Source organism: Gigantopelta aegis, chromosome 4, assembly GCF_016097555.1.
Source record: "Gigantopelta aegis isolate Gae_Host chromosome 4, Gae_host_genome, whole genome shotgun sequence".
NCBI classification, from domain to species: Eukaryota; Metazoa; Mollusca; class Gastropoda; order Neomphalida; family Peltospiridae; genus Gigantopelta; species Gigantopelta aegis.
The window spans coordinates 80635977-80708065 of record NC_054702.1 but is presented as its reverse complement, the minus strand read 5'-3'; the positions used below and the strand labels follow the sequence as shown (position 1 = coordinate 80708065).

Genomic DNA, 72089 nt, shown 5'->3' with positions numbered 1-72089 from the left:
GACATTTGAATTTTTGCATCTGGCAAATGCAACTTTTAAAGATCATACTAGTATCAACAACAACAACAACAATAATAATTAATGGACTGTTCATTTTACTTGTCCAGAATACATTTTTTTATGTTAACTTGTTCATTACATGATTACTTTCTAATGATGTAATAGATACACATGTTTGGTTGTTTCTTTTTTTCTAGGTGGTGAAGTAAAATATAATGTGTCAACTAATTATTTGCTCACATTAATATCATAGATGATTTACGGTTGTTCACTTACGGATTCGTGTAATGCTTGTCTTGCAGACTAGATCACCTGAAGATCCACACTCGTCAGCATACAGGTGAGAGACCCTACAAGTGTGATCAGTGTGATAAAAGCTTCACGGAGCCGTCGGGTCTCAAGTCACACAAGAAGAATTTTCACCTCGGCGAGAAGGCTCTGTCCTGTCAATACTGTGACGAAAAGTTCCGAGTCATGTCTGCACTGCAGGTTAGAAGTCTTATAATGTCGGAATTTAGCACATTCTTATGTTTAAAAAGGTTAGGCAATATCAAATAGATTTCTAAAGGAAAAAACTCTACATTTGTGTAGTAAATGTTATTGATGGGTAATGTACTACAGATTCTTATGTTTAGAAAGGTTATCACAATATCGAAAAGAAAACTAAAAACAGTGTAAATTTGTGTAAACGTTATTGATGATGTAACATGCATATGATTCTTATGTTTAGAAAGGTTATCACAATATCGAAAAGAAAACTAAAAACAGTGTAAATTTGTGTAAACGTTATTGATGATGTAACATGCATATGATTTTATGTTTAGAATTGTTATTGCAATATAAAAAAAAACCCACTCTAAATTTCTGTAAACGTTATAACGAAACATGCACATGGGTTCTGTTTCATGATATTTGTAAAATAATATTTTTAAACATTGGACACTATTATCTAGTGAAAGTTGATGGTGTTTTAAAGGATATAGTTTCTGATAACAACTGATAGATATTGATTTTGAGTAAAAGTAAAAAAACCAAAACAATCCTGATGTAGGTTTCTTTAAAATATTAATTAACATTTTGTGTACATTCTTGTTACGGTCATTAGACTCACTAGGATGTCCTCTAAAATGTTACACACAACAAAATAGTGTTCCTTTAGTTGCTTTCACTTCGGAAACTTTGTACAGTGATGACATTTTTTAAATTGTAAAGCTGGATGCATGAGAGTTAATGCATGATAATTACAAATGGCATTGAGGATTTTTAAATGTGGCTTATTTTTTCTTTCTTTTAAATTTATTTTTATGAAATGCATCAATCTTAAAATGTATAATATTAAATAGTAATTAATAGATATCATATTAATAATGTGGTTGATGGATTTTTTTTAATTTTTTTTTTCACTTAGGCACACACAATGACTCACACAGGACAAGACCCGTATCCGTGCAATTCTTGTGACAAGAAGTTCTGCAGCTTGTCGAGCCTGTATTCGCACAAAATAATCCACACAGGAGCCAAGTTCTACACCTGTGAGCTGTGTGGCAAACAGTTCCGTCAGAAGTTCAGTCTGGACGAGCACGTTCGGCTGCACACCGGGGTGAAACCGTTCAAGTGTGAAATCTGTGGCGAATCCTTCGTACGACTGAAGAGTCTGCAGTTCCACATCCGTAACCATACGGGAGAAAAACCATTTCAGTGCGACACGTGTGGAAAATGTTACGCTCGGTCAGCAAACCTCCGTGAACATCAGGTAATATTTATTTCTCGCTCCAACCAGTGCACCACGACTGGTACATCAAAGGCTGTGGTATATGCTATCCTGTCTATGGGATGGTGCATATAAAAGATCCCTTGTTGCTAACCGAAAAGAGTAGCCCATGAAGTGGCGACAGCAGGTTTTCTCCCTCAGTATCTGTGTGGTCCATTACCATATGTCCGATGCCATATAACCGTAAATAAAATGTTGAGTGTTTCATTAAATAAAACATTTCCTTCCAGGTAATATTTAGTTAGGCCAATCTTTAAAAAATGTGGTAACTAACTAACATTTCACCTACTAAAGTGAAGAGTCACACAAATCGTGACTTGTAATATACATCAGTTTGGAAACCTTTTAAACAGCTAGTGTTTTTTTCTTTTTTTTCTTGCCTTTTCAAAGTAAAAACATGTGATGTTGACTTACATTCTACTCCAGAAATATCATATATGCATTCCCTAACAACAGTATTTAACCAGTTGTTTTCATCATTTTCACAATTCAAAGTAGTTTTCTTGGCGACAAATTGACGCAAACTAATTCTGACACCTCTAAAATGGTTGACAAATTATTATCACCCACACTATTTCTATATACCATGTTACATCAGGGATATCCTTGTTCCAACCAATGCACCATTACTGTTATATCAAGGGCCATGGTATATGCAATCCTGTCTCTGGGATAGTGCATATAAAAGATACCTTGCTACTAATGAAAAAATTTAGCAGGTTTCCTGATAATAAATAAATGTGCTCTAGTGGTGTCGTTAAAGAAAACAAACTTACAAACTTTTTATAATATTCTTGAATTACACATTTAATTTTGTAAATAAGAATTTTATGCTTCAGAAATGGCATGAAATTTCCAGAAACCTAACTCAAATCTATGAATTTATTTTTGTCAGATGCATCACACCGGAGAAAAACCATTCAAGTGTGACACGTGTTACAAAACGTTCACGGCGTCGTCCAAGCTGAGCCGACACATGTTGATCCATTCGGGCGTGAAGGCCTGCACCTGCACCATCTGCGGCAAGCAGTTCTCACGCAGAGACAACCTGAACGCGCACATGAGGAGTCATGCCGGGGAGAAACCGTACTCCCGCAAGCCGAAAGAGTCGCCCAAAGCGCTGTCGACATCCACTTCTCTCGCTGACACCATCCAACAACACATGAGGATTCACTTTGGTGACATGCACACTGACAACACCGTACATTCGGTGTACACACAAGGCATCAGCGAGGCAGTGCTGGCGTCAAGTATTGTGGAAAACGTCATGGAAACACCAGCCCAACTACAAGCTCGATTGCAACAATTCTCCCACTTGAATAATATTCCATACTAGTTGATGTTTGGAACTATAGAGTTATGCACAGCTTGTTAGCTGTCATTATTATGTATTTTTCAGTTATTATGATCATGTATTTTTCAAATGTAACCAACCATGTGTATTATTGCTACATGTATGAGACTCCCCATATTATGGATGGATTATGTATAGATGTAATTAAATATGCATTATTTGTTAATGAAATATAATTATCTTTTATCCGTTTTCTGCAACTGTTCATTATTGTCTGGCAATTTCAGAAATCCTTTTCCTACTTTAATCATAGCCTGATTTTATTTTTTAACTACCAATTAACTAAGCTATTGAAGCTTCTGAATGGGACCACATTGCTATAAATAGCTTTTAAACTTGTATTTGTCAAAATTCTGTAAATGTGTTTTTTGTAGTAGAAAGAATAGATATTTGATACACTTTATTCAGTCTGTATACTAATATTTAGTCCACAGAAATAGTTGACATATTCCGTCCATCCGTGAATATGGTTAGAATAAGTAAACAACATTACATTTGATTAACTGTGAGATAAAGTTTTAAATAACTTGAAGATCACATTCATAATGTATTGTGGCTTTTGTTTTTAAATATAAACAGTCTATTTTCATTTGGAATTGAGTTGAAGTTGTTTCACATTTCTAACCCCTGCAGTTGCCCTTGGCAATCGGCAATGTCACAGAGATTGCCGTGCAGTTCTGCAGTTCTTAATTCTTTACGGCACTTTTTTCCTTGGACTATATTCAGATTTTTTTTCAATGGCATGTGTTTTTGCTGTGGACGTTTTCTTACAGGGTTGCCTGTATGTGAATACAACTTTAAATTCATTTATGGATACTATCTATAGCTTTCATATTGTTTGAGTTCAGGAATAACAGTCTTTCAAATACCCCACTTAACAGATTGCAGCAATTTAGAATCACCTTGGTTAACATTTTGATAAAAGTGTCTCAAAATGCATACACTGTTTGAACTCATTGATTGCTTGTGTTCTGTGAATAACACAAACTGCATTGTTAATGCTTTTTCTCAGATGCACATAAACCTGTTGTATGCTTCCCATACAGCACATTGCATGTTAGAAGTTTGTTGATTGTTACACGGTTAAGAGCAAATTCATGTTTACGTTCACCTTTGTAAAATGAGGATTTGCATATTTCAATTGTTTTTGCCTCTTGGTTTTGTTGTTAGCCAAATAGATAGTGAAATACTGTAGATGAAACAACATCCCAAAAACCAAAAACCCCATACTTTTTGTTTTGTAAGTATTGTCTATTAAAATTCTGTTTTAATAAATAGGAAAGGAAAGGAACCACACCTCAGTACTTGTTCTTTTTTAAAAAAAAAACACCACCAAAAACCTTTCCATTAATTTTCTAACTAGATAATATGAGACTAACCCACCTGGGAATACTCTTCATATTTCATGTCATACTTTTGTATTAATGTAGGAGAAATTTATATGCAGAATGGAGTGCTAAAATCATTACTGAATGATATAAATTTACCCTAGAAAACATTGTTGATTAGTATAGGGCAAATTATTTATTGATAAGAAAATGTACATAAAAATAGCAAAACTGCACCAGGATGATCAGCTGTGATTTCACTTGACCTGTTATATATATATGAAAATATCTTATCTTTTTTGTAAATATGTGCTGGGTTAATATGTGTGTAATAAAAATAGTTGGTATTTGTACATGTAGTAATGTAATATTGTTGGTGTCATGTAATCAATTTCTTGTCCCATAATCAAGGACAAGTTGTATTATTTTTTTTTAATATTTTTTTTTTACTTCGAGCATTGTTTTAGTACTAGCCAATATTTTTCATCATTATGTCTTTTTGGTATATATTTATCACTTTGGAAACTTTATTGCTGTTGCTGTATAAAACAATGATTTTTTTAAATGTATGTACCTTCTTTTCTTTTTTCTTTTTTTTTATTATTCATATACATTGACTTGTTTTGTAAGTTGTATTCAGTACATATAATCAACTGTATTGTAGCTATAATAATGGTGTCATCATTTATTGCTGTGTCATGGGGAAAGAAGAAACTTGTACAGTTATTTATGTTTTGTGTTAAATATTAAAAAGATAAAGTACCTTTCCTAGGTATGTTTCTTGTTAAAAATCAAGATAATGATGTTTAAATCTCTGTTAGATATCATGTATGCAGCATTTCTTAAGCAGCTGTTTACATACAGGCATTAAATTTGTTTTACAGTTTAAAAAAGGAATATTGTTTCTCTCAGAATACGTCCATTATGACCAACATATTACTGTTTGATAACTTACATGGTGTAAGATTTTAGGTATGCGGTTTTACCACAATCTTGATATAGATATATATTTTTTAAATAGTTATATAAAATATTTGATTTTTTTTTTTTTTTTTTTTTTTTTTTTTTAATAAGTCGACAGTTTTAACATTTGTACATCCAGTGCTTGACAATTGACACAAGCGTGCCACAGTGCTTGTGTTGCCTTTCTGTTCATTCTTGACCATTTTGCCTTTAGGGAGTTGCTTTACAGTGTACACTTTTTGCTATCCATGGAACCTGTTGACTGTTCTAAGTATTTTGAAACTGATTTTGTAGATAGGTTTTTCTTGTGATATATCATATTGAAAAGATGTTTGTTGATGTAATCTTTCTTGTCTCTCCTCTCTCCCCCCCCCCCCCCCCCCCCCCACCCCCCGGAGAATTTATTACATTAATAATGCTCCATTTCATTCAGAATCATTTCCATGGATTGACCTAATTCTTCTACCAAAGATGTAAGAGTTAGTAAGAGACTAGATGGAATTTTTTATTACTAGAATTGGAGGTTATGGTTCTTTAATAAAAATAGAAAATTGTTTTCCAATCTGTCCGATAATATAAACAACATATTTTTGTTGAGTACATTCATATTGAAAGGAATATATACTGTTAAAAAGGTATCGTATCCTGAACAGTTTTTATGTCTTTAATATAATGATAAACTGTATAACCAATACATGTCAAAATGAGCATTTCAAGCTGGTCAATGTTGGTCTGTTAGCACACACATCTCTGATAATTTACACTCATAATAACTTGGTTCTAAATATTGGTGTATATATTCTTGGTTTGTTCCTTTGTTGTATTTTCATATGTATATTGATTAATTCAGTCAATATATTGCCTGAAATTTTTGTTTTATATTTAGAGCATGTTTAAATATTGTCTTTTTTCACATTATTTGAAACCTTAATCAAGGACTTGAATAATTATCATTTTATAGTGTATGGTCTCCAGGTTATTGATTAGTTACTATTTTAAAGGATCATCTTGTTTGAATGTAATTAACTGCATTAGAATAATACAAAATGTATTGGCTCATTATAGTTAATTTTCAAATACAAGTTCTCTTGTTTTGGTTCATGTATATAGTTGTTAAATGTTTGAAAAAAAAATTGTTTTGATTATATTGAAGTTCTTCAAAAAAATATTTGTTTCTATATTTTACAGGTACTTTGATTCCCATTTTTAAAAATGTCCTTTTTTACCAATTTTATTGATTGATTCTATTATAATTTCCAGCTGAACTGTTGAAAAATGAAAACAGGTTATTTAGTCTTTGTTGATATGATACTATGATAAAACCAATGTATTTATAACGTCACATCTTTAATTAAGCTAGAGTACTGTAGTCTTACTTCAAGATACAGACATTAAAATCATGGCAGTGGTACGGTATTTCCCGGTTTATTAGTTATGGATGGGGCTGGGAAAACTGCTTGTTGCCATGATTAGGCTTTTGTTTGGGGATTTTTTGTTGCTTTATGTAGTTGTTGGGTATTGTTAATGTTTTGTTTTTTAAAAAAGAAATTGAACTCTTGTTTTAATATTATTATAATATTTCCTGATAGGATTGGAAATGTTTGGTGTAAGTAAGTTACTCATATTAAATAAAATTATACCTGAGTTATTAAAACCCCCACCAATAACAACAAACTACTTCAAAGAACAATTCCAACTTAAAATAGACAGTGGATTAGTGTTCTCACATGTAACACATCTTGGTAATAAAACCTACATAACAGTATGAAATACAGAGCATTCAGGGGTTTCACCAAATTATTTAAAATTTTCTTTTATGCTTGGAAGAAAAAATTAAATGTAGCCAAAAATCCACATAGAGACATGCATCAAACATACAATTATTCATATTCAGTGTAAGAAAACATCAGTTTAGTTTAATTTTAATAATTAAAAAAAATGTATTGGACAACTCGAGATACTCCCTTTAAATTAGATAACCGTTCTATCCATACAATCCAACTTGATGTTCAAATTTCACCACAGTACTGACAGTAAGTGCCGTGATTGCTCTTACTTGTCATTGTGTGCTGAAAATTGAACGTTGTTGATGGTAAGAAGAATCCCAGGGTGCACTATTTGGTTTGCTACGATGCCATTCCTATACATTCCATGTTGTATTTCTAAGAAATAGTAAGATTATCATTGGTAGTATGATTAAAAAGACCCGTATTCAACAAAGGCTCAATGCAACAGAATGAAATCATTTTTGTCTTAACAAAACTTGATGAAAAGTAAGATGACTTTAGGCCCTTCTTTTGAGGGAAATGTTTACCTTGGTGCCCTATTAAACTGAAGGCAAAACTTGCTGTGCTACCCCCCCCCCCAAAAAACCCCCACAAAAACCCCCCAAAACAAACAAAAAACCCAAAACAAACCCAAAACCCCAACCAAACAAAATTTTAATTTAAATTTGACCCGATATAGTAAGTACTTGAGAAGTCTATGAAATGTTAATATAAAATTTGGCTATGTTTACCAAATTAATGTAAACATGTTTAGTCCTTATACTGTTAAAGCAAGCAAAACAAGACTACATCATACAGATAGCAGTATAAACTGTCTTAAAGGGACACACACACAAGGGGCTTGTTGTTAACCATTACGGCGTTGTTTTTTGCTATTAAACCCATTTTTTCACAAATAAAATTGCACTTTACTTACCGTTAAGTGTTTTTTGGTAATCCTGGTAATCCTGGTAATCCTGGTGTTTGTAATACCACAAAATGCATTTTTCTTATTTCTGAAAAACGGACGCATGTTTGAGAAAAAAACGTTGAGCAGACAAGGTCTAATCTATTTTTAGACGGGATATTTCCATTTCAATGTCACAGACGTTGGTATGCCACGTGACCGTTATCATTTTGGTTCGGTTTGTTTTCTCTTGCACAGTTCGCGCAATCAACATCCGATTTGTTGTTGTTCATTTGTGAGATTTTTCTTCACAGTTTGTGAACATTTTCAGTAACAATAAAGTTCAGACAAGTAAGTATCTCAATACAAAATGTTACAAACCCTTAAAACCAATAATTTTGCTAAGTCCTACGATATTTGGAGAGGGGATACAACCAGGACAGAACAGTTGGAACATGTCCAGGAAAGGTGAAAAGAACGCACCCCAAGTCTGTGGAAATTTGTCGTGACGTAGGCGTTGTTGTGCTTCAAGCGACATCTACCGGTGACATCAGAATACAAACTTTCAAAATTATTTCAAGCAATTGGGACATGGGGATTCCCATGGTATTTATCGATATACAACCTGCTTTTTCACTCCATTTGATAAAAACGTGATCTAAGTGTGTTACAGGTTTGTCGATTAACCAAATTATAATTTATTTTCGCTGGATGGAACTAGGGTGTGCGGCTTTAATGGGATTAATTAAAACCAAGCAAAGATCAACATTAAATAATACAAGACATGAATGCTTTTGAACATTTAAGCAAAGTATTGTGCACAAAAGTGTAATATATTATTATTCAGTAGATGCATGTGAAAACTCCTTCATTGTACAAACAACTTTAATGTTGAAAGTTTAATTTTTAGCACTATATTTATATTTAGCACTTTTAAAAAAATAAAATTAATCCATAAATTGTCAGCAAGTTTTATGCTGCTTGTTTGTGCTACTGTGATTTGTAACGGTGTATTTTACACTTCACAGTTTTAGTTGATTGTTTGCAGGTTCTTCAACACTGCTTGTATAGCAGTGAAATAAGTTTTAAAATAGACTTATTTTGATACTACATGTTTTGTTGACTTATGCTTGTCCTATCCTCCACCCTTTTTTTTAAATGTAAAAAAAAAAAAAAAAAATTGCTTTCCTTATGGCCATAATATCAGTATTTTAATTTATGCAGCTTAGTTTAAATAAAACTTACTGAGTTTGTTTTCAGTTGGTATTATTTTCTGCATGTGATCATTATGTATATATTTCTTGATTTTGTTTTCAATGAGGCATAATTAACATTGGCACACTTGTCTCCTCTTACTTTCTTCTATTTTAAAAAGTGTATCACAAAATTGCATGGAGATGCTCAAAGATACATTTTGTGTAGCTCTGAGAAGTCCTTGGTTTTGCAATGCTCTTTGTTGGGGGTGGGGGTGTTAAATCTATTTGCATCCTTTCTTATGAGTACATTGATGTGATTGACCTCCGTTTTTGAGGTATGGTTAAATTTTGTTTGTTTAATGACACCACTAGAGCACATTGATTTACTTATCATCGGCTGTTGGATGTCAAACGTTTGGTAATTTTTACATATAGTCTTAGAGAGAAAGCCTGCTACATGTTCCCATTAATAGCAAGGGTCTTTTATATGCCCCATTCCCTAGACAGGATAGCACATACCATGGCCTTTGATATACCAGTCAAGTGCACTGGCTAGAATGAGAAATAGCCGAATGGGCCACTGACAGGGACCGATCCTAGACTGACACGCACATCAAGCGAGAGCTTTACCACTGGGCTACTTCTCACCCCTTGATGTATGGTATTAATATGTACCTTTTCTGTTCAAGATGAAATGCAACTGGAGCTACTACAAACACCAAGAAAAGATAGAAACACATTGGATTTGATAGTTGCTTAATAACTAGGGTCAGTGCCTTGAATAAAATGCAGAGTAAATTTAAAATCTGATTTCAGTTGGGTTGTCTACATGTAAATGATGTATTTATCATATATAATAACGAAGCGTTGCCAATAACATAATAAACATGGATGTATGTTTGTAACTGATGCATTCATAGTCATTGAGCAAAAAGATTTCAGTAGTACATTTAGATTGAAAGTTATCAATTTTATGAAAACAGAAATGTTATGCACTAGTTTATTACAATGTGGGAATGTACAAAACAATGTTATTCAAACACTGACATCTTTTTCATTCAAAAAGACCCTGCGCTATATATATTTATACATCATTTAACTCCAGTAATTGACTGAAATTATAATTATATATAAAGTTTACCCCCCTCCCCCCCCAAAAAATGACATGAAGTTTGAGATTATAGAATAAGGAATATTGTTACCCTTGTATGATAAATCATCAATCTCATATATTAGGAATAAAAATAATGTATTATGCTCACCAGAGGCTTGCACGTTACAATTTTTATATGATACTGACAATACCGAAACACTGGTAATAAATTATATTTTGCAAAACATATTTCCACCATTACGCAGAATATATGTACTGCTCTTTCTGCGCATAGGTTTTATTGTAAGGCCGTTCTTATTTTTATTATAGTTTTTCTGTAATCGGATCCACTACTGTTGCACAGAGATGCTAGAAAGAAATCATTGCTTTATTTATATTTTGTAAAAATTGCAGCTAAAGAAATTTTTTTAAATATAATATAATAACATGTTTAATAATTTTTATGTTTAACAAAAAATTAAAATTATGGTTGAAATAAACATTGCTGATGAGTTATTGAAATTTTCATAAATCGGTCTAGTTACAGTATACATTTGTTTTCATCTAAGGTTGGCCAAATATGTATTGACTGTTATACTCTGTTCATGAAATAATCAACAAATAAATTTTGTTTACATTCCTGTCTGTTGATTGCACAAGATGAATCATGTGTAAGGTGAATTCTGTAAAGATCTTTTCTTTTGTTTCAATATAATTGTACATGTATCTAGATTCCTGTATAATCTATAATGATTGTTTTCTTTCTTAAATCAACTGCATCGTGCACTTTTGATAACAGTGGAGAAGTTCTTTATTGTAAGTCCAATGGTGTTACTTGTGGAAGTTTATTTGATTAAACTTGATTAAACCAAAACATGTATAGTTTTGCTTTGTGTTGTTTTTTTAATTTTTAATATTTTTAAAAATTGTTTAGTTATAGTGTGTGTGTGTGTGTGGAATGCATGCACACGTGTGTGTGTGTGTGTGTGTGTGTGTGTGTGTGTGTGGTTTAACATGCTGCATTTTAATGGTCGTTGGTAAAACAAAAATCACATATTTTGCATATGATTACATGAGTAGACGTGTTATCGTTCCAGTCGGTGCTTGATTGAAACCTATTTATTGCTTTTTAAAGAACAACTGGATTAGGCACAAGATGCACAACTTACTAGGCCTTCTCCAAAATACATACATATTAGACAGTAATATATTTTTGCAATTTAAATATGAACAGAAATAAATAATGAGAAAAGAAAGAATAAAGGAAACGGGGGGGGGGGGGGGGGGGAGAAGGAGGAAGAGAGACGCAATAAAGTTTTCTATGTGTTCGATAATTTGACCGCAGGTTTGTTAAAAGAAAGCACAAAACAAACGAGGCATCGCAATGATTACATAATGGCTACACAAATAATAATAATAGCAATAAAATAAATAAGTCGTAATAATTTTAAGGATCCATACTTTATTTACTACTTAATCGATTCAGACCCCCCCCCCCCTGCATAATTTGCTGCTCATGCGCTTGTCATATATTCAATATTTTTTAATCGACTTCTACTATTAGAATAGGGGTGGGATGTAGCTCAGTGATACACGGTTAGTTTGGGATCGATCCCCGTTGGTGGGCTCATTGGGTTATTTCTTGTTCCAGCCAGTGCACCATGACTGGAATATCAAAGGCTGTGGTACATGTATGTGCTATCCTGTCGGATGTATGTGGCCAAAACGTATGTTCGGTCTAATATTTGATATTAACATTAATATTTCATGTTCCCCTACTTTTTTGAAGAGTATATATAGAAAACGATTTAATTTTGTCGTTACCGATGCAAGCCATACTTGGTTCAGTTGTACACCTGATTGACAACAGGGCGATGCATATTTTCGCTAACGGAATGGCTTTATTTGCATCTTCCTGAACAAATCTTTGAAGTAACAGTATATGTTTGGAATGAACATAAAAAAAAATTGCCCGGGAAGGGAGGGGGTGGCTAGCCACCCTATTCACCCCCCGGAACCGCCACTGACAGTAGCCGATGATTAATAAATCAATGTGCTCTAGTGGTGTTGTTAAACAAAACAAACTTTCTACTGCCCTGATTTTGATCATATAGACACTACAGTTTTACTTCCATTAAATATTTCAAAACTTAATGGTTAATTGTTGGACGAGAAGTCGGTATAGCGGCCTTACACCTTTCTCATTAAAATATATATTTGCATCATAGCTTATTTACCGGCCTCAGTGGCGTCGTGGTTAGGCCATTGGTCTACAGGCTGGTAGGTACTGGGTTCGGATCCCAGTCAAGGCATGGGATTTTTAATCCAGATACAGACTCCAAACCCTGAGTGAGTGCTCCGCGAGGCTCAATGGTTCAACTGGTTCAATAAAGGCCATGGTTTGTGCTATCCTGCCTGTGGGAAGCGCAAATAAAAGATCCCTTGCTGCTAATCGGAAAGAGTAGCCCATGTAGTGGTGACAGCGGGTTTCCTCTCAAAATCTGTGTGGTCCTTAATCAGATGTTTGACGTCATATAACCGTAAATAAAATGTGTTGAGTGCGTCGTTAAATAAAACAGTTCTTTCTTTCATAGCTTATTTAATGAAGTGTTTATTTAAAACAAAAGATGCAAACCCAGGCCCGTAAACCCACTCGAAGACAAAAAATCTACAGGTTTTTTTTGTCCTCTTAAAAAGACTATTATAAACAATAGAAGGGTACACACACACACAAACACACACGCGCGCGCGCGCGTGCATGCGATTGTGCCTCCCCACTCGAGATATCCTACAGGCCAGGCCCGATACCAGGTATTGTTACATAATTGTACAGTAATAGTAGATGATATATAGGCTAGCCCTGGACATTAGCTCCGATCTAAACTAGACTCGGATACAGGGCCGTAGCAAGGAATTATTATTATTATTTTTTTATTTTTTTTGAGGGAAGACGATGAATTCTTGGAAGGCGCAAGACACTATAGGGGATCCACAGGACATTTTAGAGGCTCTAAAATACCATTTTTGCAGCCTATCAAGGAGGTTACATACTTAAAACGTCAATATCAATAACCAGTTAATTGTCATGTAAATTTTCTGGGGGTGCAACCACCCCTTACCCCCCCCCCCCCAGCTACGGCTCTGAGATCACTTCATTCTGGGATGGAGAACACTGAGATTAATAGACTGTTTTCTTGCAAGTATTCCACCTACATGAATAGCAACCGGCGTATTGAAAGATCACGCCTGTGGATCAGTCTTAGTTGTATCATCTGCTTGAGGGGTGAAAAAGAGAGGAGATGATTGAAAACAAAAATAATCTCATAATCTGAGGTAATATGAACTAGTTGCTTGTTTCTGCAATAGAATAAGACGACCGAATTTAAGAGCATCCATATTCTCTTGTTAGATACTAAATACGTCGCCACAAAAAAAAAAAAAAAAAAAAAAATCCCAGCAGGTTTTGAAAAATAATAATTCTCAGAAGCAAAAAATATTCATTTGAAAATGATACCGATCATGCGATAGTTGTTAATAGTATAATATTTGAATAAGCTGCCTGCGTTATTTACATTACCAGTATGCATGAAATATATATAATATATAATTTTTTATAGACAATCTATATTGCCAGTGGCATTGCCTCTTACAAGTCTTAGAGACCGTCTCAAAATTTCATCACATCTCCCTAAACAATAACCTGCTGGGGGGGGGGGGGGGGGGGGGGGGTAAAACACCCATGCGGATAAAAAGTCAAAAATGAAAGTGTCAAAAAGTTTGTGTTTTTATTTTTATATTTTATTATTTATTTATAAAGTGAAATTTGAAACCACAGTTAACGAAAAATTTCATGAACTAAACATGAACAGTATAATTATTAGTCTCGGCAATTACGATTTGACAAGTCGGAAATTTCCTGTTTCCGAGCACATCTGAATGTAGCATCAGACTTCTCGTTACAGTGACACGTGTCACAGATGGTGTCCAGTGTTGTCAAGTCTCACGCATTCGGCATGAGACTCACGTATTTGAACGTTGTTTCACGCTCTCACGCCGGTACATGATTTTCTCATGCATTTTAAACATTCTAGCAAATTTTTTTTTTATACATATATATTTTTTGTTGTTCATTCGATCTCAACGACCGACAAACAAGCCTGTGACTGCAGGCCAGCCCGGTTAAGCATTGTAAGGCATTAAAATCATATAATACTAATAGGTGTCCACGTTGTTTATTGGTCAGAATCTCGAACCGTGACCAATTGTTAGTGCGCTTATTTCCCGCGCCGGTTTATTCAGATTCACGATGTCAGACTCCGACCCACCAAAATCTCACTCCTTGCGAAAGTTCCAACTTGAGAGCTCTGTGGTGTCACTCTCAGTTGGCGCACTTTAACTTTCAACACCTTTTTCTCTGACTAAATTCATTTGGAGGAGGGAGGTGGGGTTGAAAAGTATTAGAGGGTTATTCGTTTAGGGAGAAATGATGACATTTTGAGACTGGGCCCTTTGTTACACAATCAGATTTGTTGTCGTCTGCTTGTCATTCTTATGTGAGGTCTTACTTCACAATTCCAAAACATTTACATCAACATGTAACGGCGCAATATTGCGAGTAAAACTCTTCACAATTTAAAAGTTTGCTATGGCGATTAAATTTTACAAAATGCTTATCTTTTGGTGAGTTGATTATTTTGTCAGAACCTGGCTGTCATTGTGGCATATATTTTATTTGACAGTATCAGTCAGATACACATTTAATGATGATAAAAATTATGATAAACGTATACCCATTTGCAGGCCTCTACGTTAACTTTACCACCTAGAAGCCAGAGGGCGCCTACATGTATTTTTTATATAGATAATATGAAATGTTTTAGTCGGGTATGCGACACGACCAAATCGGTCGCAATGTAGAGGTTTGATATGTTGCCTGGCGAGTAAGAGTCCAAGTTGGCTGGTGAATGTTTTCCTTTACTGGCCATTTGGCGAGTAAATTTTTATAAAGTGCTACTTTGCACCCTGAGTAAATTCAAATAACTTTACAAGTATCTTAATTTTAAAGCCTTTTTTATTTTTTATTTTTATTTCTTAAAACATTTACCGATAAGGATTAAAAAAAAATATATATATTGGGTCCACCTTGGACTAAATGGATGTTAGTTTTAAAAAAAAGCAAAAAGAAAAGCCGACCTCCAATAACTTAATGTTTTCAGCATGTTCCTGGAAACACATATGATAACATGACCAGATTGACTAGAAATTGTGTTAAAAAGGAAGATGTTCAGTTAACATCAATGATTTGGTGCATGTAACATGACCTAATGGATACCAGGCTACAGATTTTTGAAGCTATCTTAGTGCTACGATATCGTAAGCCTGCCATAGGCAGTAACGTCACTACAAAACTTAGTTTTACAATAACATAGCACTAAGAGTAAGATAGCTTCAAAATAGGGGCCCAGATCAATAAGACTAAATCATTTAATTTTTATGCTTTTTACCTCTGTGTTTGAAGACTATTCTCTTTTTTAAACTAATGTTTACTTTAATGAAAAGTAGACATCATCCATTCAGAACAATTATAAATAAAATTGACTGCATAATTTCTTTTAATTAAGAATAAATTTATTAAAGACATTACATGTTACAAAACATAATTAGTATTTACTGATGTGATGGACATGATCAAGTGTCCAAAAATCAGTCTAGAACTTTTTCGGAATACCATATCATGGTAAGTTTTGGAATACAGTAATCAAGTTTAGCTTTGCAATTTTAATCTTTAGAAAGTAACAAGTCGCAACATTATCGATTAGCTGTTCATGTCCATTGAAAGACAGCTCATGTGAGAAACTGCCCAGTATATTGCCTATCATTATTGACATCAAGTGCTGTCAGTGAGTATGGGAAATCCAGGTGAAGTGGTGACTCTAGTGGTAAATTCTTATTTTCTATTTAAAACTGTCAAACTGTTATTATTTTTCAGAAACATATTTATTTATTTTTAGTTTGTACTAACTGAAAAGCTGAAAGTGTTGAACAGCGCATGTACTAAAAAGGTGTTTGTCCAAAGCATTTAAGTTATATACTCTTCAAAAAAAGTAGGGGAACTCTAATAAGAATTTACAATTGCCAAAATTGTAAGGTGTATTAGCTGTGGGGAATGGTTATATGATAATAGTGAATTAATTGGGCAAACATTACAACTGGTAGTTCAGTATTACAGTAGGTTTTATGACCACCAAAGGTCTTGAAGAACGATTGGGGTCAGAAGTGAAATTTGAAAGATGACGGGTTTTTTTATATAATAAATCGCAAATTCAAACAATAAAAATGACTAAAAACAAAACAATAACAAGTGTATGATCAACAGAATGAAAACGATTAACAGAAATAATGTTCCACAGTGATTCATCGACCTTCCTGGAAATTGTCAAAATTGTGATGACACTTCACGCACGTGTACGGTGCATGTGCAAACTGTGGAATGCAGGGTTCATACACGCCTGGAAAACCCTTGAAAACCCTTAAAAATAAACTAATGTATTCCAGTGCTTGAATACCCTTGAAAATCATCTTGCGGTCTGGAAAACCCTTGAAAATGATAATTTGATGTCAAATAAAATATAAACGCCTAAAACAGAGACTTTATTTACTTTATTTAACATGTAATTAAATTATTTGTTTCATTTCCGCGGCACAATCAAATGTCAATCGTCCGGCCACGAGATCCAAGCGACAGCGTCGATATTGGAAAAGAAAGTTTGTCACTTTTTGCCGCTGGGTATTTAGCAAGTTCAGGGAGCGTGTCAAGTTAATGAATCTATTGTAAACCCACAAAGATGGTTGGCACTTGCGTGTTTAACGACCTGTGGAAACTCGGTAAGGTCCTGGAATTTTGGTAAAGTTGACCTGGAAAGTGCTTGAAAAACCCTTGAATTTTGACTTCCTTTAAGTGTATGAACCCTGGGAATGTGTTTCGGTGTGTTGATAAACAGACCTGAACATTCTTTACTAGGATGTCTGTTGTCAAAATGTATGTTCAGTCTAATAGTTGATATTAACATTAATGTTTCAGGTTCCCCATCTTTTTTTGAAGAGTATATAATGTGTGTTTTTTAGCATACGGTAACACATTTTCGTATTCATTCAATGAGGTCAGACTTTTCTTTGCCAGAAATGAGTTCATTCTAAGTTTGGATCAGTTAATTGATTGGAATATATTCGATTTGACCCAAGGCATTGAGTTTCGGTCATTGATAGTATGTGTGTATTTGAAACTGTTTTACCTGTCTCTATTTGTTTACATAGTTCAGTGGTGACTCATCCACCTATCAGCCATCAATTAGCCAATGTTCCACTGAGAAGAAAAATATACATGGATGATTTCATTATAAAACACATTTTGTATTTCAGTTTTGTTTTTCAACTTTGTTCATGAATGTATATTTTCTTTTCATACATATATAACAAGCTATTAACTCCATGTATCTTCTTACATAATTGCAGGCCTCTTGTGGGGGGATATGCAGCAGGATTGGCGATCCAAATTTGTATGAAAAAAACTAAATATCTGCAATGTCAGTGCATACAGCCTTTTCATTCCCAAGGTTGTCGCAATAAAATGAACCAAAGCATTTGTTTTTTTCAATGATTATATATTATTGCAAGAAGTGCAAATCTTTAAACTATCATACAGCATAAAATTTTGAAAAGGTTTGTTTTAATGTGGTTCTCCTTTTTCTGTTTGAATCGAGCAAGAATATTATTCCTTCATTACAAGTAATTTTGAAGAAGCTTGCTTTGTATAAATACTTGAAAACAAGCATACATGACATTGGTATTCCTATAATAATAAAAAATAAGCTCATACATATTGCTTGTTGAAAGGAAAACTGCATTAATAAACCTTGCCATATAAGGGAAGTGATCACTCTGGCTTTCCATCACTCCCCTGAAACTAGTTAAAGGATCTACTAAAATTAGAAAATACTTATAGTGATACAAAGGATTAAATGCAAATGCTCATTTAGATTATGGTAATATCTTATATGGCTCCCCATAATGTTAGTAAATCCTTGTACTTGAATAACACAAACCACTTATTTGGACAAGTGAAAATATAAGCAGACAAGTAGATTTTTAGATGTACAATTATCTGATGGACTAGTGAAAAATTCTGCTTGTTTCTTTCATTGTATGGTACATGCAGTAAGTCCATACACATTGTACAGAAGCCTATCCAGCCTTAGCAGTTAACCATGGCAATCAGCAATGTCATGGAGATTGGTCTGGTGTTTTCAATTCTCTATGACATTTTTCTTTTGCTGTGGAAAACTTTCATAACTTTTTTATTATATTTTCATCTTTCTTTATTGTTGAAAATACATTTTATGTTGTGAGCATGTTTGACTGTTCAGAAGAGTTAGTAGTGGACACAACCTTGTATAACCGTAAAACATTTCCCAGATTTAATTTTTACATCTATAAAGCTGAAACACCATTTTGATCTCTGAGATTGTTGTATCATAATGTAGACTTGCATATATTGTGTACATAATTAGAAATTGGTAATAAAATAAATATAGGAATAATGTCTTTGTATGAAATAGGAGATCAAAATGTGCATATAAACCAGGATATACAGTTACAATCTAATGAAAAGAACATGAAAAAGGAATGCAAGAAAAAGATCTGTACAGATGCAAAAGTAAGTCACAAAGGGTGAAGAAATGAAAATTTGTTTTGAAGCAAATGAAAAGTATCTCTTTCCAGTATTAAAAAAGAAGAATAGATGTATATGCAGCAAGTCTTTGTCAAGTAAGCATTAATTTTGGATTCATAAATCAGATTCACTGCGAAGTTAAAATATTTTTCTGCAGTATTTGTGGGTTGTAGTTTACCAGGGAACAAACTTTGAAATGTTATACAAAATTCACGTTGAAGAGAAATCTGAAATGTGAGAAATGTGGTTTAGGCCTACAGTTCTGTTCACTAAAATCCTCAGCATTACTTGCAATGTCACACAGTAAGAAATAAGCATTTGGTGATAGAAAATAATACCAGTGCAAACATTGTGATGTGTTTTTTGCCAGCAAGTTGGGTTGTCTTCAGCACTCTAGCAAGCACACCATACAATGATTAAAGACATTTTTCACTGTGATATGTGCAATGAAATACTTTTAAATCCAGATGAATTCAGTGAACATTGTAAAATCACATTGATGGTGAGCATATACATGCATGTAAAGAGAAGAATTACAAATGTGATTTTTGTAGTCAAGAGCATTTCAAATGGCTCATAAGATATCCATTCAAGTAAAAAAAACATACACTTGTGACATATATATTATGTGTGAAAGTGATGTTCTTTAAACCATCATTTTGTTTACATATGTTAACACACACACACAAGAAAAATTGTACAAATGCTATGTTTGTGGGAACATGTACATTGACAAATGTGATTTAACAAGACACTTGCAGAGTCACAAGGGTCACAATGAACATGCATATGAATGCCATATTTGTGGACAGACTGGAAACTCCCAACAGGCTGAGATGTCATTTGACTGCACACTGGTGAGCTCTCCCACCTGTGAGATCAGTGTGCTAGACATTTAGTCTGAAGACTGGACTAAATATGCATAAGAAGATTCATGATGACTTTAGATCTTAACAGAGATTTGAAACTCCCTACAGGCTGAGATGTCACTTGACTGCACACACTGGTGAGCGTTTCCAGATGTGTGATCAGTGCGACAAAACATTTAGTCTGATAACTGAACTAAATATGCATAAGAAGATTCATGATTACTTTAGCTTTATGCGGTTACTGTGATAAAGCGTTTTATGCATCTGGAGATCTAAGACTTCATCTGAGAATTCACACAGGAGAAAATCTCTTCGCTTGTCCCTACTGTCATAAAGAGTGTACCATTAGTGCAAACCTGCGTAAAGATATGGCAGTGTATGTCAAAGAGAAAGGTGTTGACATTGCAAAATATTTAGATTCAGCGGTTAGTCTATTTTGAAAATACCTTGAGAAAAAATAGTGATAATGTTGCCAGTATTGAGTTTGAATGTCCTGCCATATAACTACATGTTTAGCAAGTGTAACCTTGTCAGCTGTTAGTACAACTGAATACGAAAGTCATGATGGTCAAAGTGACAATGTTGCTCTTAGTGGTATTGGGGGCGGGATGTAGCCCAGTGGGAAAGCACTCGCTTATTGGTCTAGGATCGATCCCTGTCATCTCATTCCAACCAGTGCATATAAAAGATCCCTTGCTACTAATGGAAAAATTAAGCAGGTTTCCTCTCTAAGACTGTCAGAATTACCAAATGTCTGACACCCAATAACCGATGATTAATAAATCAATGTGCTTTATTGGTGTCGTTAAACAAAATAAAGAAACAAACTCTGTGGTATTGATCCAGAATTGCCTGTGGAAACCATAGAATGTGTAGGTGTATGTGATGTAACAAAGTTGGTCATCAAAGTAATGATGGTCATCCTGATCTCCATGAAAGTGATGTTGGTCATCAAAGTGATAATGGTCAACGTGACACTGTTACCGATATTGAGCTAAATACTCCAGTAACTACACCAAGTGAAATGTCAATTACCAGTATCAACAAAATCAGTCAAGAAATTTAGAGTATTCAAAGTTTGTAGTGATTTATAATATACTATGTGGTACTTAAGACAACAATGGTTGACAGGCGTAACATGAATTTAACAAAATAACAGTGATGTAGAAGATTTGAAACTTTATTTCTTGCTTTTTGAAGGTCTTTATCATTACACAATACATCAGAAAACTGTAATGTCTTGTATGGGCAGTTAGTACTTACATCTGCAGTGTTTCTGCTAGAAAGAAATTTTTGGGTATGGCACTAGGAATTGAATGCAACCACAGTTAGCAGAGGGTATTGGGGTCTATCACAGAAAGAAAATGGGTTAAGTTAGGGTTAGGGTTAAAAACAAAATCATACAGTAATGATAAATTTAAAGTAATTAATTTTGTGAAAAGGTTCACTTTAAAAACAAAATCTGTCCAAAAATTTGGGTATGGTGCCATACTCGTTTTACCCTCTGGAAGAAACCCTGATCTGTAGGAATAATCACCTTAAAAACACAACCAACCTAAAACTGAAGAAGATTATCCATTAAATCCAATGTTTAACACTTTTTTGTTATCAGATATACGAATAGTACTGTGTGACTCATTGGATCTTGATATTGAGTAAATCATATGGTAAATGATAGTAATTTCCCTAGAAATTTGGCAAGGCATGGCATTTTCACCTTTTTCGGGGCAGTTGTTTTTCATTTAAAATACACAAAAATTAATTGAAATAAACATTAATGTAATTTATGTGCTTGCTTTAATAAATGAATGGCAAAATATATAAAAGGCATATTTTATTAATTAATAATACCTTTTTGGGTGTTTTATAAAGGCAATTTTAGAATTAATTAATGAAAAAGGCTTGTTTAATATCAGGGCAGCATGGGAATGCAGTCGATTCGTCCACTGGACAATTCGTCCATGGACGATTCATCCACTGAAAATTCGTCCACTGAGGAACTCGCGACGATTCGTCCACTACACAAAATCAGTTCTGGGCGATTCGTCCACTGGGTTTTTATTTCCCTAGTACATTTCGTCCACGGCCTAAATAATGTGTACTACATATACGTGGGGGCTAAATAAATTATTAGATATATTTTACCCCATATTTTTTTTGCTGTGTCATAAATTTACAAAGGTGAAAATAAATGATATTGCATTAGATTACGCTTGGTAGATGTTTTTGTAACAATGCTCTGCAGACATAATTCTTTGGTGTTTCTATTTATTCGGTTATTGTTTGTTTCTATAATGTACGCCTTTCACGCTACATGTCGTAGGATGTTTTTAGTACAATATGCCCAGTAAAGATAATCTTTAGCCCTTCCCTTTCAACTTGTTTGGTTTCTGTTTGCTTTACCAATTAAGTGTACAGGTGTACTCTATTGTGATATTGTGAAGTAATTAGCAATGCAGGCTCATTACTGCTTAAGCTTGTTTCACCAAGTTGGATCCAGTAGCGTCTAAAACAACACGCCTTATTTCAAAGCTGCACCGCTAACTACCTGTATGGACGGAATGAATGAATGAATGAATGAATGAATGTTTAACGACACCCCAGCACGAAAAATACATCGGCTATTGGGTGTCAAACTATGGTAATGCAAACAAATAAGGTGATGATCAACATCAATATAAAAATTCAAGATTTAAATAAAAACACTGTAAAGAATTGTGCAAAAATAAAATATCACAGATAGATACTGACTTACTCAAAATTTCAATTTGTGCTGTATTGGCCATTCTCAAAGAGAATGTTACACCCCTGCACCACGGTGAAGTTACAGCACGCTCAGGGGTGTATGGACGGATGCAACGGCTGAAGCATAGGACCCGGCAGGGAGAATTCTTTGCCATTTGGAGACGCTACACCAATGACGAAATTACTGCCAAAGAATTGATTATCCATTCATTAGTCGGCTGACTGTTGGACGTTTCTCTTCCAGTGATATTTGAATGAATAATCTCCTACAGTGATTTGTGCAGTTAACAACGACGAAATGCCATTCATCGATTCTACACTGGTTTAATTGACCAAAAACATTCGCTTGTGCATTTCTACTACTGTCAAATATGTTAACTTTTGAATGACATTTGTTGTTTTGTTGAATTGTTTTTTAATGTACATTTAATTAAATTGGAATAGAAGACAACAAGTTTTAATTTTATTTCGAGGTTATTAGGCATATAGGATATGGGGATAACGTGGATAGAATTTACGCAATTGAAGGAGAACATGACGGGAGGGGGGCGGGGGGTAATAAAGTCTTCCGACGCGGAGGCTTGCATTACCTATTTACCACATTGTGTACGAGCGAATGGACAAATCGTCAGTGGACGAATCATCCGCATGATAATGAATACAAACCGTTAATAAAAACTGGATAGTAATTTTGAATTCTAACTCTATTTTACTTTTTTGGTTATAGTATACCACAAAATAATGTTAAGAAACGATTACAATGTCAAAGAAATAACTATTAATATGTTTGAAAAAAATGCAGTCCATTGGACGAATTGTCCAAGGTGAGTGGACGAATTGTCCGTGGACGAATCGTCTGGTCGAATTGTCTGTGGACGAATTGTCCAGTGGACGAACCGTCTGGAAAGCGCAGCATGGTGCTGATTAAGGCAAGATGGTGCTAGACTATTGAGGCATGGTGCTGCACCATGCTAAAACAAGCTAGGGAAAACACTAAATGATAACTGGGAGTTGAATGTTATTCTGAATGGTAGATCATTGCCATTTGTATTGCTAGAGCAAGGCTTGATAAATTTGAAGCCTTGGCTAGAGTTAGTGTAATAAAGATTAGATAGCTGCATATCATTGTGTGTGCATGGCTGCTCATGATTTCCAGCTAATCTGTAAGTTGTAAGAAAGGAAAAGGTTAGGATTTACATCAATTTCTTACAAACTATAATTAAGTCATAGGACAATGAAGCTTGATTTATTGTTCCACTTATGGGTGTTCATCCCAGAGCATGTGAAAATAATAAAATATTAATTAATAAAATATTTTTAATTAAACTTTTGAGTTAAAAGTTTAACATTAAAGTTTCGCATTAACATCAGTTTCTCACAAACTGCTAAGTCCTAGATCGATGAAATTTGGTTTATAGTTGCACCTATGGATGTTCATGACATTACATGTAAAAATAATTAAACATTTTTAATTAAAATACTTTTGCAATCAATGCATTTAGCTTAATATTAACTTTAAATAAACTAAATTTATAATATAATGTTGAGATGAAGAAAAGTAACAAACAAATAGCACATAAAACTTTTCAGTTGAAATGAGCCTGACATAATGTGTACTTTGAACTAGATTTTCAACTACAAATTTTCCATCATTACTTTCCATACAGTGTATGAAACGTTTTGTATCGTAGTGAGCATGACAAAAGTATAAATTGTTTAAAAACTTGTGAAATGGCAAAATTAACTGTTTTTGCTATCACTGTGACTGAATATCATTGCTATTGTAATTCAAAATTGATATAGCAAACATGTATTTTCACCATTTTTAATACAGTTATGAATTTACAACTAAAGAGATAGATGTGTTCTGCTCTCAGTGCTCCAACATTACTAACAGTCCATGTGTATATGTGATCTGCATTGAGAAGTCACTGGAGAAAAATGAAAAATACAAATTTAAAAAGTAAATATTATTTTACTTTTTGCATGTAGTCAAAGTTCATGTACACTGTGTAGTACAAAACATATACACTAATTAAAATTTATTGCTCTACTATAGGCTTGAAATACAGCCCACAAAATAAAAGTAATGTATTGCATAAATTTGTGTGCTTTGAAATTTTTTTAATAATTCAGACCTGTATTTTTAAAAGTTCCTAATGAGGAATTGAGTGATATTTGTAGCTCGACTGAAGTTGGGTGGGGGCCTCTGGTATATATCAATTATGTTGGCAATCATCCTATATAAAGGACTTATTTTCTATTAATTTTATTTTTATCTGCAAAATTTAAGATTGATTGATAAAACAGGATTGAATAAGATATACAAAATGTATCTTCTTCCTCCAAATGATTTAGGAAGTGGTACAAGATGATCCATTTTTTGCTATTAATATAAATTATATTAATAATTATTAATCAATAACCTCTTTTAAGTCTTTACATCTTAAATAATATGTATTAATTACCCGCATCCCTCCCACACACACATACAAAAATAATTTACAAATCATAATGAAAGAGAAGATCTAATATATTTCAATAATATTAAATTTATTTCAATTACATATTCGCAAACTCTTGGGTGTTCGCAATTTTATAATCGGTAACTGTGCCATGTCCATGAGACTGAGCTCTCCCTTCGCTAGCTAAGCATTCCCCCATCCCCAACATTCTGGTGATGTCGTAGGGTAGGATAGTGGAAGCCTGAGGCAAGTTAAACCGAATGACCACTTCGGGAACCAGTCAAAATAGATAAGCGTATTTCCCCCAAGAACACATTAGTGTTTTTTTACTTTTATTTTTTGCTGTCCTCAAACCAACAGTAAATCAAGTGATCAGCCTTTTCCTGCATTTCTATGTTGGTTTTGGCCATTAATCGTAATTTTGTTTTGTCATATAAGTATAATAATAACTAATTTTCAATAATAAATTATTTTTACTTGGATAAATCGTTGAACATGTTTTCGTTGTACCACATTATCAATTATGTAATCATCAATTCCAAAAATGAAACAAAAACAAGAAAACTATTTCATGTATAAATTTATAAATCGCCAATAACAAAACTTGTGAAATGGCAAAATTAACATTGCAAAGAAAGACATAAATATTTTATGATGTCATACTGCAAAAAAAAATATGTGAATGTAGACAGGTTATGCATCAAAAGTTTGAAATAAATATGATTTCTTGCCTGTTCACAAAAACAGTTTTAATGATATGGATATTGACTTTATCCTGTTTAGGGCAAATGGGAAATTATGCTTAGCAAGTCTAATCAAGTTTACCATAAATCCAATTTAATTAAGCTGTTATTATCTATATTCTATAGAACAACAGCAGAATTCTTTTTTTTGTCTAACTTTATTAAAGAAGATTAATAATGTCAAGGATGAGAGAGCCAACAAGTCAAGCATGCAGCAAATATGAAATTTTATTAATTTTAAAATGTTTTGACCTTGAATATGTCAAAATCTGCATTAATGTTTCTTGTATAAAAGTTGGTACATGTATATGTGTTTTATTGGTAAAAGAGTAGTTACAGTTTGTATTAACTGTTTATTATGCAGCTGTTGAATGCATGTTTTTTTTTCACTTTTGATTAAGATTTTTTAATTGTGTTTTGTATCATCAACTAACATCATTTGTTACACTAACACTGTTGCCATTTGTTGACAAAAAGAAAACATGTATGTTCAATGTTTATATTTTACTAGTTCAAGGGATTAACCAATTTGAAACAGAGAAACACAAAACAAGCCCTCCCCCCATATTGCATGTTGTTTTTGGAATTGTTTTTAAAAGTACCACAAACATTTAGCAAAGACCAAGGCATATATATAGCTGATGATGAGGTTAATGGGAGTATTTCTTCTTCGGTATAGGTTTGCTTGACGGGAACCAGCAGTGCCTGCTTGATAACCATCTCCTATGTTGGGTCATACACTCGGGAGACATGCACCCATAATCAGTCTTCCATTGCATGTTGAACATTCTAATGTCTTGTAATAATCAATGGCATGTATGTTGGATGGTTTGTGTTCTGGTGAAAATATTTCTAGTACCTGTTACGCTCGTTTTTGTTAAGTTAAAAAAACAAAACCCAAAAAACAATTCAAGCAGCCCTCTACATTAACTTTTCCATCTAGGAGCCAAATGACGCCTACTTGTAATTTTTATATAGATGGTATGAAATGTTTTAGTCGCCAAATGAAAAAATGGTCGCAATGTAGAGGGCTGATTCAAGGTGTTTGCACAACCATACAAATGCATTCATACTATATTTCTTGGATATTTATTTTATCTTTAAGTTCATACTCAGGGCGTGAAATAAGTTATAAAAATTGTATAGCAATTTTTGCTATGCAAAAGAGTTTTGCATAGCAAACCACATATTTTCTATAGCATTTTTCAGGACTTTATATTGCTTTATATTAGAGTTGCAAACACATCAATATGTGAATTTGCACCTTTATCTAGTATATTTATAATGTTTAAACATCACACACATTATAGTTTTGTGCAAGTAAATGTGTGCACTAGAGCTGCAACACATTCACTAATCATCAAACATTTTATGTACATGTATTGTCCATGTGGTGAATATGGGTACAGCATAATAATTATTCATGAATCTAAGTATTAATAATTTGATGAATGAAGAACATCACCAATGCATGAACACCATTATTAAAATTAACTGTTTTTGCTATCACTGTGACTGAATATCATTGCTATTGTAATTCAAAATTGATATAGCAAACATGTATTTTCGCCATTTTTAATACAGTTATGAATTTACAACTAAAGAGATAGATGTGTTCTGCTCTCAGTGCTCCAACATTACTAACAGTCCATGTGTATATGTGATCTGCATTGAGAAGTTACTGGAGAAAAATGTGAAATACAAATTTAAAAAGTAACTATTATTTTACTTTTTGCATATAGTCAAAGTTCACGGCCTCGGTGGCATTGTGGTAGGCCATCGGTCTACAGGCTGGTAGGTACTGGGTTCGTATCCCAGTGGAGGCATGGGATTTTTAATCCAGATACCGACTCCAAACCCTGAGTGAGTGCTCCGCAAGGCTCAATGGGTAGGTGTAAACCATTTGCACTGACCAGTGATCCATAACTGGTTCATCAAAGGCCATGGTTTGTGCTATCCTGCCTGTGGGAAGCGCAAATAAAAGATCCCTTGCTGCTAATCGGAAGAGTAGCCCATATAGTGGCGACAGCGGGTTTCCTCTCAAACTCTGTGTGGTCCTTAACCATATGTCTGATGCCATATAACCGTAAATAAAATGTGTTGAGTGCGTCGTTAAATAAAACATTTCTTTCTTTCTTTCTTTCTGTGTAGTACAAAATATATACACTAATTAAAATTTATTGCTCTGCTATAGGCATGAAATATAGCCCACAAAATAAAAGTAATGTATTGCATAAATTTGTGTGCTTTGAAGAAAAATTAATAATGCAGACCTGTATTTTAAAAGTTCTTAATGAGGAATTGAGTGATATTTGTAGCTCGGCTGAAATTGGGTGGGGGCCTCTGGTATATATCAATTATGTTGGCAATCATCTTATATAAAGAACTTATTTTCTGTTAATTTTATTTTTATCTGCAAAATTTAAGATTGATTGCTAAAACAGGATTGAATAAGATGTACAAAATGTATCTTCTTCCTCCAAATGATTTAGGAAGTGGTACAAGATGATCAATTTTTTGCTATTAATATAAATTATATTAAATGTTAATCAATAACCTATTTTAAGTCTTTACATCTTAAATGATATGTATTAATTACACACATCCCTCCCACACACACATACAAAAATAATTTACAAATCATAATGAAAGAGAAGATCTAATATATTTCAATAATATTAAATTTATTTCAATTGCATATTCGCAAACTCTTGGGTGTTCGCAATTTTATAATCAGTAACTGTGCCATGTCCATGAGACTGAGCTCTCCCTTCGCTAGCTAAGCATTCCCCCATCCCCAACATTCTGGTGATGTCGTAGGGTAGGATAGTGGAAGCCTGGGGCAAGTTAAACCGAATGACCACTTCGGGAACCAGTCAAAATAGATGAGTGTATTTCCTCCAAGAACACATCAGTGTTTTTTCACTTTTACTTTCTGCTTTCCTCAAACCAACAGTAAATCACATGATCAGCCTTTTCCTGCATTTCTATGTTGGTTTTGGCCATTAATCGTAATTTTGTTTTGTCATACAAGTATTTCATAAGATAAACTGCAGAGAAATATGTATAGAATTTAGTTACACCTCCTCATGAATAAAATAACTAATTTTCAATAATAAATTATTTTTACTTGGATAAATATACACCTCGTCATAAATATCGCACCACACATTTTAAAGTAAAATTAGAAAATATAAGTTTCGGTTTTTTAAACTACAAGTATATATTTAATATATTACAACATCTGTGAACATAATATCACAAACACACCCTGTTCCGAGCTGCACGTGCATGCTCAGACGAGCATGATTGATCCGGGGGTCGGTTTGCTAACAATGCAGTATGCACATAGCCTCTTTTGGTGTATGTTATGTTGGCAGACACAGCTAAAATTTGATTTTAGGCATAAATTAAGCTTTATTTTGACCAACCAGTGAAATGCCCAAGCGTCCAGTGCCTCTGAACCAAAGATGGCGAATTATTGGTATGCACCAGACTGGTATGTCATGTCGTGCTATTGGAACACAATTGAACATTAATCACACTGTCATCAGCAGGCTAATACGTAAACATACTGCTTCCGGTGAAGTGAAGGATGCACCGAGGTCTGGACGTCCCAGAAAAACCAATGACAGGGAAGACCGTGCTCTCGTACACCAAGCCAGACGAAGCCCAAAGTCTACTTGTACACAGCTGCGACATGGATGGCATCCATACAACAGAGTGTCCATCAGCACCATCAGACAACGCCTAAATTCTGCAGGATTGAGAGCAAGACGACCAATCAGACGTCCACTCCTCACAAATCAGCACCGCCATGCCCGTTTAGCCTGGTGCCAAGCACGTAATCGCTGGAACCTGAGGACATGGAGAAGGATCCACTGGTCCGATGAAAGCAGATTTTTGCTGCATCATACAGACGGGAGGGCACAAGTTTGGAGGCAGAGAGGCACAGCATATGATCAGAGGAACATTCAAGCTGAGGTTCCATTTGGGGGTGGATCCGTCATGGTGTGGGGGTGTTGTTCCTATGATTGTAAACTTGACCTCATCACAGTTCCCGGAACACTGAATGGACAGATGTACCAGAACTTGATCCTGGACGGTGCTGTTGTGCCTCATTTCGATAACCATGCTCTCGCCACACGTCCAGTCTTCATGGACGATAATGCCAGACCACATCGTGCTCGAGCTGTTGTTCAGCATCTCCAACACAACGCCATTGAGACACTACCATGGCCTGCCAGAAGTCCAGACCTAAATCCTATTGAGCATTTGTGGGACATTTTGGGACGTAGGGTGAGAGCAAGGGATCCTCCAGTTCAGAACCTTTAGGAATTGACCCATGCATTGCATGATGAGTGGCAGCAGATCCCTCAACAGAGCATCAGACGTCTGGTGACAAGCATGAGAAGGCATGTAGAACATGTTATCCAAGTGCGAGGCGGTTACACCAGATACTGAGTTAGCCAGTCATTGTGGACCTTACTAGTGTGTTTGACATTAATGAAATGTGAACTGTGTTGTGTGTCTGTTGTAACGACCCCGGCAGCCATACTTATTTCACCGTATTTTACGGTGATTTTAGTGAACTTTACTTTGCTACAATTAAACCCTCATTTAGTGCTCAAATTCGGTCTTGTGTTGTAAATTTTCTGACTGAACGCTCACATGAGGCCATATAAACAGTTTAATGTGCTTTTCTAAACACCATTTTTATGAGGCTGAAGATCCAGTTTTACTTAGTGAACAAAATTGGGTGGTGCGATATTTATGACGAGGTGTATAGTTGAACATGTTTTTGTTGTACCACATTATCAATGATGTAATCATCAATTCCAAAAATGAACCAAAAACAAGAAAACTACATGTATTTCATGTATAAATTTATAAATCGCCAATAACAAATACGATTTGCCAAACTAATAAATTATTTCTACTGGCCGAAGCATTCCAAGTATGGCATTCGAAACACATTGGTATTCCCAATTTTTTTATGGGATGGGACTCTTTTATTTTATTTTTGTTTTCAGTGCATTTTTCTGACGTGCCTCTTTCGTAATTTTGACAATTTGATTGGATTCTAAACTCAAGGACTAAATGTAATTCATGCATGAATTTCAGGCACATTTCAATATTAATATATATTTTTAATTGTAATTAAAAATTGCATCGCAATTGTTTGCAACAAAAAAATGCATTTGAGTAGTAAACCATAATATTTGTCTCACATTTTGCGACGCGATACCGCTTATTTCGCGCCCTGATACTGATAATGATTATACATATTACACATACATGTATATTTTATTGGTTTCATTTTCAGTGTGAATAGCCTTTTGAGCTATCAGTATGTGAGAAATCCATCTTTTTGATGTCAAGACATGCCAAATGAACAATGGCACACTAGGAAACAATCCGCATACTATAGAATCTTTACTACAAGTTGGCCAATCCATATAGTGGCATAAATTTACACAGATGAATAATCAACATGGTTTACAATGTCATTCAAATCCTTGTACTTGGTCATTGTCTTCAATAAAAGTTACAAAGATTTATACATGTAAGCAGGCTGGTTGTGAGAAGCAGACATCGATTACAAAGACATACAATTATAAGAGTAACTGTACCAAGAAATCTGAAGCAGATCTCCAAATGAACAGCCCATCTCAAAGCTCAGCTGATGCTGTGTCTAACAGTGAAAACTTCAGTCATGTCGAAACTCCTCTTGTAGAAATTACTAACCAGCCAATGTCCAATGTGGTTATATTGGGAACGGGAACTGTGGATGATTTACAGTTAGGAAGAGATCTGGAAATAAAGTCTTCTGATGAGCAAGTCGAAGATGAAATCATATACGTTGATCATGAGATACTGTTAGATTTAGACTGTGATTCTGGTATTAAAAAGAAATGTCAGGAAAAAATCAATGAACATTCAAATGATTTTACTAGGAGCCTGCCTGCTACAGCAACTGAAATTGCTGAGTCTCGAAGAGTTAGAAAACGAAAGGCCTTCTTTGATGAAAATGACAAGTATCCATGGCCAATGTTAGGGTACAAATATAAGCGCAAACTTCCCATCATTGAAGAGGTGTTATGCGAGATATGTGGAAAACATTATCTGACCAAAAAGCGTCTTAATTATCATAAACAGATGCATCACAGAGAGAAAACGTTTTCATGCAATATGTGTGGGCTAAAATATGTACGAAAAGGAATGCTCCTAAGTCATCTAAATCAAGTTAAAAGAAAAAATCTGAAATGTGAGAAATGTGATTTATTGTTCTGCACTCGGAGATCCCTAGGATTACATGAAATGCACCACGTGGAAAGACCAGGTCCTGATGCTGAAGTGTATCAGTGTGAACACTGTGATATGTATTTTGGCACATGGTTGGGCTGTTTCATGCATGCCCGCAGACATGTTGCTGATGAACCTTGTCGCTGTGAGGTCTGTGGACAGCATTTCTTAAAAATATATGACTTAAATGAACATTTCAAGTCTCATTCTGAAGACGAACAAAATGAGTGGATGGATAAGAAAGAAAATGTTCCAGAATCAAATGGTGAGGATTCGGACCAAGCAGCTGATAACACCTGTGAAACCTGTGGTGAACTGCTGACAACGAGAGCATATCAAATGGCTCATAGAATTATGCATTCAAGTAGGAAGCCATATACTTGTGAGATATGTGGTAAAGCCTTTTGCCATACACGTACATTTTGTTCACACATGCTATCTCATACGAAGGAACGACAGTTCAAGTGCAGTGTGTGTGGTAAAGAATACATTCACAAAGAACAGCTGAAGAAGCACATGATGAATCACCAGGGATACGTTGAGAAACCGTATAAGTGTGACATTTGCAAACAAAGATTCCAGGTGTCCAGTAGGCTGATCTATCATCTCAAAATCCACACGGGTGAACGTCCTCACATGTGTGATCAGTGTGGCAAAAAGTTTCGCTTGAAAACCGGGCTACAACGGCACATGCAGATTCATGGTGGTGCCAAACCTTTCAGCTGCAGTTACTGTAATAAGCCATTTTATACTGCCGGTCAGATGAAGGTTCATGTGAGAACTCACACCGGAGAAAAACCCTTTGCGTGTCCCTACTGTGATAAAAGGTGTGCTATGCGTGCAAATCTGCGTAAACATATGGGAGTGCATTTTAGGGGCACAGAATTTGACTTACCAAAAGATGTGGGTCCAACAATAGCTGTATCTGTTGAGTATTCAAGAAATGAAAGTCAAGATGATCAGATTAATCAAGTAACCAGTATTGAGTCAGAATGTTCTTTATAAGTATTGCAAATGATGGTTGGCATGTTTAGCTGTGTCAGCTATTAACAGTCATGATTATTAAACCAGTCTAGAGTCTGAATGTTTTTGTAGCTGTTGCAAATGATGTTGACATGTTGCACCGGCCTCGGTGGCGCAGTGGTTAAGCCATCAGACTGCAGGCTGGTAGGTATGGGGTTCAAGCCCGGTACCGGATCCAACCCAGAGAGAGTTCTTAAAGGCTCAGTGGGTATCTACACCCTCTTCTCTCTTACTAACCACTAACCACTAACCAACTAACCCATTGTCCTGAGTCTGAATATTCAATGATAACCAGAACATGACAATGCTGAGATCAGTGTGTTCAGCCATTTTCAATCATAGAAGTACTGCTGAGGTCAGGTCAGGTCAGGTCAGAGTGTTTAACGTGTACATTCAGAACAAGCTGTTGTAGTGCACGCCTGTCCTGGGCACAGGACAGGAAAGGGTTGGAGGGGGGACCTCCTGCACTGGCAGGTGCAAGGGAACACCAGCAGTCCGACCATAGCCTGTAACAAGCGGAAGGAAGTACTGCTGATGAGCTGTAATGTGTTATAGTATCTATATCAAGTGATGTTTGTGGTGTGTAGCTATGTCAGCTATTAACAAAATCAGACATGAAGTTAATTGCTCAATGATGAACAAATTTACAATGTAACAGGTATTAAGCTATCATATATTATGCTACATATAACAAGTAATCATATCATGGTTGTGATATATGTAATGTTGTTAGCCATAAGCAGAATTAATCTAAAAAATATTATTATAGTAACAGATTTAATGATATTTACTCAGAATGTCCTGTTGTAATTATGGTAAGTGAAGGTTTTAGTTATCTGATATTGACAATTATTAACTGAAGCAGTCGTAAAAATAATGACCAAACTGATAATGTTGCTGGTATTGAGCCAAACAATTTCAAAGTAATATGTTACTCGTTAATGAAAGTGCTATGTAGATTAGTAATTGAAGTGCCTTTTTGCAGGACTGAAACGTTTTTTGGGGCTGTTTCAGAATTTATCATGTGGTGGGGGAGGGGGGCATTTTAAAAAGAATATGCCCACAAAATAAACCGTTTAAATCAAGTTTCTATAGGAATAGTGATAGACCCACCATGAGGTAAAATACTATTTATGGTGCTTCTTTTTTACACCTCAGGAGTGGGACATTGCCCAGTGGTAAAGTGTTTGTGTAATATATAGTCAGTCTAGGATCGATCCCCATTGGTGGGCCCATTGTGTATTTGTAGTTCCTGCCAGTGCACCATGACCGGTATATCAAAGGTTGTGGTATGTGCTATCCTGACTGTGGGATAATGCACACATATAAAAAAAATCCCTCGCTACTAATGGAAAAATGTTATAGATTTCCTCTCTAAAACTATATGTCATAATTGCCAAATGTTTGACATCCAATAGCCGATAATTAATAAATCAATATGGTCTAGTGGTGTCATTAAAAAAATAGCAAAACATTACACCTTATGTGACCAACTCTGAAACAGCCCCTCAGCACCATGTAAGAGATATCTGGCTTTAAAGGTACAAGTACAGTAAGAATTAGAGAACCATGTTAATTGGGGGCTTTATAGTGGAATGTACATTTCTAAGCTATGATCTTAATATGTTCCAGAGGCATTTCTAGTTGTCAGAAGAGTGTATTGTGGTGTTGTGCCATTGCATGCACATATTGCAAACCTGAAAACAGTTGGCATTATAATTACATGTACCTTTTACTACATACATGAAATTTAGAAGTTGCTTGATAAAAGATTTAAATAATAATTATAATACACACAGACACTGAAACAAGTCTGTGCTACACAATAACATGACACTTAACACTTGTGAAATCAAATTACAATACGTTTCATATACCAGTAGTCTGTCTCGAATTTGCAAGTTCATGTGTATTCAGAATTGGTATTAAAATTAAAACATTTCATCTATAAAAGGCAACTTTTTAATGCTTATTATGCCTGTTATTTGTATATACAATGCAGTAAGAAGGAAGGAAGAAGAAAATGGTTTATTTAACAACACACTCAACACATTTTATTTACAGTTATATGGTGTCGGAATGTAGCAAGAAGTCGTCATAATACATGTACAAATACAGGTTTTAGGTTTTCATTCTAGAAATTCAGTTTTCTTAAATCAAATTGAATAAGCAAAAATGGATTAGATGTAATTTAAATTTTGTTCAGGATACAAACTAAAACTCATGTATGGTATATATAACATGTAAACATTTAGTTCGTGTACATGTATTAGTTATGTTGTGATGAATTTTTAAAATAGGTCAGTTTCCAAATTTCATGCAATTTGAAGTGACTGATCCACTGAAGCAATTGATAGATTGCCTAAATATTTCAGTCAGTTTACAAATTGACTGGAATGGGAACATTGGGAAATTGTTTAACATGCACAGTCCGAGCAAGCTGTTGTAGTGCACGCCTGTCCTGGGCACAAGTACCAGCCTCGGCCGGTTCTGAAACATCAGGTCATTTATACTCCCCCCCCCCCCCCCCCCCAAAAAAAGAGCAAAAAAAAGCAAGTTTCTACCTTTCTGTACGTTCTACAAGGATTTCTAAGTGAGTTATTGAATTTCATGCAGTCTGTTATTGAAGTGAATGTCCTTGCATGTTCTTGTTTAAGAGTTGGTGATTGGCAGCATACAAATTACAATGTCAACAAAGATAAACATATAAGTATTACTATTACTATAATCAGCATACTAGCTGCCACAATGTGTATGTACTCCTAGTATTTAGCGTGTATAATTTAATTCATCTTCTGTGAGCTAGGCGATGAATCAGGGCACCCCAACACTGGCATCGTCAAAATGAGCTGGGGACAATAAAATATTTAAAAAAGAAAGAAAAGATAAACAACCTTAAAAAAACACACAAAAAACAAACAAATAACAACAGCAACAACAAATCTCATTTTCTTTCATCAAATTCATTTGTGTCATTCTATCAAATAAATAGCCTGTCAATATGTAAATTGCTAAAGTGAATCACTTGATAAATTGCCTTTTTTATTTTTCTCTTTTTAAAGCATCATATACCTACATTGTACTATTCTACTTATAGATTTTTTACTTTAGGTTAGGGTATGTATATTTGTTAATGGGGTGAAATATCTTATTTAATTTAGCTGAGAAAATCTTGGCTTTACTTGTATGTTTTGGAAAGTTATATATTGTTGGGTTATACTTCATTGATTTTGGCTGTATAGTGCTTGAAATTATGTAGTGTCATACTATACACCAAACTCTAACATTAGTAACATCTTACTGTTGAAAATTATTATTATTATTATTTTTTTACCTTTGTCCCATTATTTAGTTCTATACTATACTAATTTCAGTCTTAATAACACCAAAAGCAGTGTATTTGTTCATGTGCTTATGCAATAATATTTCCATATACTTACCTTTTTTGACAACCAATAGCCAGTGTGTATTTTTGTGCTGGAGTGTTGTTAAACATTGATTGATTGAGGGGTAGGATTTAAATCAATCATTTGAGCGCTTGCTCGAGGTGCTCGCATCGCAGGATCGAACCACCGCGGTGGATTCTTTCAGCTGATGGGGTTTTTCTCATCCAACCAGTGCATCACAACTGGTGAAAGGCTGTGGTATGTGCTTTCCTGTCTGTGAGAAAGTGCATATAAAAGATCCCTTGCTGCATTAGAAAAATGTTGCGAGTTTCCATGTCAGAATTACCAAATGTTTCACACCCAATAGCCGATGATAAACTAATCAATGTGCTCCAGTGGTGTCGTTAAACAAAACAAACTTTTCATTCATTGATGTGCTTATGCAATACTAATCAGTATTTCTTATGAATATGATAGTGCACCATAGTTCTGTGGTACAGTATTATGTCACAGTTTTTACATGTTATTGTTTCGTTGTAACATATTTTGACTGGAAATATTAAATATTCAATGTTTGTGAATAAGCTCCTTCCTTTTCAAGGAAGTTAAGAAAATAAGCCTTTATCACAATTAAATAACAACTACCGGTATACACTGAGACATGGTATATTAGTACAGTCATGGATAAAGTAACAGGTCCAGTCTTATACCGTACACAAATCATGCTAAAATGTTGTATACAAAGATGAATTCTATTAATACAGTTGTAATGGAGGTTGCCATATTTGTTACCTATCACTGAGACCATGATTATATAGATAGTCTCAGCTAATGAGGTCTGGCTATCTACACATCGGTCATATTTTGGTGGGAAAACCCAGTGTAAGGCCAGAATACTCAATCTAAACTTTCTTATGCTATATGTAATATTTGATAATATCAACTATAGTTTTCAACACAATTGTTGTGCCCCCTCCCGAAGTACACTTAAATAGGGTAAGTCTAAAAATCATTATTATCTGTAAATTCAATTTATTAGTATAGCATGCAAATAGTATTAGTATAGTATAGTGTAGTGTAGTGTAATGAAGTATAGTATGATACTATTACATTTCAGGCACCTTGAAGTTAGTAATGTTATTGTTCTCGAGGTTTAAATTTTAAAATTTGTATTTGTTATTTCATTGTGAGTAGCAGCAAAGCTGGTACACCTTTGACAAAACTGTTCATAAAAATTAAATCACATAGCAACTGGTTGTGACTTATGTATGCCAGTATAGGTTTTATTACATTGTATTGTACATGTGGTTTTAAATCTTAAAACTCGTGAAGAAAGTTATAATACTACAAAGAATGGAGATTGATGGAAGAATGACCTATTGCTGTTTCATGGAGAACCACCAACAGATCAGAAGAAAATGTTTAATATTCTAAGACAATGTTGGAAGTTTGAAGAAAAAAATATGCATTTAGAACAACACAATTTCATGAAAATGATGAGATAAACTGTGATATTCAGTCATATATTTAGCTAATCTGTATTTTTAACAATTCATTTATTGTTATTATATGTATTATTAATATCGGCTGTTAACAGTTTTATTCATGGAATGTAATTATGTTTTTATTAAATAGACTATGTCCTATCATGTTACCAACAAATTTACCAAAAAATGCAGATGTGAGTTTAGCATATATTGGTATATCAAAGTGTACATGTCCCTGACTATCTTAAATTCTACTTGCATTATATTAAATAATTACAATCTTGTTATGGCATTTTTAGACCTTGTAATGCCTATTGTATTCAAGACTCTTTGAGCCAATTTTACAAAACATCGTAAGTTTATGTTTGTGATTACATGTTTACATGTGTTTGGCATCTTATTTCACGCAAAAGATTACATCATTACGGAAGATGGAGCATTTTAAGGATAAAAGAAAGTGAAATATATGTACCACAAACTATATTAGTTGTACTGTTAATAATAATGATAATAACTGTAGTTTAGTCATTTAGATTTAAGTTTACGTGCAGAACTAGGCTTACGATGTCTTAAGAAATTGGGCCCTGAATTTTAACAGCTTTATAAAATGTTTTTTTATATTTGTTGTCCATTCAGAATATTTTGCTTCTAGTTAAGTATCAAACATGTTTCTTTATCTTGTTTCAAAAAAGATATTGACTTTTATTCCCCATATTTTTAATCTGGGCACAACTAGTGCAACCCAATGTCATTTTTATTAAAGGAAGTAATTATGCATTTGCCATCTGTGGTTCATAAAAATAAACCTCTTTTTTTTCAATCAGACCAATTGCTTATTGTTTTAAAATATTTTATAGAATTGCTTTTTATCTCTCTTAAAATATTTAAAAAAAAATAGAATTGCTTATTATTTTGCTTAAAATGTGTATATAAAATAAGGTTTTGTTTGTTTAATTATTTTAATTTGTTTTTTAAATGCTGATTGTAACGAGTTCATACATAAATTAGCATAGTAATGTATTCTTTGAAATGAATAGTCAAGAAATACATTGTTGGATCACAAACTCATTTTGAGTTAGTTAAATAATGTGATCAACTTTTGATGTTAATGTTGCTTTGTATCCATTGCATAATTATGTTTTGACATTAGTCAACCAATATGTTTGTTATGTTCCCTGTTCAAGAGTTATTACCCTGTTAAATTGTTCTTACATATATTTGTTTGTAACTGAAAGGTCCTGTTTAAAATTGGTTTTAAATAAAGTATTTGAAAATCTTAAAATGAAGTTAAGCTTAATTGACCAATATTTCTGAATGAAATTCTGCCAGTTGGTGGATTGTTTGCCTAAATTCTCTTGTTTTAAATCTTAAAATGAATTATTGTTTCTTTTCAGATCGGAATACATCCTGGAAATTACAGTCAGTGCTGTAATTTATACAAGATGGTGCATTGCAACTGATGAGTGCAATGTGATTTGTAAAATGCCTGTTAAAATCTGCCAGTATATTAACAATGGTCTTTAACGGGTGGACCACATTCTCTAACAGGCCAAACTGAAATGAATTTTAAGTGGTTACTTGAAAGAAAAATCTGATAATGGCTCTACCAAAACCAAGATGTCAACTAGGAAACCAATTATGTCATTCTCCCAAAATAGGGTCTTCATTTAAAGATGGAGCCAACCACTTGGTCTGCTGGTGGTCACTGTGTTCTGTGCAAATAATAAAGCATTACATCTGCAGCAAATGTAAGAAGAGTACCAGTGTGAAAACTAGCTACAGGATGTACTCTAAGAAGATGCCAAGAAAGCCACAAGTTTACCAGAAGAATCGTTTGAGAGCTCTGTCATCTTTAAGCCATAATGATTCAGGAATGACAACTGATTTGTCTTGTATTGCATGTGATTCACATTCTGACAGCAGGACCAAACTAAATCTTCATAAAAGGTCACACAGGGTTACAAGACAGGCAGATGGTGTTGAAGATAAACAGAAATTGAATGTTTCAGATAATGGTCGATGTGAATTGGAGGAAGTGAGTATGACAAGTGAATGTAAGATACCTCACACTGACAAAATTGCTTCTGGTCAGTCCATTGCTGGTGTATTTCAAGAGTCGGATGCCATTAAACAGTATGTAGTGAATGAGTCAGTGAAGGAACAAATTAATATAACTTTAGATTCACATCCATTCAAAAGCGACAGATGTCCATCATCCATCATAAATAAAACTCAACTGAAAAGAACTGTGAAGCAAAGGTTACATGCAGTAAAATTGAAATTGGATCATCAACAATTAAAATCAAATCAAAGACAAGAACAGCCATTTACTCCCAAGAAGAAGGTAAGGAAATCAAAGAAATCATACAAAGGTGTATCCAAGGATAATATCTCATCTGTGAAAGTTAAAAAACATTGTGTGTGTAGTGACTGTGGAAAATCTTTCAAGTTGCCTAGCAGGCTTCGAAGACACTTGAAGGTTCATACTGGTGCAAAACCTTTCAAGTGCACTGTTTGTGGCAAAGGCTTCAGTTCAAACCAGTCCTTACAAAATCATAGGAAGTTTGTAGCAGCCAATAATCTGCAATGTGATGTATGTGAGATGCAGTTCTGTACCAATTTCACTTTTACAACACACAAAGTGTTGCACAGTCTTTCATCAGAAACCTATGGATTTGATAGTCTGACATTTCAGTGCAGAATGTGTGAAAAGGTATTCACTTCTATGGCTGCACTCAGTTCACACACTTCAGTTCACAATAACACACAGTCATACAAATGTGAAATTTGTGATACATTGTTTGCACAAGAAAGTGATCTTCAAAATCATTTAAAGTCTCGGACTAGTGAATGTGTTCTAGCAGATTCATTGGATGGGCCACAGGCACCAGTCTTTATTGGTTCAAAATCTTTAAGTATGTGTTGTCCAAAGTCTGCACCAAAACAACACCAAGTTTATCACTGTGACACATGTGCCAGAACTTTCCACCAGGAGCAGTATTATAAAGTCCACATGCTTTCCCATTCTGACCAAAATATTCCTCTTCCCAAGGGAGGCCAGCAACAAGGAGACAAAACATTTTTGTGTGACCGGTGTCCAGAATGTTTCAACACACGAGCCTATTTAATGGCTCACACGATTGCACACACAGATAAGTCTCTGACATGTACAATATGTCACAAGCCATATCGGTATCTTTCTCGTTTAAGTGAACACATGCTCTTTCACACTCGAGAAAAACCATACCGATGTTCAGTGTGTGGCAAGAATTATCCCTACTATGGAAGTCTTCAGAGTCACATGTTGATTCACACAGACCTGAAGCCATTCAGATGTGAGGTGTGTTGTCAGTGCTTTATTAAGAAGTGTGAACTAGTCAAACACCTGTCCGTTCACACAGGTGAAAAGCGCCATATGTGTGAAGAGTGCGGAAAGTGTTTCAGGACATGGTCCTCACTTCACACACACGACAAAACTCACACAGGTGAAAAACCACACAAGTGTGGCCAGTGTGGTAAAGGGTTTGTGACACGAGGTCATCTCAAAACCCACATGAGGATTCACACTGGAGAGAAGCCATATTGCTGTGAGATCTGTGGCAAGCAGTGCACCATTAAAGGCAATCTCCATAAACACATGGCCACCCACAGGAAAAGGAATAGTGATAAAAAAGCAGCAGAGATGGGGCATGTAAATGCAGAAGCTGATTCTAATGTTATGAATTGCGGACTTTATTGGGAACATACAGTGCCAGATGCTGTCTGTAGTACCTACCAACAGTCTGGGACAAGTTTTCAGAGTCAAGAAATGTATCAGTTCAAGTGCTAATCTTCTTTAATTTGTGTGTATAGTATTAAAAAGAAACCGCTTTTCTTCTTTCATGCAACACATGTATTTTCCTTCACCATAATCTATTTCAATACATGAAGTATCTACATGTACATATATATATATATATATATATATATATATATATATATATATATATATACACCTCATCATAAATATCGCACCACCCAATTTTGTTCACTAAGTAAAACTGGATCTTCAGCCTCATAAAAATGGTGCTTAGAAAAGCACATTAAACTGTTTATATGGCCTCATGTGAGCGTTCAGTCAGAAAATTTACAACACAAGACCGAATTTGAGCACTAAATGAGGGTTTAATTGTAGCAAAGTAAAGTTCACTAAAATCACCGTAAAATACAGTGAAATAAGTATGGCTGCCGGGGTCGTTACAACAGACACACAACACAGTTCACATTTCATTAATGTCAAACACACTAGTAAGGTCCACAATGACTGGCTAACTCAGTATCTGGTGTAACCGCCTCGCACTTGGATAACATGTTCTACACGCCTTCTCATGCTTGTCACCAGACGTCTGATGCTCTGTTGAGGGATCTGCTGCCACTCATCATGCAATGCATGGGTCAATTCCTAAAGGTTCTGAACTGGAGGATCCCTTGCTCTCACCCTACGTCCCAAAATGTCCCACAAATGCTCAATAGGATTTAGGTCTGGACTTCTGGCAGGCCATGGTAGTGTCTCAATGGCGTTGTGTTGGAGATGCTGAACAACAGCTCGAGCACGATGTGGTCTGGCATTATCGTCCATGAAGACTGGACGTGTGGCGAGAGCATGGTTATCGAAATGAGGCACAACAGCACCGTCCAGGATCAAGTTCTGGTACATCTGTCCATTCAGTGTTCCGGGAACTGTGATGAGGTCAAGTTTACAATCATAGGAACAACACCCCCACACCATGACGGATCCACCCCCAAATGGAACCTCAGCTTGAATGTTCCTCTGATCATATGCTGTGCCTCTCTGCCTCCAAACTCGTGCCCTCCCGTCTGTATGATGCAGCAAAAATCTGCTTTCATCGGACCAGTGGATCCTTCTCCATGTCCTCAGGTTCCAGCGATTACGTGCTTGGCACCAGGCTAAACGGGCATGGCGGTGCTGATTTGTGAGGAGTGGACGTCTGATTGGTCGTCTTGCTCTCAATCCTGCAGAATTTAGGCGTCGTCTGATGGTGCTGATGGACACTCTGTTGTATGGATGCCATCCATGTCGCAGCTGTGTACAAGTAGACTTTGGGCTTCGTCTGGCTTGGCGTACGAGAGCACGGTCTTCCCTGTCATTGGTTTTTCTGGGACGTCCAGACCTCGGTGCATCCTTCACTTCACCGGAAGCAGTATGTTTACGTATTAGCCTGCTGATGACAGTATGATTAATGTTCAATTGTGTTCCAATAGCACGACATGACATACCAGTCTAGTGCATACCAATAATTCGCCATCTTTGGTTCAGAGGCACTGGACGCTTGGGCATTTCACTGGTTGGTCAAAATAAAGCTTAATTTATGCCTAAAATCAAATTTTAGCTGTGTCTGCCAACATAACATACACCAAAAGAGGCTATGTGCATACTGCATTGTTAGCAAACCGACCCCCGGATCAATCATGCTCGACTGAGCATGCATGTGCAGCTCGGAACAGGGTGTGTTTGTGATATTATGTTCACAGATGTTGTAGTATATTAAATATATACTTGTAGTTTAAAAAACCGAAACTTATATTTTCTAATTTTACTTTAAAATGTGTGGTGCGATATTTGTGACGAGGTGTATATATATATACTTGAGAATGAGTTTAAACATTAGCCCTATTGCTGCTATTGCATGTCCACTTAAAAATATAACTTGTAGACCATCAATGGATTAATATGAGAAGAAACCACCAGCTACAACATAGCTTCTTTTCACATGGTGTCTATAATTACATATTATATGCACTTTATTGCAGACAGGATATGGCATAACATGGCCTTTGATCAGGGATCAGACCTTGGGGTGGAGTGTGGGTGTGCAGCACAGACAAAATACAAACAGGTGTCATTTTTATTTAGAACTGCCATTTTTGTTTAGCTGGAGAAGTCATCAGTTCTTTTTTTTACCGCTCTCCCCCTCCCTCACTAATGTGTGATGGGTCATAAGGTCTATCCTTCATCAGGTGTCATTTACCTTTGGTTGACACCCAATAGCCAATGTCTATTTTTGTGCTGGGGTGTTGTTAAACATTCCTTTCCTACCTTCATCAGTCTCTTGCTTTATTGGTAAGTCCAGCCAGTGAACCATGAAAAAATATATGTTTAAAATTTGAAAATGCTAAAAAAAAGTAGTCTTATTTGCAGTAGTAGATCTTTGTCAACACTAACTTATGACCTGCTGACCTTATTAGTGTGGGACATAGCCTTTTGGTCTTGGATCAATCCCCGTTGGTGGACAATACCCGATGATTAATGAATCAGTGTGTGCTAGTGGTGGTGTTAATAAAATAATAATAATTTGCTGTCCTTGTCAGTTGCAAGGGTATAATGCTTGGAACAGACTAATTATAGGTTTGTTTTGTTTAATAACACCACTAGATCAAATATATTAATTAATAATTAGCTATTAAATGTCAGAAGAAGCCTTTTAAATTTCCTCAGGTATATTTCCCTATAGATAGGACCGGTCATACCATAGGCTTTGATAACCAGTTGTGACGAAGTGGTTGGAATGTGGAAAACTATCAAGGGGGTCATTCTGGAAAATCCAATCAATAATTAAATTTAATGATATTTTTGACAAGGTGCAAAGCTAAGAGTAATTCATATAGCATAGTGCTACATACTAGTTTCATATGTCAGTGTCTGAATCAGTTTTTTTTGTTTAGCAACACCACTAGAGCACATTGATTAATTAGTCATCAGCTGTTGGTTGTCAAACATTTGGTAATTTTGACTCTTTAGTCTTGAGAAGAAACCTCCTACATTTTTCCATTAACAGTAACAGATCTTTTTAATGCATTTTCCCAAAGACAGGACAACACATACCACATTTGAAATAACAGTTGTGGGACACTGATTGGGGCAGAAAAAAAAACCCCAATCTTGTTCGAACCTGCAATCAAAGCTCTACCCTCTGAACTAGATACTGCCCAGGGTTGTATCTGCTTCAAACCAAGCGAGTGCAATGCAGTTCATTATTTATTTATTTTTATTTTTGGTTGGTGGCTCTTAAAGGTTGGAACATCAAGAATGTCTATGTACCATGTAGATTAGTTTAATTAATGAAGTGCCTTTCAGTGGGAGTAAAACCTTAATGCTGAAACTGTTGCAGAAATGACCTCATGGAGCGTCCAGCAAACAGTTTTTAGCCCAGTTTTAAAAATTATTTAATTTCAAAGTTAGGTGGAATTAGAAGATCCAAAATGCAAGATGTAACACAAACCATGACATGCATGCATCTATGGGGTGAGTATTAAAAGGACACATTGTACCATTAATTTGATAATTTGTTGAACAAAACAAAATATTCGCCAATTGCAGAAGGAACACTCATTTGCATGTTTAATTTTTAAAATGTGTACAGTACAAACCTGTCCTAGCAGCCACCTGTATTCAGCAGTCACCTGCCTTAAGCGGCCACTTTTTCCCTCCCAAACAATTTATAACATAAATGCACCTGTAATAAGCGGTCACCTGTCTTAATGCGGCCAGCGACAACCCAAATCGGATCCCAAATCGCTAAAACACCTGTATTAAGCGGCCACAGTAAATGTTTACTATTATATAAAAGGGATATTTTAACAACAGTGATTGCGCCAAATTCCCTCAATCAAAATTGTGCACCCTTTTCTCTGGCATTTAACTGCTCCATTCAAATTCCATAGCACCACCATCACCCCCACCCGCCTGCTACCGATTTGATCGGGATGCTGGTGCTCCCTTGCACCTGCCAGTGCAGGCGGTCCCTCCTCTCCCCTCCCCCCACCTTTCCAGTCTCTTGTGCCCACGACAGGCATGTGCTACAACAGCTTGTTCTGAATGTGCACGTAAAACCCTATGACATGACATGACAACAGCGATAACGTACAGCAAGTAACCGATCTTCACAACTTCAGGAATACTAGTACCCATTCAGTCCCGACATCTCTACTGTGTATCAACTAAGAAAGTATGACTATCGAAAGCATCTAATTGCCTCTGTGCAGGCTATGCTTGACATTTGTAGATTCACTTACTATGACAATACACTGCATGAAGTAGAAATTAAATGATGAAATGGAAAGAGAAAACAAACTGGTTGAGAACAGTTAATTTAATACATTCCAGTTGCAGTTTTTCCTGAAGGAGGCGACATGTCAAAAGTTTTTTTATAGTAAACTGTGAAGCACACATTCATTCATTAGCAGTAAATATGCTAAAACAAGAAACAACAACATATGTTTTAAAGACTATATGTCACAACCTGTAATCAGCGGCCACCTGTCTTTAAGCGGCCACTTTTATCTACTCCTTTGTGTGACCTCTTAGACAAGTTTGATTGTATATATTTCAATACTTGTACATGTAACTCGAACAATTCCCAACAAAACACAGTGGCATTTTATCAGAAAACTGAAACTGGTCCAGAATTCGATATATACATTATATTATGTGCTATATTTTATGTACATAATATATTCATGTATCATGCAAGTAAAAAAAATATGAATTGTTCTTTGGAACTTTTTCTCTTTTTACCATCCCCCCCCCCCCCCCCACACACAAGCTGATTTCAGAACTTTTTGTTCCACCCAGTGCAAAATCTAGTAAATCACTAGTAAATGAACTGCAGTTGGCTTGTTTTGCCAGTGAGATCATCATCATAAGGTCAAAACCCCTCAAAACCCCTCATCTCCAGTGACAAATAGAAATACAAAATATATATATTTTTTAAGTTTATTTTGTTTAACTATTGACATCGGCTATTGGATGTCAAACATTTGGTAATTTTGAAATTTAGTCAGAGTGGTAACCTGCTACATTTTTCCATTAGTAGCAAGAGATCTTTTATATGCACCATCCCACAGACAGGATAGCACATACCATGGCCTTTGATATACCAGTTGTATAACGACACACTCAACATTTTAATTACGGTTATATGGCATCAGAAACATTATTAAGGACCATAAAGATAATTAAAGAGAAAACCACCTTCCACTCCATGGGCTACTCTTTTCCGATTAGTAGCAAGGGTTCTTTTACATGCACCATCATACAAACAAGACAGTACATACCATGGTATTTGCTGGACCAGTTGTGGAGCACTGGCTGTCAATTTCGTGCTCCAAAATAACGTATGAAAAGTTAATTTCCAAAATGCTAAATACTATCCATTTACCGGTACATCATTTTGAGAAAATGTGGTTTTGCTGACATATGACATAGACCACATTTAGATGGAAACCTTATTGTCATAGTGTTGAATAAAAGAGTTGTACTAACATCAGTATGCCTACAAAATTTGAAAATTGGCATTTATGATATCGGAAATGATCTCTTCATATATAAAAGTTCACAATAAAATTAATAACTTAAAAATCACTTCATAGTCGTTAATGTTTAAACAATAACATTGTTGAATTGCAATCAACGAATCCTTAACCAGATACAACATTACTATTTCTCTTAACTGACTATACAACATTCTTCATTCACTGATACACCGTCTGTGGAATGTATGGTGCAGAGGCAACATGTCCCTGAGACAGCTGGACGAGAGTTCCTGCAAGTTCCTCGGCACTGTCCACCATCAATTCCACAGTACTGGACTCCACCGTTTCTATGACATTCTGTGCTGGAACTGGCTGGGGATGCATGTTTTGATAGTGTATCGCCATGTGCTCTGTGAGCAGCTGTTGGGACGCATAGCGTTTCTTACACATTATACAGACATGCTGACTGTCTGCCGAGTGTGACTTGATGTGAGTCTTCAAGTTGTCCGATCTGGAAAACGATTTACCACACACAATGCACACAAACTTCTTAACATTGGAGTGGGTGAGCATGTGCCGGGACAATTTCGACTGGGTACCGAACAGGCGAAGGCACTGCTTGCAAGAATAAGGCTTTTCCCCGGTGTGCGTTCGCTTGTGGTCCTTCAGAGCATTGATGCGCGTGAAACGCTTGTCGCACACATCGCACGCGTGTGGTTTCTCCCCCCGGTGGTTCATCATGTGCATCTTCAGCCCGTTCGGGGACATGTACAGCTTCCCGCAGATCGTGCACGCGTATGGATGCTCCTCGGTGTGGATGCGGAGGTGCTGCTCCAGGCTCACCTTCTGTCTAAATGGCTGGCCGCAGAAGTCGCACGTGAAGGGTTTTTCTTGAGTGTGCGTCATGATGTGAGATCGTAAACCTTGAGCAGTTGGAAAGGACTTGCTACACATGCTGCACTGGTGTTTCTTCTCTCCATGGTATGTCTTTTCATGAACATGTAGACCTGAAGAAAAAAAAGTATAAATCTGATTAAATTAAGTCAAAATTAATTATAAAAGCACAGAAATAGTTGAGGTGTATGTTAATTCTACATGCATAAATGGTCAAAATAGTGTTAAAATAATAAAATCTACTTGTAATTAGACAAAATAATAAATCAATGAACATGGACTATAATCTGTTTCTGTAAAATACAAATTATACATTTAAATACAGTATTGCAAGTCAAAGTAATATTATTTTTTAACTTGACATGTTAGATCAAATTACTTGCTCAACATACAAGTAATAATATCAACATGCATGTATCTTGTTTTTGTGCCGGGATGTCCTTAAACTTTCGTTCATAATCTCTTAAAAAAACAGTTTTTAAAAATCCACTACATTTTAAATGTAGCTTAGTGAATAATGAGTTAGCTTCCTATACATACATGTAGTATTCAATATGACAGGCTACCAGTTTTTGTCAGGTCCTGTGTCAAATCATTACAAATCAATTTTTACTTTTATTTAAACTTTATAAAGTATCCAACAGTGTGTACCTGACAACTGTCTGAACAGCTTTCCACAGAGTTTACAACAGAATGGCTTTTCTCCTGTGTGAATGCGTTCATGGTTTCTCAGGGTTGATGCCACACTGAAACATCGGCTGCAGTAGCTACACTGGTAGGGTTTCTCCCCAGAATGAATACGCTGGTGCAGATTGAGCTTGTCAAGCCGAGGGAACTGTTTGTTACAGATGTCACAAGTGAAGGGCTTCACACCGCTGTGAATCAACTTGTGTGCGTTCAAGCCGTTCAGTGTGAAGTACGTGTTGGGGCACAGTTCACACGCGTATGGCCGTTCTCCGGTGTGGATTCGCTGATGGACTCGTAACTTGTCTGATCGGGCAAACCGTTTACCACAGTCACATTCAAATGGCTTCTCTCCAGTATGTGATCTTTGGTGAACTTTTAATTTACAAGCAGAGCTGTAGGATTTGTTGCAGTGTTCACAATCAAATCTTTTCAATTTGTTTGTCCTTGAACGTCCAGATTCTCTCAGCTTCTTGCGAAAAAACACATCACTTTGATTTTTATCACTTGTCTTCTTGCTTTCATCGGAAATACTTTCATTTTCTTTTTTGATAGTTTTGTCTTTAAAGTATTCATCATCATAAGCCTCTTCTACCAATTGTTCTTCCTGATGTCCATTCTCACCAATTGAAGTATCACTTGTCCGTCTATCAACTCTAAACGACACTTTTTTGTGTGTCTGATATGACCTTGATTTTAATTTAATTGTAGTCAGTCTAGAATTAACAGTACCGGTACCTGTTTTGGTTTTTGAGCATTTTTTGGTCTGATCACGACTTGTTTTAGAAACCGATCCCAATTCTTTCATGGATGATTCTTCTGCACTTGTTTCATCACTCTCATCTTGGTCACTTCTTGAGGTTGGTTGAAGTCTCGACATAAAACATTTTTCACCATTGTCTCTGTGAGAAGTTAGTCCTGATTCAGTCATGAATTGTTTCGTACAGTTCACACAACCATACGGTTTCAAACCTGCGTGCCGCCTCTTATGAATATTCATGCTTCCCATGTGACTGAACTGTTTACTGCATACATTGCAGTGCAATTCGCCGCTCAGCTGACCGAAATGTTTGGACTGTATGGATATTAGATTTAGAGTCGAAGTCCTGTGTATTGTTTTGGAGCATGTTTTACACTTGAAGATTCTCACAACCTTCAGTGCACACAGTGACCATGTGCAAGTTTCATGTTCCGACTCTCGTTTTATTTCATGTTCCAACTCTTGTTTTATTACATGTTCTGCGTGTGTCTGGTTCATTGTTGGAGTACTCATTGCGTACAGTTTGTCAGTTAAGATATATTATATGCACTGTGATATATCCCAAAGGATGAGGTACATGTATATAGAGAGCAGTATTACGTCACTAAAAGTTGCTTATAGAACAGCAGAATGTTTTTTATTTTAACAGTCCTACCGGTGACGGTAATATATATTATCTCCTGTTCACGTATATCCACTGTACAACACTGATGAATATTCCCACCTGAGAAAAATGTTAACTTATGTATGCCCGGACTTCACCAGGTCATGTCCATCTTTCTTGTAGTCTGTGTAAATCTCTTCATCTTCTTGCTACACAAAAATTAAACAAAAAATAATATTGCATAAATCAGTATTAATAATAGTAATTACTTAGAATCTATTACTAAATTGATCACTGTTCTCCTCAACTTAATAATTCCTTAAGCCCACATCACATGAAAGATAGCAGCCAAACAAAATGTTTGTGGAGATATTTTTCTCAACTGTTAGCTGCTTACATAGCAATTTCACCAACAATGATGAGCTAGTTTGATAGCCAATGGGCATTACATTACACTATAACTGTGTTTACAAGGGCAGTATTTTAAAAGTTAAATTTATAATAAAATTATGAACTATGAGCTGCACAATTTAAATATATTTTACTGCATACATGTAGGCTACTTTATTCCCAATAACTTTAATTTTTATGTGCTAAACATTCCAAACTTTATAAATCTGAAAACAAGGACACATAAATGTATGTAACGTCATGTATGGTTTACACAAATTTTCAATCCTCAAAGGCCTCACAATGTCTACCCATAATTCTCTAACACAGTGAATGCATGGTGTTGTTTTGATGGATACATGACAAAGCTGTCCTAATACTTTCTATTTTTATCAAGGATTCCTGATGAAAAAAACATTTAAACAGGGAGGCAGCACATTTGTAATTTTCACTGTTTTTGAAGTTTGTTTTGTTTAACAACACCACTAGTGCACATCAACTTAATGTCGAAACATTTGGTAATTTTGACATATATACTATAGCCTATAGTCTTAGAAATGAAACCCGATATATTGTTTCCATCAGTAGCAAGGAATCTTTTATATATTCCATCCCAGGCAGGATAGCACATACCACAGCCTTTGAATCATGAAACTGATATACCAGTCGTGGTTCATTGACTGGAATGAGAAATAGCCTACTGGGTCCACCGACAGACTGCACACCAGACAAGCACTTTACCACTATTTACCATAAATAAAAAAAGTTTTTATACGACCGCACTTACAACTACATGTATGATAATGCACCTTTAGCCTAATATATTCAAAAAGAAATATGAAACGTGACTGAACTCCTGACACAAAGTCGGATACGCACGAAAATTACCTTTACAAAAGTATCAAGTAGATTACACATGTACAGGTAAGTATTTGAATATGTATTTGTTGAATCTGTATGATGTGTAACAAACTAGTCTTTAGTAAAGATGACGTTGCTGAGCCTCCGAATTTGATACCGTCTTGACACTTTAAAGTTTATTCAAATTTATGTTTTAGTAGGCCTATATGAAGTGATTGGTGATTCACGAAATTACACATTATTATAAACATCAAGCCATACACATACGTTTGTTTACTATTTTATGTTAAGTCATAACTAGTAAATTGATTATAATCCAGATTCAAAGCGTGTACAACGTTGCTCTAAAAACACTTAAAGCTCAAGTATTTGCACATTGATTTCAACTTTTTGATTGTATTCAAAGGGAGACTATTTGACAAAAACAAGGAAGTGAATGTAGATAATTATAAAAACATGAGTCGTATTTACAGTAATGAAATATTGACAAATCTTCCCGTAAATAACATTAAGTGGCCATCAAGCTGGGACAGTTTACTGGTCTGCAAGAAGTAAAATCTTTGTTTGGTTATGGATAAAACTGTCACTTTACTGTAAAATGTCTACATTATGAACTGTCACTGTCAGTGTCAGTGTTTGCAAAAATCTCACCACCACCCTTTTCATAAATGCTGGTCGTTAGCAATGTACATCACATTAACAGATATATACTGATTAATGCTGTTGGAAGATTGGAGGGTCTTTATTATATTTTGTTGGTTAGGCCCTACACATAAAACAAAATTTGTCAAACTGTTGATATTTTTGTCCAACTTAAACTGTGAGTATACTTAAATATTTGGTTGATAATATTGATATTTTGGTTGTTGTCTTTCTTTTACTTTTAGACAGGGAAATGGTGTAATACTTGAAGCTGTAGTCAAAGGAAAGTCAAGGTTTGCAATCACAGACAACTTAAATGTGAAGGTACATGTTTATGTAGATGTATACAATGCTAAAGGTTACCACTCAACAAAAAAAAAAAAATAATAATAATAATAATTTTTTAGTACAATCATAGATTTGTCTTGATGATTTTTTATTTTATTTTTCAAACCTATGACATTCAAAAAATTATTTTTACAGATGATTCAGATATACTGCAAATATCCATTCTTAATATTTATAATGTTTACACCAAATGATGTGAAATTACCCTTCCTGTGATATACATAATATATTACTAGTAGTAGTGTGTAATTCCAGAATCTTAAAAAAAATAAAATTAGTGTGTTTAGGAGTCAAAATTTATTTACTTACTTTTGTTGCAGGTTCGTTACTATGTATTTCATGTGAAAGTCACACAAGCTCATCGAAGGAAGTTTGAAGCATCTGGGAAAGAAATTGAACCTAATTTTTCTGAGACAACCAAAGTGTCCAAAGGCTATTTGAATTCTTCCTACAGTAAGATTACATTCATAAACTGAATAGCCTATTGGTGACTTTAACAACCTATTTAACGTGGCTGGTTGTTAAACAATTTTTAATTGAATCCACATTGATTTGCCTCCAGTTGTCTATTATTATGGAAGTAAAGAAAGAAAAATGTAATTATTTTTCAGTGAAAAAAAAAAAAAATATTTGATTTATTTCACATCAATTTACAGTGAATCCAATTGAGATTTTCCAGGATTCACATTTTTGTCACTGTATCTGTTCCAGTTATTACATGTACATGAATTCACAGACAAGATGTAAATCAGTGGGAGAGCTCTAATCTGAAGTGTCATGAGTTGTTGGATGAATTGGCCTCAGGTTTATTCCCATCTCAATCAGTGCCCCATGCCACAAATGGCATGGTATGTACTGTACTGTCTATGGGAAAATGCATTTAAGAGATCCTAAGCTTCTTTTCAGGAGTAGCAGCCTGTGTGGTGGTAGCACCACATGTCAATTTATCCTGCAACCACCGTTTCTATTGACAGAATATGATGTCGGATAAAGCAAAGTCATATCCATATAGTAGCAGGATATGACTTTTGATGCATAGCTACATTACAAAATTGCTCATTTGACCTCTAGGTCATCGTACAATGTGACTGAAATAACAGAAATAACAGCTTTTTCCCTTAATTTTTATGATCTGCAGGATAAAGATAATAACTAGTTAATGACGTGAAATATCTGCTTTATCCTGTTCAGGCTGAATGAGAAATTCCGCTCGGCAGAGACTCTCAGATATCTGGTGTCATTTACTAGTTATTCTCTATATAACCACATTAGACACCAAAAACCCTTAGTTTAAACTGTACGGTGGTGCCATTAAACAAATATTCCCTTCGTTTCACAGACAGAAAAGGAACTGAAACTGAGACTTATACATACTGTGTTTATTATTCACACAGAACATCATGGAGGGTCCAAAACATAGAACCTTTAGTCATGGATATGTACTGGATTTGAATATAAAATTTTAAAAAGTATGTCATTTGAAAATACTTGTTTTTGTTTTAACAGAAGTTGAAGCCAAAGGTGAAACAGATAGACTGTCACCCCAAGAATTGTCTCCCTTAGTGAAGAAAGCCGAGCTGGACAAATTATGTGGAAAAGATTGTCCGGCTGACTGTCTCTCATTCTGGCTGCTGGAATCACAGCTTGATAAGTTGGAACTGGAAACTGATGACTGTGTTAGGATTAAAACAGAAGGAAACAGTCCTTTTGTTTGTAAGTACTGGTAAATATATGTATATATATTCACAGGTATCTGGATTCTGTAGGTTTTAATGTTACAGAGTCATAAATGTCAATAATGTTCTTCTGCAGTTGCAAGAAGGCAGTGATCTAGACCTTGATATAATTTTGTTTTAAAGTTGAATCTTGAAAACAGGAATCAGTATATTGCCTATCCACTGGTAAATTGGGACAAATTCCATAATTATAATTTTGGCATCTTATGATACATTTATATTCCGATTGCACCATGACATTATCAAAAGAACTGCTTATATAGTTTCATAAACCTTGGTAATTGTTTCTTCAATTATCTCATTTTAATTATTGATATCAGATAAATATAGTGTCTTTGAAGCAGGCATTGCTGTGTATATCATTGCCATGTTTATTTAAATAGTTTAATACATTCCTTTCCAGGGTGAAAATTAGCAAGATGGGTCATGCTGTTTTCATTTGTTACTCCATTTTAGATGTTTATAATTTCATTATATGTTGTTTTAGAGGCAGAATGATCTGTTTGTTATGTCCCTGTTACATGTATCTAAATGTGTTTAATGTTTATACTTGCAGTCAGTATTGGTAAGATTGAGAAGCAGTCTGCGACTGTGTTGAACTATGCGGGTGGGGATGAGGTGGGCTCCTCATGGACAGACAAGATCATGAATATCAAGACAAATATTCCTCAAACACCTGAGGACAAGGAGGTGGAGGATGATGAATGGGTTTGTGACACTCTACACACTGTTTGAATATTACATCTATCAACATTAATGTAATCCTTGTTCGAGGGCCTGTCTCAAATTGAGGGGACGGGATTTAGCTCATTTGGTTGTGTGTTAGCTTGAGGTGCTTGAGTCGCAGGATCGAACCACCTCAGTGGATTCATTTGGCTAATTGAGCTTTTTCTCGTTCCAACCGACGCGCCATAACTGGTCAAAGGCCGTGGTATGTGCTTTTCTGTCTGTGCTAAAGTACATATAAAAGATCCCTTGCTGCGTTAGGAAAAATGTAGTGGGTTTCCTCTTGTGACTATGTGTCAGAATTGCCATAAGTTTGACATCCAATAGCCAATGATTAATTAATCATTGTGCTCTAGTAGTGTCATTAAACAAAACAAACATTAACACAGTTAAACCTGCTGTAGATGTCTAACCTCCACCAGCCTGTAAAGCGCAAAACCTGTCGATGCATACTGATTCATACAAATATATACTAATCTTTATTTAACAGTGACCTTTATTGACTTTTGTTATCAAAATATACCATGACTTACTATAGGTTACTTGCGTTAGCACCAGCCTTGGTTGTGTAGTGGTTAAGCAATCAGATTTAAACCTAGTAGGTAGTGAGTTCAATTACCACTTCCGGCTTTCACCCAGCGTGTGTTTTAACAACTCTGTCACTTCACCAACTTATCTCTCACTAACATCCAACAATTAACCCACTGTCCTGGACAGACAGCCTAGATAGCTACAGTGTGTGCCCAGTACATAGTGCTTCAACCTTAATTGGATATAAGCACCAAACTAAGTATAAAACAAAACAAAAAGTATGTTAGAGTCCGAATACAGAAATATAGATAGATTACTACAAATTTGAAGTTGCATTTGGGTTTCAAATAATAAATAATAATACTGTATTTTTTCTGTGAAATTTAACTTGTGAGTCATTGTGTAAAGATTCTGTAACGTGTACCATTTCTCCAGTTTACTGCAGTTTTTTAAACATTTAAAAATCTTTTGATATTCTTTGGTGTGTTTTACATTTAACTACATCCTAAAATAATTAATAATGCTATGCCTTTTTCCTTTTCAGGATGATTAAATCTAGCTTTCAAGTGCATCATGAATTTATATCATACGGGCGTAGGAAGGTGCCAAAAAATCAGGAGGCTCACACACACACACACACACACACACACACACACACACACACACACACACACACACACACACGTATAAACATATAAAAACCATCGCTGCTGCTATAAAGTGGGGGGGGGGGGACATGGCCCCACCCGCTTCCTACCCCAGTGTATCATATTCATCACTTGATGTTCAACAGTTGTCTATCCAGTTGACAAAACCAGCAGCTTTATTCAACAAACATCTGTGATACCACAAGCCAGATTCCAGGCCCCATGCTTATGAAGCTATTCGAGTCTCGAACCTTTTAAAGTTACACACTGCTATTCACACAAACTTTGAATAAGAACAAATTGAAAAGCTTTGAATTAAAACAGCCTGCATACCTTTTGCATTAAAATGCTGATATCTAAAATTGTGTTTTCATGAGTTATAATGTGGATTAGTTTTCTTTATAATACTAATACTACAATATTTGTATGGTATGCTCTAACGAGTTATCACTATTTGAATTTGTTAATTCATTGATACTAACATTACAGTCTGATATATTTTGACAATCTGGCTTATTCAGCAGTTGTTTGTTTTCATAAAATAACTGTTTTAAGACTGATGTCAGACTGAAGTCTGATGAATGCATTTTCTTTTTTTCTTTCTGTCTTGACCAAGTGTCAAAATAAGCATATATTAGACACCAAACAGCCATAGTTTGTTGTAAAACATTCATATTCCATAGCTAAGACGGTCAATGAACTGAACAAATTAGAAAACACAGAGTCAGACACTAAATTATAGCTAGTTAACTCGTATTTGGAACTGTGCACTTGTCTGTAATGTGGGATCATGTTGCTGTTGGTATAATTGAGAAGCTTATGTTTCCTTTTTAAAAACGAGCAATACTGGGCCCAACAAATGTTCATATCTCCTAAGTTCAAGGCCATAACTCTGTGAAAAATGGGTAAATCACCATGAAAGTCAAACTTCATCTGTAACCGTACATGATAAAGCAATACACAAAATATCAGCTCAATATCTTTAAGCATTGCAGGGGAAAAAAGGGTCTTGAAAACACATTTTCACATCTCTTAAGTTCAAGGGCAATAACTGTAAAAAATGAGTAAATCGCCTTGAAAGTTAAACTTCATCTGTAGGTGTACATGATAAAGCTATATAAAACATTTAAGCTCAATATCTCGAGGCATTGCATAAAAACAAAAGTCTGGAAAACTATATGTGACAGACAGAAATATGGAAATAAACCAATAATCCCCTTCAGTTAGACTGCTAGGGGACTTATAATGGCACAAATTATACTTTAAAAGCTAAAATCTTTAGTTTCAGATCAAATCCCATCTACTTTGTAAAAAGTATTTTATGCACAAAAAGCTAAGGGAAACAATTGTACAATGTCAGGTATTTCGGGCATTACTAATGAAACAATCATTGCTCAAAAGAAAAATAATTCATGCTAATAGTTTTACATTTTATTCATGTTTAATATAGGTCTTCCAGAGACAGAAATAAAATCAAAATGTACATCTATAATACATATATTTTTGTCATAAGAAATATTTACATGATTTATACTACATTAGGTACAATCACATATATACACAATACACTGAAGACCGCAACAAAACTGATACCAAAACCATAACTAAGAATTCCAGTTACTATTCTGTCTGATCTAGGATGTCAAAAAACCACATTTTAAACCTACAAATTTTATGCTGATAATTCCTTGAATTTGATCAATCACTCATAGACATTCTTTCAATGATCTAAATGCCACTTCCTTCCCCATGCTGATGACTTTATAATAGCACTATAATATTTGAAGAGTTCATTTTCAAAATACGACACTAGTATATTCATTTACGTTATTTTGAGAAAAATGTGGTTTTGATGCAATTTGACAGCATATATCATGTGAAGCAGTTTTAAAACCCTATTCAATGAGCATGGATTGCATTCTAATGTAAACTCTGTTGTTGAATTCTTGAGTTGTACTAATATTGGTATACCTTCACTGCTAACTCGGGAATTGGAAATGAACTCTTCATTTGTTCCGATTGTTGAAACAAAAACATTTCAAATGTTTCAAACAATGCAACAATTTAATCATTATGTACAATGAAGCATTCATTTACTAGTACTACACAATCAACACTAAACAAATCTGCCAAACTAAAACTTTGCTCAGCAAAGTAAACTCGTCATACAACAAGAATGGACTAGTAAATTTAACATGACCATAATTTACACTTGTATACTTAAACAATTTGACTTTATGACAAAAATGAATTCAATGAGACGATTACTTCAAATCTAGTCTCCTCAATCAAGTGTTCAGTGTGTTTGAATGCATGCTTGTGTACCTGTTCTCACAGTAACATACTAATTTTTTAATGAAAGAAATGACTATGCTATAAAAATCTTATCTCAATGAAATTCATGTACCAAACTTTGTCAGATGCAATCTCAAAGTTACAATGAAATACACACCCTTTCTGGAAACTATCTCATTCACAGCATACTCTAATCTTTTCTACAAACCTAATGCAGTAAAAAAACAAACATTCTCCTTAGATGAGCTCTGGTGACGAACAAGGACCAGATCTAAAAGATACCTTGTCACTGGTCTGTAGACACTCGTTAAAATGCAATTATATGCACATAATACTTACATGTACATTAACAATTGTTTTGTTGTTTCCTTTTATAGTGTAATAATTCCTTGATTTCATGTTACATTTCTGAGCAAATCGCTAAAAAACATTTGAAGCACATGTATTATGTGAAAATATTCTCCCAATAACTAGCTAGGTCTTAGATATACCATTTGCTAGTAATGTGTTCACATCTGGAGAGTCGTTTTTGTATTAACCAACATTGGAATGATACCCATTAAATTATCTATACATATACTAAACAGTTGTGTAACTGGCTACAAGGGACGTAACGACTGTCTGCTGCTAGTCCGTAAACAAAAGATCCTCATCGTGGTCATCGTCTACTAAATTAGATTCACGTTCCTCTGCGAGACCCAATATTCGTTTACGTTCTATACTCAATAATTCTGCAGCGGCTCGAATCTTTTTCTTCTTCTCCTGTATCTTCTTTAACCTGATGACATCATAATGATCAATTTCTTATTATTGAAGTTCAAAAGAAACAAACTACTTTAAATACTGTGCATGATATAAAGCCAAAAACGTTTTGCAATTTCGGACTACTGCATTGTACTTTAAAATAATGAATGTATGTTTAACGACACGCCAGCACGAAAAATACAAACTATGGTAAATTAAAAAATTAAGCGTACTTTAAAATAAAAACTACATTCAATGATATACATTGTAACAGTTACACATTTCATTTTGTACTGAAAATCTATTACTTATACCGACAAATGATGCATCAATTATATCCAGTGTCTGATTGCACTTTGAAAGTCACAAGCTTTCTTTTATTTAAGCATATTTACCAAATTACTAAACTTTTTTTGTCTTAGTATAATTCTACATTGGAAAACAAATAATTTATAGAACATCATGGATGTCCAATGAAAATCAATGATAATCCTGCTGGTATTTCAAAATGTTTTCATACATCGATATTTCATCCTCACCAAGTGTCAGTTCACATTTGATTCTGTTAAATTAGTCTAAACTTTCATACCTGTAAAATTCTTCTCGCTCTCTCTCATCGAGCTCAGTCGTGATATAAGATAGTGTTGCTTCTATTCTGGGAATGATCACTGAAACAAACAAATAAAACAACAACATTCTTAAATGCATGTAATTTAATTAGTCAGTAGGAACAAAACATTCATAAAATACACTCACAACACTGCCTCACAATCCCATAATTCTGATATCTGTTACTCGGCTAATATATATATATATACACACACATATATATACATACACATACATACACAGGCTGTAATATATGTGACCTTCTCGATGGAAAATACATAGAAAATATTTCCCCACTATTGGAGTATCTGATGTGGCAAAAGCCGTTTTTATCTAAGACTTTTCACCAAGTGTCATAATTACAACATTTGATACATAAAAGTACCGAGATGTTATTATTAAATAAATATTCCTTTTCTTTCCAAGCACATGATAGGAGTTAGTTAAATGTTTTATTCAATTAATAATACATTCATTTGCCAGCCACTGATCATTCACATACCATGTTCAATTGCATTAACTCTTCTGTTGGTAATCTTAATTACTTCATCTAGGGTGACGAACGATGTCTGAAGAGATGCTAACTCCACTAACAGCTGAATTGCCTTCGCATAGTTCTTCTTTAGTTTGTCTATCTGCTGACCTCCACGAGACAACCCAGTCAACTCGTATGCTGCACATTAACATAAACAGAATCTTTTTAGCATTTTTATAATTTACAGTATATTATTTTATTATAACCTATTTTATTTAGAAATCCATTACAGCTCAACTGTTAATTACTTTTGTATCTAGTTGAATCTTTTGATGTGCTTTATTAAATTTTGACAACTTAATAAATAATGATTTGATTTTCTAGTAAAAACTTGTCATATATCAGACTTGGACAATTACAAATGACAGTATTTCAGTATTTTCGTATCGAGCTAATTTTGATAGTGTGGCAACTGAACATGTACCAAGTTTTTATAACTAGAGGTGCTTGAAGCTGATACATTAAAATAGTAGTTTTAATTTTTGACATGCATACATATCCAAGCTTTGTAAAATATTGCCTAGATAAAGATTAGCAGAATATACATACAGTAAGCCTATTTTGTCAATATTAAATACATCTGGGATTACTGAATTCTATCAACGTGCCCCTTTACCCTTATGGTTTCAGACATCTGGGATTACTGCTTTGTACTTACTGTCAGCACCATCCTGATAATGTTCAAATACTGGTAACTGAACACCTGCAGAAAGAAACACAGGTGGCCATTTTTATACACTATGCAAAATGTGATATATAAAAACAGGATAATAATAACAATATTAATACCTATACTAACATGAAGTCATACCGGTAATTTTGGACACCTAACGAGGGTTGAATCTTCACTTAAAAACCATGGTGGGACTGGACAGCAGGGCCAGTTAGAATTAGTTGTTACATTTAACTAGCCCTCAAAGCACACATTTTAAAATTATTTAATATGTTTACATACTGAACATCTGCCATTGCTCAAGACCATCACATTGGTTGGATATAACTGGTTGTTCATGTTGGAAAGATACATATCTTTCTAAAACTGATGGTCACCAGGACTTCTAGATTATGGTAGCCCCACTCCCATGGCTAGTAATATTCAACGTTCAGTTAGTAAATAACTACCATTTCCATGCCCGATGGCTAGTGAAAAAAACAAACATGTTGTCAAATGCATTTAAGTCTATTTGTAAATATTAATATCCTGCCCCCCCCCCCCCCCCCCCCCCCTTCTAAGAGCTTTTAAGCTTTATGTCCATCTTTAGGTGACATATATTATTCCTATTAGTAAAATAGTATTTACTTGAAGTAGGGCTAGTGAAATTTTTATCATGGATCGTAAAGTTTTTAAATCACTGATCCCGTGACTAGTGGATTTTATGAAAATTCAAGAAGCTCTGGTCACCCAATAGATTACCCTTTGTAAAATTTTAATTACCCATAGCTAATAAAGCTCACTTTGGGCAATCAGGTGATTGCTAAATTCAACCCTGCTTAACTGAATATAAAGTGGGTACAATGTGTACATGAAGGTTTATTCATGACATTAATATGGGTGCAAAAAATAGCTCTACAATATTTTAAAATGTTAATACTTATAGAAAATGGAGCAACCAAACGAAAAGATATTTTGACATTATTATTCCCAGTATACAGTATGTGTCCAATACTAATTTTCATCATAAGTGGTGATCTATGTGTCTGTAAAAAATGTTTACCCCTTCCCCATGTACACCTTTTGATCATTACGTCCCTCCCCAATGTATGAGTGTACATTGATCTTCCATCCTGAAAAATAAACTGGATACAAATTATGAGCTTGGATTACATATTGTACTTTACACAAATAATTTTGAATTATGCAAGAAATAACAAAGTTAACTATATTTAAATGTTTTAAACAAACAACATTTTGATTGGGATTTAAGTCTCTCCTAGAGTACATAATTGGCTTTATTTTATAACATGTTGGTATATGTACATTGTCAGGCCCCCCCCCCCCCCCCCCCCCCCCCTCTCCACACACACAAACTCTGTACATTCTTCGAATGTAATGCCCAAAACCTACCTCTGGGTATACATATTTTATGGATAATCCATAAGAATTCCTATAGCTGGGTAATAAAGAAGGTACAACTAAAATATGAACCAAAATACCATTTTTAAATTTTAAGACTAAAAAAGGACAATAACAAACCTGCAACATTATCTTTCTTGCTCCTGACTTTTATTTGTGCCTTATTTACATTCTGTAAGACTATGTGATTGAAGTCACCCGTAGTGAATTTGGCCTCTGCCAGGGAAAATGATGCCTCCTTCATGACCTCGCCCATTAACACCTTGGTCTAAAACAAAGAAGAATCTGTATTTATTACACATGTAAAATAACATCCAAATGAAGGAAGGAAGGACATGTTTTATTTAACGAAACACTCAACACATTTTATTTACAGTTATATGGCATCGGACATATGGTTATGGACCACACAGATATTGAGAGAGGAAACCTGCTGTCGCCACTTCATGGGCAACTCTTTTCGATTAGCAACAAGAGATCTTTTATATGAACTATCCCACAGACAGGATAGTACACACCACAGCCTTTGTTACACCAGTTGTGTCGTTAAATAAAAATTTCCTTCCTTCCTTTCCATGTCCACTTGTCTAACTGTACATGTCATTATCAGCTCAATTAAAAAGATCATATATTTGTTAAGAAATAGTCCAATGGATCCACTGACGGGAATCAATCCTAGACCAACCGCACATCAAGCAAACACTTTACCACTGGGCTACGTTCCGGCCCCAACATGCAAATGATTCAGGATTTCAATAAACTAATGTTATATAACAGTAATATTCAGACTGTAGAAAATATACAATATAAAATTAATTTATATATATTTAACAATGGGAAAGGATTAAATCTAAACAGTAGTTGGAAAAGTACAATTCATATCCCAAGGTAAAATCCATCTAAATGAATGAAGACCAAATAAATAATAAAAATATAAGAATAAAATATTCATATGATGGATTTTTATAATCCAGAAGCTCATAAAGATGCAAACTAAATAATCTGAAGATCACCAATATTTAATTTAAGTACTGATGTGTGTGTGTTTGAGTGTGTGTGTACATGTATGTGTGGCCATGTGCGTTTTAGAACACAACAGATTTTACCTCAATAATCCTTTTCAATATCGTTCTAAACCTCATGGTAAGAGCATCTGCTTTTTTCTTCAGTAAGCTGTGACCTTTTTGTGCACCCTTTAGCCTCTGTTTCATCAAAGTAAGGGCCCTAAAATAGGAACAAATTGCAAATGGAAAAAAACCTAATGTATGCATAACCAAAAGCAAAATGCTGTATATCATGAGCATAATTTAATTATTAATATATTAATCTGAACAATTAAATTTAAATAAATAATACATGTATATAAATAAATGTTTCTTCTCTTTTTTTCTATTAAATTAGTTTGAAAATCCTCAGATGATACTGTCTGTACCTCTTAGAGACTTAAGCCCACTTTCCATCAACAGTGTTTCATGCACAATTCCATACATGTGTTGAGTTTATTAATATAGTGCATGCGAAAGATCAGCATAACATACCAAAAATTTAATCTTTGAAAAGACAAACACACATGCTGTAGTCAAGACCATGGAAACAGTGTAAACAAACCATACTGCACAAAATTAAAAAATATATTTGAAAACATTATCACAGAAGCTTATAGACGTTGTGCTGTATTCAACTCTCTCAAGGAAACCCATGAGAATGTTGCCACCTGTGCACCACGATGAGGAACAGCGCCATATTATGTACATTGGTAATCTCATCCCTGATTGGTTAACATTAGGCTTTGCTGGAAATTAATGTATGTATGGTCTTAATATTTACCATAAACCAGTGCTTATGGTTTGAAAATCGATGGTGAAATAATGTAGGAGAGTAATTGCTCTACATGGTGAAAACAATCTGCGAGGTGTTGTTAGACAGAAAGTAAATTCAAGTTATTGAAGGCATGTGATTTATAACTACACTTACAAAAGGTACGAGACCCATGTTCATTGTACTGTGGTTGCATTCGATTTCATAGCGCCATACCCAAAAATTTCTTTATGGCTGAAACACTGCGTATATATCTCAATCCAGCCAGTGCACCACAACTGGTATATCAAAGTCCATGGTATATGCTATCCTGCCTGTCGCATATAAATACAAATTTAACTGGTTTTCTCTTTAAGACAATATGTCAAAATTACCAAATGTTTGACATCCAATAGCCGGTGCACTCTATAAGTTCAAGAAGAAGGCCCAAAGGAATATCTGAAGTGTTACACTGCATATATTAAGTCAATACTTCGGACTATATCTGAAGTGGGGGGAGGACACAATCTCTTGTTGGGGGAGCACAAGCCAGATTTTTGTATGTATTTATAACGGAAAAAAAAATTAATCATACTTTCATCTTCCATTTGGGGGGGGGGGGGGGGGTACCTGAGGCACCCAGGCCCTCCCCCACCCCCAGTTCCTACAGGCATGAGAAGTTCTTTTTTTACCCCCTACCCCCCACCAACCCGAAAATCCTAGATTAGCCCCATCATGCCCATGGTTCGGAAAAATATCCGCCCGGTCCCCCCCTCCCTAACCCTAACCCCAACCTTAACCCCAACCCCAACCCTAACCCTAACTAAAAATAATAATGGAGGGGACCGGGCGGATATTATATCCATGGTTCATGCTGTCTTGGACACACACCTCAGCTATAATCGGTTCAGTATGTTCACGACAGAGTTAATTGTCCAGCAAAGGTAGTTACTGAGGACGATACCGATACCGATGCCGGTGATCGAAACCTGTTCATGATCAAGTTCATGTGCACGAGTGTAAAAACAAAAATAGTCCACAATCTGACGTAAAATTATTAATTTTGTTAAGAGGAGAGGAAATCGATTATTATTATTATTATTATGGCGTTATTAATAAATACATTTTCTGTCTTAAAACATACAATACACTTACATCCGCGATGGGAAAACATTCAATCTGTCTTTTGCAGACATCTTGTCGTTTACTTTTTAGCTACTACTTGTCGGAATCACGTGACATAAAATATCAAGAGTTGTGTCCCTTTCTTAAATCACATGATTGGAAAACAAAATTAAAAATCCCTATAACTAAAACAGGGGCGAAGAAAGAATTTGCTTAGGAGGGTTGCATTTTTTTTTAAAGGGCACCTACCGTATTCAAAAGTACACAAACATACATTATATATATGCTGTCTACCTCACAAACACCCATCTGACCAAAATAATAAATCCAATATTATGAATATAGGCCTATTCATGCGTTAGGTTAAACACTGGATTTTGGGGGCACTGTTAATTTAATGCCGTGCTCCCCTGGATCTCGCTTGCGAAAACATTATTTAAAGTTATAACTTATTTAGACCAAAACAAAACAAAAGAAAAAGGTATATGATACAGTACTAACTTTATTTAATCAAATTAATGAGGGTGATGGGTTTAGCATAAGCTAATCTTCCACTGGGCCGTTAGCAATACATGTACATTGAAACATTGGTATAACTTCATTTTTTAAATACCGATAAATAACTTATACTTCGTATTATAAGCAGACTACTGCAATAAATGCATGCAAATGAACTGACTAGAGATACACATGAAACAACCCTAACCTAGAATGTTTTTAAAATAGGCCTACTACTAACAATACATTTTAAACACACCTGTTATGCAGTATTAATTAACATTAGACACACTGAACATATAGAAAATGTATAATAAAAAAAATAATAATATAAAAATAAAAATATCAATCGACCACAACTACCATTATACACTATGTATATTATATATGTGTTCATGGTTTAGTCTCCGAGATGTGTGTTTTCTTAAAAATAATATAAACATATAATAATAACTTTTCCGTAATTTTCTAAATTATTTACTTTCTTGTCTTGCTCATTTCAGAATGAAACTGTAAAATTCTAATTGAAGCGAATTTATCCTCTCCCGTTTTCTTTCCTTTTAATAATAATAAAGTTATTATTTAGTTTTTCTTGACTCATGTGCTATAGGTTATTTACCACTGTATACCGTCGTCTAACAACAACTTATATTATACATGTATGTTATATTTCTTTAGAATACAGAAATAAGTTATACTTATAAGCAAAGTTTTCATTACCGTAAAAACCTTGATAATCATAAGAATTTTTAAATTGACTTTATTAATTATAATTGTTATACAAATATATTAATTATTCATAAAGGAATAACCATATGAATGTCTGTAATATTTGTTACAAAGATTGGAGTGTAATAATTATTCAAATTGTCATTAGGTAGGATGATTCTTACCTGTGGCCTTTTGGCCTCAGACACATGATGATACTGGGTGATGATAATTTGTGAATTACATCCCACGAGGCTGAGGGGACTGCAACGCTTCTCAGTACTCACTATCTGATTGTTTTAGGCCATTTAAATTAACAATATTAATAAATTATTTGTTTTAAGTGGTTGTTATTTATAAAACTTCACCTCCTTTCCCCCCTCCGTTTTGTGTGTGTGTGTGGGTATTTTTTTTTTTTAGGGGGGGTTTTAACCGCCTTGCTCATACATTAATTTTCAAATGTAACAGCATAGTTACCGATGCCATTTTTAGCTCATAAAGTAACTGATTTTTAACACAGATTCAGAAATTGTGTCAGGCAGACTCCATGGGATACAGAGGTGAATCCTAGGGAGGGGACCAGTCCCCCCTCCTACCTATTTTTTTTTAAAGTACCCCTATTTTTAACCATTTGTTTACAGTTTTTATTGAAGTGCCCTTTTCAAGGAGTTGGTTCATGTGCCCTTAAGACTATTGCCCTTGATCCCCTCCCTAAAGTATTTCCTGGATCTACTATCGGGACGGCTACAGTAGATTTAGTTTAAAGGTCGTTGTTTTACAGCAAGGTTTCTTTCATATTGAGTCCCTCACAGATATAAGAGTCCTGTTTAAAACTGGAAATAACCCACTACATAAGATCGATCTTGACTGGCACCAACAATCTGAATTAATAATGTTTTTTTTTTTTTTTTACTTGGTTTATGGGGGTGGGTTGGGGGCTGAAATACTCCTTTTTTTCTCTGAACATTTTTTTTTATATATTTGCCTTGCCCACTGTGTTATTATTATTATTATTATTATTATTTTTTTCTGACACCTATATCCGGTGTGATGTAAGCATTGATTGATTGATTGAATCAATCATTCGTTCATTCATTCATTCATTCATTCATTCATTCATTCATGCTCAGATCGAGCCAAAAATATTCTTTGAGCCTTACCCTGGAAGGCTCAATTCAGTATGCTGCTAAGAAATGGGGTAGACTGCAGTTGTGCTCTCTCTCTCTCTCTCTCTCTCTCTCTCTCTCTCTCTCTCTCTCTCTCTCTCTCTCTCTCTCTCTCTCTCTCTCTCATCAACTCATCAAGAAGACAAAATAGTTATTTCTGTATAGACCTATTCTGTATAATTAGCCTATGTTGCGGAAAAGAAAGAAATGTTTTATTTAACGACGCACTCAACACATTTTATTTACGGTTATATGGCGTCAGACATATGGTTAAGGACCACACAGATTTTGAGAGGAAACCCGCTGTTGCCACTACATGGGCTACTCTTTCCGATTAGCAGCAAGGGATATTTTATTTGCGCTTCCCACAGGCAGGATAGCACAAACCATGGCCTTTGTTGAACCAGTTATGGATCACTGATCGGTGCAAGTGGTTTACACCTACACATTGAGCCTTGCGGAGCACTCACTCAGGCCTATGTTGCGGAAGCGGGTTTCCTCTCACGCTCTAGACTCTCACGATACAATGTAACGGTATGTCTATGGTAGACCAAAACTAAGTCCTGTCATTCAAATGTGTTGAGGATCCTGAGGTATTGTATAACAAAGATTCTGAAAATGCGTTATAAACCTTATAAAATACACGATTTAGTGCCGTATCTGGGCTGTAAAAATATAGGAGCAAATTTAACGGAAGAAATAATTAAGACAAATAAAAATGTCACCTATTGGCTTGTAACCTATACAGTGGCTTAGGAAGGTGCCAAAAAGTGTGTGTGTGTGTGGGGGGGGGGGGGGGGCACACTTTTATATTTACACACTTTTACACTGTTATAAAGCAAATATCTGAAAAGTGGGGGGCACATGCCCCTTGCCCCACCCCCGCTTCCTACGCCAGTACTATATATATATATATATATATATATATATATATATCTGTGTGTGTGTGTGTGTGTGTGTGTGTGTGTGTATGTGTGCATATAAAAAAAAATCCACTAGAGCACTCTGCAGTGTATGGTTTTGAATCGACACTTGATCTAATTATAAGTGATTTTTGTTTTATGTCTTCAGTTGACAGTGTACAAATCCCCGTGTTTGAAGGAAGATAAAACACTTATAGACAATTAGATTTGCTAAATGGCCGTCATGTTTACATTTAATTAAGCAAGGCTATAGGCATTTGTTCGAAGTCCACATTGTTCGCAGTTTTAGAACTTCCCTCCACTAATTATAACGAACAACCACCATTATGCTATGGTTAACGTGTTATGTTTTTTGGTGGGGGGTTTTCAAAGTATTTTCAAAATAAACTTGAAAGTACATTACACTTTGAAATAAGCAATACTGTACAGTATATTAGTTAACCACCCGACATGATGTCAGAGAAAGTCTGGATGTGTAACACTGGGCTATTTCTCGTTCCAGCCAGTACACCACGACTGGTATATCAAAGGCCGTGGTATATGCTGTCCTGTCTGTGGGATGGTGCATATAAAAGATCCCTTGCTACTTAAGGAAAATTGCAGCGGGTTTCCTCTCTATGTTTGACATCCTATAGCCGATGATTAATAAATCAATGTGTTTTAGTGGTGTCGTTAAACAAAACAAACAAACTTTTAAAATGATCATCTACTGGACACCAAAATGTTAACTCGACTAGATAGGTGAACAGATGAATGGATGAATGAACGGATTGATGGATGTATCCATCGATGCTTTGTGGTTAATGACAGGTGAACATACGCTTTTCTTGAATGCAAACCTGGCTCACAAAGACTCCCGCGGACATGTTGGATCGAAATGCAATGGTGAAGTGTAATCGTAACTGTTGCTGTCCTGAAATAGTGTGCCTTCGTTACATTAGTGTGAAATATTGATTCTTACGTGATGTGATTGACCCTGTACGTCCCCAACTGTGCATTCTATTCTGTGCCAACTGTATATCTATATCTGATACAGGTGCCATAATGTCATGTCTAACAAAGAACGCTATGATGTAAACGCCCATGGATTTAACAACTTGACTTTGAGTTGGTTATGTCTCAGTCATACCAACTGCACGGGGCCATCTGTATGGAGTTTGTCTGTCAAATGTCATCTTTGACAATTCTGTGCCATATTCTACATGTATTATTTATATTTAAAAAAAAACCCCCAAAACCCCAACAACCCTACCAGGATACCATACAGATCACTTTAAATGTAAATTTACTAATTAGTGTCAACTGAACGTTAAAAAAAGTGCAAATCGCAGGTTGCAACTTACACCGCCTCACGTGGCGACATGGTGTAGCTCATTGCGAGTGTAATACCCATTTGTTTACTAATGTGTTTTTCACGTATGGTTCTTGACTAAACTGATGTTCCTAAGCAAATGTAGCCCGAGTACTCCGACTGTAAGAGAGCTAGACGGACATTTGGACATAAACACGCTCTCATTACAGTTAGAGACCAAGCTATGTATTTTTTTGGCAATTGCCGACAACCAAAAAGTTGTCAAAGATTTCCGCTCTAATACCATGGCCGTACATAGGGGGGGGGGGGGGGGGGGGGGGGGGTCGATGGGTTCGACCGACCCCCCCCCCCAATCGCTTTTTTAGTAATTTAATATATCTGACATTGATATCTGACATTATTATATTTACTCAACATAGAAATATATGCCCAATATCTCTGCAATCTATTTTGGAACCCCCCTTTTCAAAATCCTATGTACTGGAACCCCCCTTTTCAAAATCCTATGTACGCCCATGAATACCACAACAATCCTATGTTTGACGTCAAATACATTTACATCGACCATTTTCGAGTTACTTGATTAAAAAAAATTCAGATATTAATCACTAATACACACACACTACAGAAAGAAACCCGACAGCACCCACATTCAGCTAAGCTTCGGCAAACTCCGGACAGCAGAATTCTAAGTTCGCCGACCTATATCGTGACGTTGCGTCACATGATCGCCCACTCAGCCATTCGGTCTTCCAGGGGCCGTCTCAAAACGACAAGTGCTCGACAATCACAAAAAAAGTTTGTTTTGTGTAACGACACCACTAGAGCACATTGATTCATTAATCATCGGCTATTGGATGTCAAATATTTGGTAATTTTATCATAGTGTTAGAGAGGAAATCCACTACATTTTATCATTAGTGATCTAGCAAGCACATACAACGGCCAATAGCGCAATGGACCCACCGACGGGGATCGATCCCAGACTGACAACGCATCAAGTGATACCACTGGGCTGTGGACAATCACCAAAGCGACAGAGTGTGGTACACACACACGCGCGCGCGCGCACACACACACACACACACACACACACAGAAACAATATTGCATTCACGTTTTCTCAAGGTCAAAAAAGTATTTTATTTACGAGTCGTATGCCTGCTTGGCATGTGTACCACTCTGGCATATCAAAGGCCGTGGTATATGTGCTATCCTGCTAAAATGTAGCGGGTTTCCTCTCTAACACTATGATAAAATTACCAAATATTTGACATCCAGTAGCCGATGATTAATGAATCAATGTGCTCTAGTGGTGTCGTTACACAAAACAAACTTTTTGTGTGATTGTCGGGCACTTGTCGTTTTGAGACGGCCTCTTGGAAGACGGAATGGCTGAGTGGGCAATCATGTGACGCAACGTCACGATATAGGTCGGCGAATTCTGCTGTCCGGAGTTTGCCGAAGCTTAGCTGAATGTGGGTGCTGTCGGGTTTCTTTCTGTAGTGTGTGTATTAGTGATTAATATCTTAATTTGTTTTAATCAAGTAACTCGAAAATGGTCGATGTAAATGTATTTGACGTCAAACATAGGATTGTTGTGGTATTAGAGCGGAAATCTTTGACAACTTTTTGGTCGGCAATTGCCAAAAAAATACATAGCTTGGTCTCTGACTGTAATGAGAGCGTATTTATGTCCAAATGTCCGTCTAGCTCTCTTACAGTCAGAGTACTCGGGCTACAGCAAAAGGTGAATGGTATATAACAAAAGGTAAATTTACGTCATTATGCCTTTTCAAAGCCTCAAAATATACCAATACCATATTAGCAACAGTGTAACCCATGGCATTTGTTATTCTATTATTATGGACGTCATGGACCAAGTTTCGCCCACCATTTATCGTATACGTCAGTATTTAATGTATTTAACGTATTACAATGACTAGCTTTGCTGCACGGTTGCTGAAATATTTCTATCATCAAATGTCAAAGGGTATGTTTCTCTGGATAAACATCCCACAATAAACATAAATACACAT

At 35.2% G+C, this 72089-nt stretch overlaps 6 protein-coding genes and 1 non-coding gene across 7 annotated transcripts in view; 5 read left to right on the top strand and 2 right to left on the bottom strand.

Moving 5' to 3' along the window:
- The window catches only part of LOC121370015 (zinc finger protein 208-like), a 26152-nt gene extending 18013 nt beyond the window's left edge, over positions 1-8139 (top strand). The window contains exons 5-7 of the mRNA XM_041495108.1: positions 303-489; positions 1409-1753; positions 2667-8139. Of these exons, the coding sequence (XP_041351042.1) occupies positions 303-489; positions 1409-1753; positions 2667-3107 (973 nt within the window). The 3' untranslated portion in view covers positions 3108-8139. The remainder of the gene's footprint in view (positions 1-302; positions 490-1408; positions 1754-2666) is intronic.
- A 5407-nt stretch (positions 8140-13546) lies between these two features.
- LOC121371196 (zinc finger protein 708-like) lies at positions 13547-42017 on the top strand. The gene is made up of 2 exons (XM_041496902.1): positions 13547-13711; positions 39525-42017. The coding sequence occupies exon 2, from the start codon at positions 39728-39730 to the stop codon at positions 41957-41959; it is 2232 nt and encodes a 743-aa protein (XP_041352836.1). The 5' UTR covers positions 13547-13711; positions 39525-39727; the 3' UTR covers positions 41960-42017.
- Positions 29868-34533, top strand: LOC121371197 (zinc finger protein 260-like). Its single transcript, XM_041496904.1, has one exon. It carries the CDS (start codon positions 31410-31412, stop codon positions 33237-33239), a length of 1830 nt encoding a protein of 609 aa, XP_041352838.1. The 5' UTR covers positions 29868-31409; the 3' UTR covers positions 33240-34533.
- Positions 42018-46994: 4977 nt separating the features above from the next.
- On the bottom strand, positions 46995-51894 carry LOC121371192 (zinc finger protein 2 homolog). Its single transcript, XM_041496899.1, has 3 exons — positions 51663-51894; positions 48988-50593; positions 46995-48449 (listed from the first exon to the last, which is right to left on the bottom strand). Exons 2-3 carry the CDS (start codon positions 50291-50293, stop codon positions 47662-47664), a joined length of 2094 nt encoding a protein of 697 aa, XP_041352833.1. The 5' UTR covers positions 50294-50593; positions 51663-51894; the 3' UTR covers positions 46995-47661.
- A 135-nt stretch (positions 51895-52029) lies between these two features.
- On the top strand, positions 52030-56627 carry LOC121371195 (arpin-like). Its single transcript, XM_041496901.1, has 6 exons — positions 52030-52186; positions 52523-52601; positions 52946-53078; positions 54132-54338; positions 54918-55069; positions 56163-56627. Exons 1-6 carry the CDS (start codon positions 52092-52094, stop codon positions 56169-56171), a joined length of 675 nt encoding a protein of 224 aa, XP_041352835.1. The 5' UTR covers positions 52030-52091; the 3' UTR covers positions 56172-56627.
- Positions 56628-57681: 1054 nt separating this feature from the next.
- On the bottom strand, positions 57682-65569 carry LOC121371194 (V-type proton ATPase subunit D-like). The gene is made up of 7 exons (XM_041496900.1): positions 65475-65569; positions 63629-63746; positions 62643-62790; positions 61107-61151; positions 60416-60586; positions 59894-59972; positions 57682-59338 (listed from the first exon to the last, which is right to left on the bottom strand). The coding sequence occupies exons 1-7, from the start codon at positions 65513-65515 to the stop codon at positions 59188-59190; spliced, it is 753 nt and encodes a 250-aa protein (XP_041352834.1). The 5' UTR covers positions 65516-65569; the 3' UTR covers positions 57682-59187.
- Positions 65570-66812: 1243 nt separating this feature from the next.
- On the top strand, positions 66813-66945 carry LOC121372766. The gene has a single exon (XR_005957980.1). It is a non-coding gene; the product is annotated as a U8 small nucleolar RNA (small nucleolar RNA).
- Positions 66946-72089: the final 5144 nt, after the last annotated feature.

Bases quoted from the DNA above. Each gene is read 5' to 3' on its own strand.
- LOC121371192 (XM_041496899.1), bottom strand. From the start codon at position 50,293: ATGAGTACTCCAACAATGAACCAGACACACGCAGAACATGTAATAAAA. The intron at 48,450-48,987 runs GTACACACTGTT...TTTTTTCTTCAG, and splicing joins GCTGTTCAGACAGTTGTCAG to GTCTACATGTTCATGAAAAG.
- LOC121371196 (XM_041496902.1), top strand. From the start codon at position 39,728: ATGGCTCTACCAAAACCAAGATGTCAACTAGGAAACCAATTATGTCAT.
- LOC121371197 (XM_041496904.1), top strand. From the start codon at position 31,410: ATGAATAATCAACATGGTTTACAATGTCATTCAAATCCTTGTACTTGG.
- LOC121371195 (XM_041496901.1), top strand. From the start codon at position 52,092: ATGAGTCGTATTTACAGTAATGAAATATTGACAAATCTTCCCGTAAAT. The intron at 52,602-52,945 runs GTACATGTTTAT...CTTTTGTTGCAG, and splicing joins CAGACAACTTAAATGTGAAG to GTTCGTTACTATGTATTTCA. The intron at 54,339-54,917 runs GTAAGTACTGGT...TTATACTTGCAG, and splicing joins AGGAAACAGTCCTTTTGTTT to TCAGTATTGGTAAGATTGAG.
- LOC121371194 (XM_041496900.1), bottom strand. From the start codon at position 65,515: ATGTCTGCAAAAGACAGATTGAATGTTTTCCCATCGCGGAT. The intron at 61,152-62,642 runs GTTTGTTATTGT...TTCTTTCTGCAG, and splicing joins CAAGAAAGATAATGTTGCAG to GTGTTCAGTTACCAGTATTT. The intron at 60,587-61,106 runs GTAAGTACAAAG...GTTAATGTGCAG, and splicing joins TTATCAGGATGGTGCTGACA to CATACGAGTTGACTGGGTTG.